Source organism: Coregonus lavaretus (genome assembly GCF_964263955.1).
Source record: "Coregonus lavaretus genome assembly, chromosome: 6".
In the NCBI taxonomy this organism is placed as follows: domain Eukaryota; kingdom Metazoa; phylum Chordata; class Actinopteri; order Salmoniformes; family Salmonidae; genus Coregonus; species Coregonus lavaretus.
Genome location: NC_139993.1, coordinates 35,084,031 through 35,155,901, shown reverse-complemented (window position 1 = coordinate 35,155,901; position 71,871 = coordinate 35,084,031). Strand labels below are relative to the sequence as shown.

At 45.0% G+C, this 71,871-nt stretch overlaps 3 protein-coding genes across 5 annotated transcripts in view; 2 read left to right on the top strand and 1 right to left on the bottom strand.

Annotated features, from left to right (window-relative positions):
• Window positions 1–51,061: 51,061 nt before the first annotated feature.
• LOC311131538 (uncharacterized protein) lies at window positions 51,062–60,499 on the top strand. Of its 3 annotated transcripts, XR_014613431.1 has the most exons (8): window positions 51,062–51,145; window positions 52,221–52,330; window positions 55,340–55,446; window positions 55,534–55,675; window positions 55,824–56,001; window positions 56,148–56,215; window positions 58,719–58,795; window positions 59,913–60,499. XR_014613431.1 is itself a non-coding variant. In XM_084164581.1 (7 exons), exons 2-7 carry the CDS (start codon window positions 52,231–52,233, stop codon window positions 56,658–56,660), a joined length of 609 nt encoding a protein of 202 aa, XP_084020707.1. In that variant the 5' UTR covers window positions 51,062–51,145; window positions 52,221–52,230; the 3' UTR covers window positions 56,661–57,610. The 3 variants fall into 3 exon arrangements, 2 of the variants coding, with proteins under 2 accessions (XP_084020707.1, XP_084020706.1); XM_084164581.1 differs by lacking the exons at window positions 58,719–58,795; window positions 59,913–60,499 and adding an exon at window positions 56,647–57,610; XM_084164580.1 differs by lacking the exons at window positions 58,719–58,795; window positions 59,913–60,499 and having other exon boundaries at window positions 56,148–56,253.
• A 1,621-nt stretch (window positions 60,500–62,120) lies between these two features.
• Window positions 62,121–67,193, top strand: LOC311131343 (cold-inducible RNA-binding protein B-like). Its single transcript, XM_084164284.1, has 7 exons — window positions 62,121–62,201; window positions 63,096–63,210; window positions 63,351–63,457; window positions 63,563–63,713; window positions 64,439–64,529; window positions 64,779–64,813; window positions 66,164–67,193. Exons 2-7 carry the CDS (start codon window positions 63,111–63,113, stop codon window positions 66,181–66,183), a joined length of 504 nt encoding a protein of 167 aa, XP_084020410.1. The 5' UTR covers window positions 62,121–62,201; window positions 63,096–63,110; the 3' UTR covers window positions 66,184–67,193.
• A 3,109-nt stretch (window positions 67,194–70,302) lies between these two features.
• The window catches only part of LOC311130455 (mast cell protease 1A-like), a 2,451-nt gene continuing 882 nt past the window's right edge, over window positions 70,303–71,871 (bottom strand). The window contains exons 3-5 of the mRNA XM_084163181.1: window positions 71,360–71,489; window positions 70,908–71,135; window positions 70,303–70,750 (exon numbers count right to left, since the gene is read on the bottom strand). Coding sequence (XP_084019307.1) covers window positions 70,616–70,750; window positions 70,908–71,135; window positions 71,360–71,489 — 493 coding nt within the window. The 3' untranslated portion in view covers window positions 70,303–70,615. The remainder of the gene's footprint in view (window positions 70,751–70,907; window positions 71,136–71,359; window positions 71,490–71,871) is intronic.

The window sequence follows — 71,871 nt, the reverse complement described above, 5'->3', positions numbered from 1 at the left end:
TTCCCTGTACTAACACACTGGAACCACAACATGTATTATCGGACAAGGGCAACACATCAGATAGTATGAACGACTGCGCCGCACCAGTATCTCTAAGTATTCTAACCGGACGCTGAGACGCTTCGTCATCTGATATGGAAACAAACCCCTAAAAAATGAATGATTCATAACTGCGATCTGGGACTTTCAAACCACATTTACTATGAGGCATCTGTTTTGATTCCGGCCTTACAACCATACGAATCAGCCCAACACTTGTTGGCGGCCTGGCGTGCAGAGGCATCCCCTGTTTGCGTTTTAGCAGGAAGCAATCATTCACCATATGTCCCACCTTATGACAATAGAAACAGTGACGCACATCTTTTGGGCGTGTTGGATGTGCTGCTGGTCGACTAGGGCTAAGAGTTAGCAACTCCGCGGCCCTGCTCTCCGTACGAGCCGTAAACACGCTCTTGTGCGTCAACACAAACTCGTCTGCCAATACAGACGCTTCCGACAGTGAGGATACTTTCTGTTCGTTTAGGTAAACTACAATGCGTTCGGGTAAGCAATCTTTAAACTCTTCTAACAAGATTAACTCCCGGAGAGAGTTAAAATCAGTTACCTTACTAGCAGGGTGCCATTTGTCAAACAGATTTCCCTTGTCTCTAGCAAACTCCACATAAGTCTGAGTAGAATACTTTTTATGAGACCTAAATCTCTGTCGATATGCCTCAGGAACAAGCTCATAGGCACGAAGAACAATAGCTTTGACCACGTCATAATTCAAGCTGTCTTCAAGAGGTAGCGCTGACAGAACCTCTTGGGCTTTACCTGTTAATTTACACTGAAGTAATAGGCACCATACCTCTTCGGGCCATTTCAATGCTACCGCTATACGTTCAAAAACACTAAAATAGGAGTCAACCTCTGACTCCCTAAACACAGGTACTAAGGTGATCTGTCTACTAATATCAAAAGTAGCAGACGACACAGCTTGTGAGGACGGCTCACTAGCAGGCATAGCATGAGCAGAGACTAACCTTGCTGTCTCTGCCTCCAGTTCCATCTTACGCATCTCCAGTTCTTGATCAAGTCTACGAGTCTCTAGTTCTTGATCAAGTGTACGCGTCTCCAGTTCCATTTTACACGTCACCTGTTCTGCCTCTAGCTTTCTGTCAGTATGGTACCGATGTGGATGTGATGAGGAGTCAGGCGCAGGACACAGAGGTTTAGTCCAACAAACTTTACTATTAGTAAAGTGTACAATAATCCATACACGACCTCGAAAATACAGAGGCGAGAAACAGTACGCAACATGCGTAAAACAAATACCATAAAGAGCGCAAAACACGCAGCTCAAAAGACACGCGGACAACAACACACAATATAACTAACACAAAACAGGGAACTTATAGGACACGTAGTTAGGACACAAACAGACACAGGTGTACCAGACAGACCAAAGCAATCAACACACGAAACATACAACGGTGGCAGCTAGTATTCCGGGGACGGCGAACGCCGAAGCCTGCCCGAACCAGGAGGAGGAGCAGCCTCGGCCGAAACCGTGACAGTACCCCCCCCCTGACGCGCGGCTCCAGCCGTGCGCCGACCCCGGTCTCGGGGACGGCCAGGAGGACGCAGACCCGGGCGCGTGGGATGCCCACGGTGGAACTCTGTCAGGAGGGATGGGTCGAGGATGTCCCTCCTAGGCACCCAGCACCGTTCCTCCGGACCGTACCCCTCCCACTCCACGAGATACTGGAGACCACTCCTCCGGCGCCTCGAGTCCAATATAGTCCGGACCCTGTACGCCGGTGCCCCCTCGATGTCCAAAGGGGGTGGAGGGGTCTCTCCTATCTCCTCCTCTTGGAGTGGACCAGCTACCACCGGCCTGAGAAGAGACACATGGAACGAGGGGTTAATATTTTTGTACTCAATAGGCAGTTGTAATCTGTAACACACCTCGTTCAATCTTCTCAGGACTTTGAAGGGCCCCACAAACCGCCGACCCAGCTTCCGGCAGGGCAGGCGGAGGGGCAGGTTTCGAGTCGAGGGCCAGACTCGATCTCCCGGTGCGTACACCGGCCCCTCACTGCGGTGGCGATTGGCGCTCGCCTTCTGTTGACGGATGGCACGCTGCAGATGGACATGGGCAGCGTCCCACGTCTCTTCCGAGCGCCGAATCCACTCGTCCACCGCAGGGGCCTCGGTCTGGCTCTCGTGCCACGGTGCCAGGACCGGCTGATACCCTAAAATACACTGGAAAGGTGTTAATCCGGTGGAGGAGTGGCGGAGAGAGTTCTGGGCCATCTCTGCCCAGGGGATATACCTCGACCACTCCTCCGGCCGGTCCCGGCAATAGGACCTCAAAAACCTACCCACATCCTGGTTCACACGTTCAACCTGCCCATTGCTCTCTGGGTGGTACCCCGAGGTAAGGCTAACCGAGACCCCCAGGCGTTCCATGAAAGCCCCCCAGACTCTGGAGGTGAACTGGGGACCTCGGTCGGACACAATATCCTCGGGGACCCCATAGTGCCGAGTAAAGAGGGCCTCGTGGGTAAAGAGGGCCTCGGCGGTCTGTAGGGCAGTAGGGAGACCCGGCAGTGGGAGGAGACGACAGGCCTTAGAAAACCGATCCACAACGACCAAAATGGTGGTATTACCCTGGGAAGGGGGTAGATCGGTCACAAAATCTACCGAGAGGTGGGACCATGGTCGTTGTGGAACGGGCAGAGGATGTAACTTACCCCTGGGCAAATGTCTAGGTGCCTTACACTGGGCACACACCGAGCAGGAGGAGACATAAACCCTCACATCCCTGGCTAACGTTGGCCACCAGTATTTCACGCTAAGGCAGTGCACCGTCCGACCAATACCAGGATGCCCAGAGGAGGGTGATGTATGAGCCCAAGAAATAAGCCGATCACGAACCTCGAGCGGAACGTACGTCTGCCCCACAGGACACTCGGGGGGAGTAGGGTCGGTACGCAGCGCCCGCTCGATTTCCGCATCGACCTCCCATACTACCGGAGCCACCAGACAAGACTCCGGCAGTATGGAAGTAGGCTCAATGGACCTCTCCTCCGTGTCATACTGCCGGGACAGTGCGTCTGCCTTACCGTTCTGGGACCCAGGGATGTATGTGATCTTAAAAACAAACCGGGTCAGGAACATGTTCCACCTAGCCTGACGAGGGTTCAATCTCCTAGCTGCCCGGATGTACTCCAGGTTACGGTGATCAGTCAGAATGAGAAAAGGGTGTTGAGCCCCCTCAAGCCAATGCCTCCACACCTTTAGGGCCTGGACTACAGCTAACAGCTCCCTGTCCCCAACGTCATAATTGCGCTCCGCCGAGCTGAGCTTCTTGGAGTAGAACGCACAGGGGCGGAGCTTAGGTGGCGTGCCGGACCGTTGTGACAGGACTGCCCCAATACCGGTCTCGGACGCGTCCACCTCTACTTGGAAAGGCAAAGAGGGATCCGGATGCGCCAGCACCGGGGCCGAGGCGAACAGGTTCTTCAGCTTGACAAATGCCCTGTCCGCCTCAGCTGACCACTGCAAGCGCACCGGACCCCCCTTTAGCAGGGACGTAATGGGAGCTGCAACCTGTCCAAAGCCCCGGATAAACCTCCGGTAGTAATTAGCAAAACCCAAGAACCGCTGCACCTCTTTTACGGTGGTTGGAGTTTGCCAATTACGCACAGCCGATACCCGATCTACCTCTATCTCCACGCCAGACGCGGACAACCGATAACCCAAAAAAGAGACGGACTCCTGGAAGAACAGGCATTTCTCTGCCTTGACATACAAGTCATGCTCCAACAGTCGTCTCAATACTCGGCGCACCTGGGCTACATGCTCGGCTCGTGTAGAAGAATACACTAGAATGTCGTCAATGTACACCACTACACCCTGCCCATGCATGTCCCGGAAAATCTCATCAACAAAGGATTGGAAGACTGAAGGAGCATTCATTAACCCGTACGGCATGACGAGATACTCGTAATGACCCGAGGTGGTGCTAAATGCTGTTTTCCATTCATCCCCCTCCCTAATGCGCACCAAATTGTACGCGCTCCTGAGATCCAACTTTGTGAAGAACCGCGCTCCGCGTAATGACTCCGTCATCGTCGCAATCAGTGGAAGTGGGTAACTGTATTTTACTGTGATCTGATTGAGACTACGGTAATCAATCCACGGGCGCAATCCCCCGTCCTTCTTCTTCACAAAGAAGAAACTCGAGGAGACCGGAGAAGTAGAGGGCCGTATGTATCCCTGTGCCAAGGACTCGGCTATGTAAGTCTCCATAGCCGCAGTTTCCTCTTGAGACAGGGGATACACATGACTCCTGGGAAAAGCTGCTCCGGTCTGGAGATTTATCGCACAGTCCCCCTGTCTATGAGGAGGTAGCCGTGCTGCCCTCGATTTGCTAAACGCTAGTGCTAAATCCTCATACTCGGGGGGAATGCGCAGTGCGGGCACTTGGTTCGGACTCTCTACCGAGGTCGCCCCTATGGAAACACCTAGACATCTCCCTACACACTGGGCAGACCACTCCATAAGAGCCCTCTGTTGCCACGCTATGGTAGGATCGTGGGTGCTTAACCAGGGAAGCCCCAACACCACTGGGTACGCAGGAGAGTCAATCAGATAGAACTGAATGATTTCCTCATGACCCCCCTGCGTAGTCATCGTCAGCGGTGCTGTGACATCCCTGATCAGACCCGACCCCAACGGCCGGCTGTCTAATGCATGGACAGGGAATGGAACTTCTACCGGCCAAAGGGGAATTCCTAACCTAGCACAAAATGCCCGATCAATAAAGTTCCCAGCTGCGCCTGAATATACTAGCGCCTTATGCTGGGAATGAGGTGCCACCTGTGGAAAACGCACAGGAATACTCATGTGACCAACAGAGAGCTCTGGGTAAGTGGGGCGCCTACTCACCTGAAATGACTCCCCAGTGCGTGACCTGTTGTCCCCTCTCTCAGAAGACCCTCCCCAGCACCTGGCCGCGGTGTGTCCTCCACGGCCACAGTTGGTGCAGGGGGTGGCCCTCCTCGGGTTCTCCCTCCTCCTCTCTCTAGCGCCAGCACCCCCGAGCTCCATAGGAATTGGCTCGGAGGTGCTGGAGGATGGAATGGACGACCCCCACTCGGGACGTCCGCGGGTGGCCAGCAGGGTGTCAAGCCGGATGGAGATGTCCACCAGCTGGTCGAAGCATAGGTTGGTGTCCCTGCAGGCCAGCTCCCGACGAACGTCCTCTCGCAGGCTACACCGGTACTGGTCGATGAGGGCCCTCTCATTCCATCCCGCATCCGCAGCTAACGTCCGGAACTCCAGTGCGAACTCCTGTGCGCTCCTCTTCTCCTGTCGGAGGTAGAACAGACGCTCCCCCGCCGCCTTCCCTTCAGGTGGGTGATCGAAGACTGCCCGGAAGCGGCGGGAGAACTCAGCGTAGGTGATGGTAGCTGCGTCTATTCTCCTCCATTCGGCGTTGGCCCATTCCAACGCCTTACCGGATAGACAGGAGATGAGGGCAGAGACGCTCTCGTATCCCGAGGGCGCTGGGTGTATAGTAGCCAGGTATAGTTCTATCTGCAGGAGGAACCCCTGACACCCGGCTGCAGAACCGTCATATGCCCTCGGGAGCGAGAGCCGAATACCACTGGGTTCCGGCGCTGAGAGAGGAGGATTGACCGGTGGCGATGGGATGGTGTATGTGGACGTGGGCACCTCTCCACTAGCCAACCGGTGCAGAGTGTTGGACACCTCGCCTAGAACGGCCTCCAGTTGCCGGATCATGGAGTCCTGCTGACTGAGCCGTTCTTCTAGTGACCAGGCTGTCGTCGCTGATCCTGCTGACTCCAATAATACCTCTAACACCACTTTCCTAACTTCCGCTTTCACTAAAACCCTCGGTATGGGTATAGAAAAGTGGTCAGCCAAAGCCTGTAGATCCACTCTACGACAATTATCAAAATCCTTATCCAAAAAGGCATCCAAATCAAAAGTAGCCATCTTAAGCTAGCAACACGAGCCGACGAATACTGAACACGAAACCAGCTAGTCACAGCTGCCAAGCTCAACACTGAACCAGACACTAAACCAATTTGCATGAGTGGCATGGGTATCAGTGAGATATTCCAGACGAGCCCCCACGTTATGTTACGAACCCCGTTGCTTTAAAAGTCTAGGGTGGATGGAAAAGAGACCTGTAACATAACTCATGCGAATTAGAATATTGACAAGGAACCGTGAGAACAAAATACACCAACAACCATATGCTACCGTCAAACACAAATTGTTTATTATAAACACATGGTAAACGGTTTGGGGAAAAAGAGCATACAAAAATACAGTGGGTGGTCCGCTCAAATCAAATCAAATTGTATTTGTCAAATACACGTGTTTAGCAGATGTTATAGCGGGTGTAGCTCAGGTCTAACTAGTGTGTTTAGACAAGGTTTTCCTACGGGGAGTGTATGCCCAAGGGCGACTTGCTAAATCCCCCTTTTCCCAGGCACAAACAAACAACATAGGTACAATATGGACTAAACAACAAACGAGTGAGTACACAAAAACAAGATACCACAGTATACATACTCACAAAGAAAAAAGAGTCTTGGTCAGAAAACACAACTGACTGGCTTTTTAAAACCAGGGGATGTGATATGGTAATGAAAAACCGGAAACAGGTGGTGCAATACGGAGGAGTGTCCACTGATTGGTCCACCTCAGCAATCAGCAGACGAACGGATGTCGGACAGGTGGGACACACCAACGACCACCAATCAGGAAAACAAGGGGACACCTGTGATTAGGGCAGAAGGAGAGGAAAAACAAATACATATACAGGATACCTGTATCCGTAACACCCATTATGCACAACCAGAATGACACAGACACATGGAACACAGACATAACCCAGGAACCATACATTGAATTAAATAAACAGAACTTCTACCTCATGAGTCTTGTGAACGTTCATGTAAACATTGCGCCCACTCAGAGGGTAAGAAATGGCAACTGAAAATGTATCGTATCAAACATGAAACAGAAAAGTGTTGCAATAAATGGTACAGCGATGTAATGATTAAACGCTAACAATTATTGTAGGATTAGATGGACTATAGATTTATCACATATGCATTTAAACGTGTGAAAGCAACAGCAAAGATTTCAACAAGAGAACAAAGCGCTCTCCACTGGCGGGACTTTGGAGAGCCCAAGTGGAGAGATGTGCCTACAGTGCATCTTCGCCACAGTAATAATTAATTTTAGCAACGAATTCCAAATCAAAGCTTCACAAATAAATCATCAATTTCCAGCTATTATCTCCATACCAAAAGACCAGTATGCTAGTAATTGTTTGATACCCCATTGCTGGTGAGCTTGCAAAGTAAACAGTTAATATTCTTGATCACCCACATTTCTTTGGAGCTGCGTACTTATGACAATACTCTCTCCCTACAATTTGCCGTTTGCTGGTCCAATCAGAGGGCCGAGTGTGCATGTCACTAGCCAATCTGTTGCACGTTTTTTTTTAAAGGGTGATGCTGCGGCTACTGTCTGGCTGTGTGGAGAGTAATCCACATAGACTCTGTGCCACAAAATGATTGACAAAACATTACAAAAAACCTGGCCAGATTATTTCAAGTCATCAGACTCAAGTCAAAGTCGAGTCTCAAGTCATCAAATTTGTGACTCGAGTCAGATTTCGGCTAAAGCGGATTTGATTGAATTAAGTATTTTTTTTAAACCTCCCACTTTGGGCTGGATGTGTCAATGTGTAGTTCAAACATGCATCATCTATGAGCATAATTACTGTCTTATCCCAATAAGCCACGAAATCCATAGTTTGAAGGCGACTGTTTTTCTGGAAGCTGTGCTGCGCCATTTTCCCTACATTTTCCCCCACATGAGCCAGCCCCCTAGCAATTCGAGTTCAACCAATGAGCTTCAGCCCCTCACCATATGAGTGACAGCTAGCAAGAGGCACATCATGCACACACAGCAGTGCGAGAGAGAGAGAGCAATGACGTGGTGCACATATCTGCACATATGTGACGGAGTACGTAATTTTCCGGGACCACTTCAGGCTCGTGAGCGCTACTTTCAGAACTACTGGATAAAAAGTTAACAAAAGTACCAGATAATCTCTTTAAGACGTCTCTAGATAATTTATAATTTATTGTTGTTTTCATGTTTTATTAGAAATTAATACTTATCACTCACTATAGAACTCTCATGCATATCCATAGCACAAATTGTACTGCACAACAAATCAAAGTAATCAAGATTTATTAACCAAAATAACTATTTAAGATGCAACAAAATAACTTTTGGTAAAGGCGGTATATACTGTAGCTCCAAACAACGCCTATCTTCAAGTCTTTACAGACAGATAGTCATCTCTTGTTGGGGATCTCAGATCTCCTCAGCCTATCCATGTATAGAGGTCAGCACTCAGATAAGTCCAGTCTACTCTGCAGCATGTGAGGTTGGCGTCCCTGATCAATAAAACAAAACAAAACACTAGCCATTTATCTATAATTTATTTGGGGGATATAGTTGAAGTAACACTTCAATGTATTCTCTATTTAATAAAACGGCACAGAAAATACCAGAATTGCAGTCACCTGTTAACAAAAGTACTCTACTTTATGTCTCAAGTGTTAACAAAGGTACTCTACTTTATGTCTCAAGATGCCTTGAGACATCTTAAGATGTAGGTAGTGATGGCTGAGCTATCATCGAGGTTGAGACATTTGACATGATTCCCTTCCCCATGCAAGCTTCAGCCTCACCACCTACAGAGGGGTCAGGAGAGAAAGATTCAGGAGAGGGGCGAATCTCAGTGGGTTGTTGTCAGTTGTCCTCCACAGTAATTGACGGATGGGAGTTTAAACAGATCCTAAAAGACCATGTGGGCATCTAAGCTCATAAATGGTTTCAGAACTCTTAAACTCTTGGTTATGAGTATTTTTGTGATGTGAGGCTGTGACGTGAGTTGGAGATGTGGGACAGGGAGATCTGTGGGAGGGGGGCTGCTGCCTTTGGTTCTAGTTCACTTCTTTAAAGAGAAGAGAGGCTCTATTCAATCTGCATCGCAGAAGTTCAGCTTTACAGCGTAATTGAAATTTAAAGGCAATGTTCCCGTTTTTAGCGGAGACTGCATTCACGGTAAACACTGCACATGTCGGCTTAATCTGAAATGACCTTTACATTTCTATTGCAAAATCTGAATAGAGCCCTTCATGTAGAATTACTTGATGTTGTTGGGAGAGAGAGAAAGCATTAGTGACAGATGAAGGCTGTCGGTCTTATTTGGTGATACACAGGTCTCCAGATGGAGATAACAGTCAACATGGACTTCCTGTGATTGTGGAGGAGGGAAAGCCTAGTGCTGCGTGAGCATCTGGCACCGGGATATGAGTGTGAGATGTTTGTGTGTGTGTGTGTGTGTGTGTGTGTGCGTGCGTGTGTGTGTGCGTGCGTGTGCATGTGCGTGCTCTTGCGCGTGTGTGTGCGTGTGTGTCACGGATTCTGCCGAGGCTGCTCCTCCTCCTTGCTCGGGCAGGCTTCGGCGTTCGTCGTCCCCGGAGTACTAGCTGCCACCGCTGGATGTTCTCGATAGTTGTTTGGTCTGGTCTTGTGTGTGCACCTGTTTCGTATTGAGTATTGATTATGTCACCTATACGTTTCCCTTTTGGTTTGTTTGCAGCTGTGTGTAATTGTCCGCCTGTCCGATTGGTGTCTCGTTAGATGTTTAGTGTTTTACGCGTGTGTGCGTAATCGTTCGCCTCCTTTGTTTAGAGGCCTGTTGTTTTGACTTTGTGCATTCTAAGTAAAGTCATTTTGGACTTAGCCTCCTTGTCCTGCGCTTGACTCCACCACTGCATCCACATCAGTTTACGTGACAGAATTACACACCTTATATGAAGTCAGCAGGAGCAGCGGCGGCGCCCGAGTCGCTGGAGGATCGGGTCAGCTGCCAGGACGCCAGGATCCAGCAACTCGGGTCCGCCATGCAAGAGGTGATGAACACCCTGCGCCGATGGGAGAGAGGAGGCGTGCCCACACCTCCTCCTACCTTACCACCACCATCGGCCAGTCCTCCCATACCAGCACCGGAGTCCAGTTTCGCCCTGGATTTCCGGACTCTTGCGGCGGATGCGGGGTGGAATGAGAGGGCCCTCATCGACCACTATCGGTGTAGCCTGCGTGAGGATGTTCGTCGAGAGCTGGCCTGCAGGGACACCAATCTATCCTTCAACCAGTTGGTGGACATGTCCATCCGTCTAGATACCCTACTGGCCACCCGCAGACGTCCCGAGTTGGGGCCGTCCATTCCATCCTCCAGCACCTCCGAGCCGATCCCTATGGAGCTCGGGGGTGCTGGCGCTAGAGAGAGAAGGAGAGAGAGCCCGAGGGAGGCCGTCCCCTGCACCAACTGTGGTCGTAGAGGACACACTGCGGCTAGGTGCTGGGGAGGGTCTCCAGGGAGTCGGGGCAACAGGTCACGCACTGGGGAGTCATTCCAGGTGAGTAGGCGCCCCACTTACCCAGAGCTCTCTGTTGTTCACTTATGTATACCTGTAATATTTCCCCAGGTTGCATCTCATTCCCAGCATAAGGCGCTAGTCGATTCAGGCGCAGCTGGGAATTTTATTGATCTGAAATTTTGTGTTAAGTTAGGGATTCCCCTCCTGCCCGTTGATGCTCCTTTCCCTGTCCATGCCCTAGATAGTCGTCCGTTGGGATCTGTGTTGATTAGAGAGGTCACAGCACCACTAAAGATGAATACGCAGGGGGGTCATGAGGAGATCATTCAGTTATATCTGATCGACTCTCCTGCGTATCCCGTGGTGCTGGGGCTTCCTTGGTTAATCGCCCATGATCCCACCATTTCGTGGCATCAGAGGGCTCTCAAGGCGTGGTCTGCCCAGTGTGTTGGGCGATGTCTAGGTGTTTCCGTAGGGGCGACCACAGTGGAGAGTCCGAACCAAGTGCCCGCAATGCACATTCCCCCTGAGTATGAGGATTTGGCACTCGTGTTCAGCAAGACTAGGGCGACGCGGTTGCCACCTCATAGACAGGGAGATTGTGCGATAGACCTCCAGACAGGGGCAGCACTCCCGCGGAGCCATGTGTATCCTCTGTCTCAAGAGGAGACGGCGGCTATGGAGACATACATAGCAGAGTCCCTGAGACAAGGATACATACGGACCTCCACTTCCCCTGCGTCCTCGAGTTTCTTTTTTGTGAAGAAGAAAGATGGAGGGTTGCGCCCGTGTATTGATTACCGTAGTCTCAATCAGATCACTGTTAAATACAGTTATCCTCTTCCTCTGATTGCGAGTATGACTGAATCATTACACGGAGCGCGTTTCTTCACAAAACTGGATCTCAGGAGCGCCTACAACTTGGTGCGCATTAGGGAGGGAGATGAATGGAAGACAGCATTTAGTACCACCTCGGGTCATTATGAGTATCTCGTCATGCCATACGGGTTAATGAATGCTCCTTCGGTCTTCCAATCCTTTGGTGACGAGATCTTCCGGGACATGCATGGGCAGGGTGTAGTAGTGTACATTGACGACATCCTAGTGTACTCTGCTACACGGGCCGAGCATGTAGCACTGGTGCGCCGAGTGTTGGGTAGGCTGTTGGAGCATGACTTGTATGTCAAGGCAGAGAAATGTCTGTTTTTCCAGGAGTCCATCTCCTTCTTGGGTCATCGGTTGTCCGCGTCAGGGGTGAAGATGGAGGTTGACCGTGTGTCAGCCGTGCGTAATTGGCAAACCCCAACCACTGTTAAAGAGGTGCAGCAGTTTTTGGGTTTTGCCAATTACTACCGGAGGTTTATCCGGGGTTTTGGACAGGTGGCAGCTCCCATTACTTCCCTGCTGAAGGGGGGCCCGGTGCGTTTGCAGTGGTCGGCTGAAGCGGACAGGGCGTTTGGTAAACTGAAGGACCTGTTCACTTCGGCTCCGGTGCTGGCACACCCGGACCCCGCTTTACCGTTCCAGGTAGAGGTGGACGCGTCAGAGGCCGGTATTGGGGCAGTGCTGTCGCAACGGTCAGGCACGCCACCTAAACTCCGCCCCTGTGCTTTCTATTCTAAGAAGCTCAGCCCGGCGGAGCGAAATTATGACGTAGGGGACAGGGAGCTGTTAGCCGTAGTTCAAGCCCTAAAGGTGTGGAGGCATTGGCTTGAGGGGGCTCAACACCCTTTTCTCATTCTGACCACCGTAACCTGGAGTACATCCGGGCAGCTAGGAGATTGAACCCTTGTCAGGCTAGGTGGAACATGTTTCTGACCGGGTTCGTGTTTAAGATAACGTACATCCCAGGGTCCCAGAACGGTAAGGCAGACGCCCTGTCCCGGCGGTATGACACAGAGGAGAGGTCCATTGAGCCCACTCCCATACTGCCAGAGTCTTGTCTGGTGGCACCGGTGGTGTGGGAGGTCGATACGGAAATTGAGCGGGCGTTACGTACCGACCCTACTCCCCCAGAGTGTCCAGTGGGTCGGACGTACGTGCCGCTCGAAGGTCCGTGATCGTCTCATTTATTGGGCTCATACGTCACCCTCCTCTGTACATCCAGGTATTGGCCGGACAGTGCACTGCCTTAGCGCTAAGTACTGGTGGCCAACTTTAGCTAAGGATGTGAGGGTTTATGTCTCCTCCTGCTCGGTGTGCGCTCAGTGTAAGGCGCCTAGACACCTGCCCAGGGGGAAGTTACAACCCCTGCCCGTTCCACAACGGCCGTGGTCTCACCTCTCAGTGGACTTTGTCACGGACCTTCCCCCCTCTCAGGGGAATACCACTATTCTGGTCGTTGTGGATCGGTTCTCTAAGGCCTGTCGTCTCATCCCAATGCCGGGCCTCCCTACTGCCCTACAGACCGCTGAGGCTTTGTTTACCCACGTCTTCCGGCACTACGGGGTGCCCGAGGATATAGTGTCTGATCGGGGTCCCCAGTTCACCTCTAGAGTCTGGAGAGCGTTCATGGAACGCTTGGGGGTCTCAGTGAGCCTTACCTCGGGTTACCACCCAGAGAGTAATGGGCAGGTGGAAAGAGTGAACCAGGATGTGGGTAGGTTTCTGAGATCCTATTGCCAGGGCCGGCAGGAGGAGTGGTCGGGGTATATCCCCTGGGCAGAGATGGCCCAGAACTCGCTTCGTCACTCCTCTACTAACCTAACCCCTTTCCAGTGTGTGTTGGGGTATCAGCCGGTTCTGGCACCATGGCATCAGAGCCAGATCGAGGCTCCTGCGGTGGATGAGTGGTTTCGGCGCTCTGAGGAGACGTGGAACGCTGCACACGTCCATCTGCAGCTGGCCATCCGTAGACAGAAGGCGAGCGCCGATCTCCACCGCAGTGAGGGTCCGGTGTACGCACCTGGAGATCGAGTCTGGCTCTCGACTCGAAACCTGCCCCTTCGCCTGCCCTGCCGGAAGCTAGGTCGGCGGTTTGTGGGGCCATTTAAAGTCCTGAGGAGATTGAACGAGGTTTGTTACAAGTTACAACTGCCTATTGATTACCACATTAACCCCTCGTTCCATGTGTCTCTTCTCAGGCCGGTGGTAGCTGGTCCACTCCAGGACAGTGAGATAAGAGAGACTCCTCCGCCCCCACTGGACATCGAGGGGGCTCCGGCGTACTCAGTCCGGTCCATCGTGGATTCGAGACGTCGGATGGGGGGTCTACAATATCTCGTGGAGTGGGAGGGGTACGGCCCGGAGGAACGGTGCTGGGTGCCTAGGAGGGACATTCTAGATCCATCCCTCCTGACTGAGTTCCACCGTAGTCATCCCACGCGCCCTGCTCCGCGTCCTCCTGGTCGTCCCTGAGGCCGGGGTCAGCGCACGGCTGGAGCCGCGCGTCAAGGGGGGAGTACTGTCACGGATTCTGCCGAGGCTGCTCCTCCTCCTTGCTCGGGCTGGCTTCGGCGTTCGTCGTCCCCGGAGTACTAGCTGCCACTGCTGGATGTTCTCGATAGTTGTTTGGTCTGGTCTTGTGTGTGCACCTGTTTCGTATTGAGTATTGATTATGTCACCTATAAGTTTCCCTTTTGGTTTGTTTGCAGTTGTGTGTAATTGTCCGCCTCCTTTGTTTAGAGGCCTGTTGTTTTGACTTTGTGCATTCTAAGTAAAGTTATTTTGGACTTAGCCTCCTTGTCCTGCGCTTGACTCCACCACTGCATCCACATCAGTTTACGTGACAGTGTGTGTGTGTGTGCGTTTGAAAGATGGGGAGACTATGCACATCTGAGATGGGCACTGTGTCATACAGACATATCCAGGGTAGAATAAATCATTAATGTTTTTTCACAAAAATAAATTAGTCGGTTGAAGTAACCCAAGGCAAGGTAATACAAGGTTAATAATGTGCTGTTATTTCCCACTGGCAGAAGTAAACAATCTCCTCTGTTTATTTGCCTTTTTCTCCCACGAGATGAGAGAAGAAGCAGGACAGAGGCGGGCAGGGAGAGAACGAGAGAGAGAGGGAGGGATGGAGGGAGGGAGGGAGAGAACGAGGGAGGGAGGGAGGGAGACGGAGAGGGAGGGAGGGAGGGAGGGAGGGAGAGAGATGGAGGGAGGGAGGGATGGAGGGAGGGAGGGAGGGAGGGAGGGAGGGAGGGAGGGAGAACGTTTGGGGGGAGATGGAGCAAAAGAGAGACAGGGTGAGAAAAAGCAGAAAGATGATAAATGGATGATGTTCCAATCCCGCTCTGCCTCCCACCTGCCCATCCTGCTGGGCCCTTGGTCCAAACGTTGCTGCTGGGAAAGAAACCGGTCGACCCACGTCTTTCCTTTCTCTCCATCGGTCCGCTTCTTCCCCCGCCCGCTCTCTCTCTTTCTCTTTTTCCCTCCCACACCTTTGCCCATTGTGTAGGTCAGGAGTCACCACTGGCTCTCCCCCCCCCCCCCCCCTCTTCCTCCTCACTTTCATTCATCCATCACTTCCTACTGACAGCAGCTGTCGGCCCACTCTCCTATCAGTTCTCCATTTCTCACGGAAGACAACATGAACTTCATTGAATTCCATGTACTATATTTTGTCTTTTATGGAGGGGGACTAGCTTGCACAGTCAGTATCTGTCTCTCTGTGACCATGTCATACCAGGCAGGGTACGTGTGTGTGAATGGTGAGACCCCTGGCCATTATTCACAGTGAGGGTTCTTCATTAGGCAGGCTGTGTGTGGTTCATTGTTAATTACACAAGGCAGCTGTAGGGACAGAGGAACCTTCTGATAGAGCACAGGCCTTTTATCAGCCCCCCTGGACCAGAGAGGAGAGGTGTGGAAGGACTGAGCCAGTGTTTTACATCTCAGAGGCTTGTAGAGCACAATAGTGTGTCCAACCTACAGTTTCTATCATTAAAGTGTTCCATTCTGAAGGCTCGGAGACCCAGTATCACTTTTGAACTTTGAAAAGTTTGGCATCCACACGTTTTAACTGTCAGATGAGAATTATCCTCAGAAACAACTGTGTAGTAATGGACCAAAAGGCCAATGCCTTGAGGCTATGTCCTCTTCCATGTCTCTGTGGACCTGCACTGTTTCTCACCTCCCCTCTCACTCTCTGTCTCTCTCTGACACTCTGGCAAAACAGGATGTTCCCCAGTGATGGGATGGGGGAACAAGTTACAGCATGTAGAGATAACAGTGTCTGACAATGAGAACACACACAGACATCCAGGCAGACAGAGATAGGGAAGTTAATTCAAAAAAGTGTCAATCTTTACCGAGAGGCCCTCCCCCACAGTGACATTCATGCCCTCGGAAGCACAGTGATGACCCTCCTGACTGCCACGTCCTGTCCAACCACCTGCTCAGGTAGACAGTCAATGCCCTTCTTCCTGAAGCGCCGCTCCTCAGAACCATGTTTACCTTCCGATGAAACCTGTTATGCATATGGAGGCCTAATGGGGGCTTTTCTTCCAGGTGAAAAAAAAGAACAACGAAAAGAAAGATCTTCAGGTTTATTACACAGGCATATTGTACTATACCTCTGTACCTTTGGTCGTTGAATATTGAGAGAGAACAGGGGATGAGAGAAAATGGTGGGAGGCAACGAAAGACACTGCAGAGTGAAAAGAGAGAAATAAATAGGAGAGAGAAGGAAAGAGCTAAAAAGAGCAGGCAGGCCTGTTATTCGTACGCACAGTGAGGACCCACCACGGGGACTGGCTAACTAGGTCATTCAGGACCTTTGGGTGTCTTTGAATGCGCTGCACTTTTTTAAAGAGTGGAGGGTGACATCTCCCTAAGCAGAATAGAGAGTTGTGATCCAACTTGTCCAGCCTAATTTCCAACTGGGGAATGCCTATTATAGTCTAACAGCCACCCAGATCATTTTTTAGCATTTCCCCTGATAAACACTTATTTTATGCTTCTGCCTCGGGTCTCTTCTGCGCTGTCAGTGCATCACTAGAATGAGGCCAACATCAATCTATTGATTTCTTTACAAGATACACACACATAGGAATGATCGCAGAGCAGAGCGCTCTTAAAATATGGCCTCATTTAGGTGAGAAAACCAACCATCTTTCTCTCCGTAGGGGCTCTCTCGCCATTTGGCCTGACAGTATAAAATATTCTTAACATGCTAATGAGGAGAAATGGTTGCGGTATCCCCACAATCCCAGCCATTGGGGCAGCAGGTAGCTTGACCGGTATGCGCGATGGGCCAGTAACCGCAAGGTTGCTGGATTGAATCCCAGAGCTGACAAGGTAAAGATCTGTCGTTCTGCCCCTGAGCAAGGCAGTTAACCCACTGTTCCCCGGGTGCCGATGACGTGGATGTCGGTTAAGGCAGTCCCCCACACCTCTCTGATTCAGAGGGGTTGGGTTAAATGTGGAAGACACATTTCAGTTGAATGCATACAGTTGTACAACTGACTAGGTATTTCCCTTTCTATGGAATAACATGATCACTTATTTCCTCCTCGTATCATGCAGCACACACCTGTCTAATCAGATGTCATCTGTAGATTTTCCTTTAAGGCTCCATACTTCCCCTGTGAAATAATTGGAGAAATGATAGGATCGGTATGGGTTTTTCATACTGATGGAGTACAAATGATCTGAGAGAGCGAGAGAGAGAGGGAGAAGTTGGGCCTTTGTCTAATTAAAAGCGTGTGAGATGTAGCAGGCCTGCTGTGTGATGACGGGCTGCCTATTGGGGATGGATGGAGGAAAACTACACTGTCAGAGGGGCGAGAGATTAGAACAGATGAGTAAAAGATGGAGATGATGGAGAGGAGGTGGTTTGAGGGAAGAAAGAGAAAAACTGAAATGAGAAGGTGAGAAAGAGGGAGAAGGGACAGGATGTCTCTTTGTGTGTGTGTACATGTGAATGTATGACTTGTAAACTGGTATCAGTGTGTGCACATCTGCTGTGCTTTGGCTTGTTGTGTCAGACAGAAGTGCTGTGAGTTCTTGGCTCAGTAGCCTGTAATCAAAACGCACACCCAAAACCCACACAGTGCAGTGAAGCCGCCCATGTGAAGCCCGCACACCCAAACCCCCCCCCCCCACACACACACACACACATACAGTGGGCAGTATTTAGTCAGCCACCAATTGTGCAAGTTCTCCCACTTAAAAAGATGAGAGAGGCCTGTAATTTTCATCACAGGTACACGTCAACTATGACAGACAAGATGAGAAAAAAAATCCAGAAAATCACATTGTAGGATTTTTTATGAATTTATTTGCAAATTATGGTGGAAAATAAGTATTTGGTCAATAACAAAAGTTTCTCAATACTTTGTCATATACCCTTTGTTGGCAATGACACAGGTCAAACGTTTTCTGTAAGTCTTCACAAGGTTTTCACACACTGTTGCTGGTATTTTGGCCCATTCCTCCATGCAGATCTCCTCTAGAGCAGTGATGTTTTGGGGCTGTCGCTGGGCAACACGGACTTTCAACTCCCTCCAAAGATTTTCTATGGGGTTGAGATCTGGAGACTGGCTAGGCCACTCCAGGACCTTGAAATGCTTCTTACGAAGCCACTCCTTCGTTGCCCGGGCGGTGTGTTTGGGATCATTGTCATGCTGAAAGACCCAGCCACGTTTCATCTTCAATGCCCTTGCTGATGGAAGGAGGTTTTCACTCAAAATCTCACGATACATGGCCCCATTCATTCTTTCCTTTACACGGATCAGTCGTCCTGGTCCCTTTGCAGAAAAACAGCCCCAAAGCATGATGTTTCCACCCCCATGCTTCATAGTGGGTATGGTGTTCTTTGGATGCAACTCAGCATTCTTTGTCCTCCAAACACGACGAGTTGAGTTTTTACCAAAAAGTTATATTTTGGTTTCATCTGACCATATGACATTCTCCCAATCCTCTTCTGGATCATCCAAATGCACTCTAGCAAACTTCAGACGGGCCTGGACATGTACTGGCTTAAGCAGGGGGGCACTGCAGGATTTGAGTCCCTGGCGGCGTAGTGTGTTACTGATGGTAGGCTTTGTTACTTTGGTCCCAGCTCTCTGCAGGTCATTCACTAGGTCCCCCCGTGTGGTTCTGGGATTTTTACTCACCGTTCTTGTGATCATTTTGACTCCACGGGGTGAGATCTTGCGTGGAGCCCCAGATCGAGGGAGATTATCAGTGGTCTTGTATGTCTTCCATTTCCTAATAATTGCTCCCACAGTTGATTTCTTCAAACCAAGCTGCTTACCTATTGCAGATTCAGTCTTCCCAGCCTGGTGCAGGTCTACAATTTTGTTTCTGGTGTCCTTTGACAGCTCTTTGGTCTTGGCCATAGTGGAGTTTGGAGTGTGACTGTTTGAGGTTGTGGACAGGTGTCTTTTATACTGATAACAAGTTCAAACAGGTGCCATTAATACAGGTAACGAGTGGAGGACAGAGGAGCCTCTTAAAGAAGAAGTTACAGGTCTGTGAGAGCCAGAAATCTTGCTTGTTTGTAGGTGACCAAATACTTATTTTCCACCATAATTTGCAAATAAATTCATTAAAAATCCTACAATGTGATTTTCTGGAGAAAAAAATTCTCAATTTGTCTGTCATAGTTGACGTGTACCTATGATGAAAATTACAGGCCTCTCTCATCTTTTTAAGTGGGAGAACTTGCACAATTGGTGGCTGACTAAATACTTTTTTTCCCCACTGTACAAACACACATTGACTCACACCCACACACACTGAATGCACATCCGGTCCCACAGGCAGGGTGCTAAGACCGACCACAGGCATAAACTCTCTCACGCACACACACAAACACACACACACACCTATAAGTATGTACCTGCAGCTTGCACAGCACTTCCTCTGCACCCTTTACACATTCCAGCAACCCACACATTACAGTATTTGTTTTGTTCTCCTTTCCTCTCCTTGTGAATCCATTCCTTTTCCCCATAATGAGGCAAACAACAGCAGTCCGATTCATCCTAACCCATGCTGTTATATCCTTGTCCAGGAGTTTTTCCTGGTCATGCGGTGGGGAAACCTCTTACCCCATTACCACCTCCCCACTACTCACATGTATGGCCTCACATGTATGGCCCACACCAGTACATATGGTTGGTCAAGGCAAGGCCATGGAGTGGCTCCAAACTGTTAACTCTATGACTCACAAAAGAGGACCCTGAGCGTGACTCATACTCTCTCTTACACCCTCCCCTGCCTTCACACACACAACTATCCCCAAACCATGTATAAAACAACATAACCACATACATTCACTCTCTACACCCACCCGGTCCACACATACTATTGTCCCTGTTTCATGTGATATGCTTTCTAAATGTACAGTTTGTGTTATTCACCCACTCCTCCTGATATTGGTTCTGTCATCCACGTTCACTCCCTTCAGTCCCTTTCATTAAAAAGCACACAGATGTCACAATAGTGTTTTATTTCACGAGGGTCGCTCACATTTGACAGTTTTCTGAGACATTCACTAGGAAGGTTGGGGTGGGTTGGATTCCATATGCATCAGCTGGGAAACTATCATATGAAGCATGGATGAGTGAGATTGTAAAACATGATTGTATCCTGGTTGAACCTCATGTTTTTCTAAATATGGTTATCTCCCTGCCTTGGCCAGTATGCTAAATGACTAAAATGTAAAATGTAATGATGACGGGTTGTAACAAAATGTTCTCCACCGTCACAGTACAATGTGCTCACATGTACCATGCAAGATATCTGAATGGCTCCAATGGGGTCCTTTTAAACCATTCTGCACCATCTCAGACATGTGCTTGTAAACACACTTCATACCACAGATATGAGGAGTGTTCGATTTTACTCAGACATGTTTATGATGATAGATCACTCCTAATAACTTCATCACTCTATCTGAAAAGACTCATTGCTGATTGAGAATAGAACCATAAAAGGCACTGTATCTTAGAAGCAGCACGTGTGTTTTTTGAGCTGCTGTGTGTGTAGTGCAGTCCGGGTTAGTCACTGTGGGGTTGTTCTCTTTCTTTCTGTGTTGTGTTCCCAGGCTCTGTGGACCTGCTCCCTGCCTAGCCCAGTGCTCTTTGTCACTCACAGCTCCTCCGGTTACGACCCTGCCTCTCCAGAGGCCTCCGAGGTCTCGCCTAAATTGGTTTCAGCAGCTCTGCGGACAGCACCAGGAACCTGTGTTAGGACGTTAGCAGGCTAACCACTATGAACCTCCTGACTCAAGAACTCTCAAAGCCTCCCTGCCTTTGAAGCCTTATGACTTTCCTTCCTTGCCCCCAAACCACTTCAACCCTGTCACCCCCATCCTCACCACAACCTCCTCCTCACACGCCAAGGTTTCTCCACTCCTCCCTTTCTATCCCTCCCTCCATCTCTCTGCCCTCGGGCCTTGTACTCCACCCTCCAATTTCCCCCATGACTTCCTCCCACTCCCATTCCTCTTTCCATTCCTCCTTTTCTCCCCCTCTTTACCCCTCTCCCCCTCTCCACCGCTCCCCTGGCCCTGTCTCCAGGGCGCTGCGTGCCTCACACATTCCTCAGCGCTGACTGGCTGTGTTTACATACACCCCCTCTTTCTCTTCAGTGTGGACCCGGTCTGCAGTACCACAAGGGCGGCAGGCTGCAGCAGGGCTGCCACTCCACCAGAACACTGAGACCCGTTCATTAACCCCCCTCTCTTTGTTCTACACCACTGGCCCTTATGACTTCTTCTCACACACACGTCGCTTGCTGTTACAGCACCGCTGTGTAAAAAGTGTAAAAATGCCAAAAGTCTTGATTTTAATTGTATTGGAGAGGACATTGTAATGGAGAGTTAAACGTAGAGTTCAAATTGAAGTTGTTATAGGATAGCATGGTGCCTGCAGTGGTTGAACTAATGTCGAGAGCAGCTTTCTCTGACAGAGCCCATACTCATTTGTCATTTGATACGGTAAAAGTGTAAGTGGGCCAATGGCGTATGCCAGATTCATTGATAAATAGCGCTCGTTGGTGGACAATACAGCAGCCACCTGACTTCGGTTTATTTAATTAAGGAAGCAGAAAGAGAGGGGGTGTGGGAAAGATGGGAGTCACAAAGAGCTTGAAAAACAAGACTGAGTGCATTAGCAGTTCCTCTATCATTAAGGTAATCTTTTTCCACTGGCTACGCGTCTCCTGCACTGCGTTACCTATGACAAGACAGTCAGCACATTCAAATATCATTGTCTGCTGCTGTTGCATAATTCTATCTTTGGAAAACAGTGGTGCAGGTTTCGGATTTCAATGTTCTTATTCCCCCTAGTTCCCAGACCATTCCTCGTCTTGTGAACTACATTCCAACCCCCCACCCTGCATCCTCTCCCCTTACCCTTCCATATTAGGGTATTATTAGGGTGACACTTGTATGACCATTTCCTGGTTGCACTATTGTTTATTGTGCCTGTACTTGCTTGGCAATTTGTCATCTTAATATGTCTCCATATTTAGTATAATAGCCCATTGTGAGCTGTTTGGAATAATAGAGGCGGTAACAATGGCAATCTTATCCTTTAATCTTCTGCTGCAGGTGAGGCTTGGGTAATGTGTTTGTTGGCACCTTCCATGTTTCATCTCAATTCCAGTAAACCCAGTAACAATTAGGAAAACAGAGGAGTGACCTACTCATGCCCTACCCTCTCTTGTCTGTTTGTCTTTCTGTCTACCCACATTGACACACATCCAGTGTTTGGCCAGGACATATCCTTCAGGTCAGGTCACATGTAGGCAAATTCCTGGGTAAGTGATCCTTTGATGGGAAGAACCATTTGCAGTGTATTCATCTTCTACTTTCATATTGTGTTTGTTTCCTAGAAAACTTGCCCAACTCCCAAACTTTGCCTGCCTCTCTGGGTCTCCTGCCTGCCACCAGTGGGACAGTTGACAGTACAGTAATACTGGAGCGGTCCCTGTTGGAAAGGAAGGCTCTAGCAAGGAGTTAACAACGCCTGAGACGGAGAGCAGGAGAGGGGGAGGAAAGGGAGGAGAGGGAGGGAGCGGCTGGCTCAAAGGTGATGAGCTCAGGGCCATGGAATCAGAAGTGCAGAAACGTTGCTCTTTGCTCTGCTACGCCCCTGCACCACCACTCCACCCACACCTCGCGCCCTCTGCTCTGCCTGGAATGCCGGCTCTCGCCCCTCTCCACTCTCCCCCTCCTCTCCCTGGCTCCCTCGCCCCTCTTGCACCCCCTCTGGTCCCAAAAAGGAACTGCTGTCGCCTGCTCAAAGATCAGGCTCAGATGGCTGCAGCATAACAGAACCACTCTCACTTTGAGGCCGCAAAATCTTGAACCACAGGACAAATAGAGCAACCCAGATTTGTGCCTGTGCTCCTCAAATATGCCGCAGCATAAAGAGCCATGGACTAAAAATATCCCCGAAAGCAGCTGGAGGAGGAAAAGCCTGATCCATTGGAAGTTTCAGTTCATAATAAACCCACAGACTCAGCAAACTCTAATGCTAATACTAAGCTAGTGGTATGCTGGTAGAACCACAGACACAGTGTCTGTCTATTAGCATGTCTCTATGAGTCAGAATGGAAACTCTCTTGTCTGTGATTCAGGATGGAATAAGACTGTTAGACTGTTGTATCCTCAGCACAAGGTGCCCATCAGCAGCCCATGCTCTTGAATGAGCTGGGTCAAGATAACCTTTTGAAGGCATGAGACAGACGGAGACACATCAGGTACTTTATTCATCACTGTCTGTCTGGTGCTGGCTCAGAGCTGGACAGTACAGACTGTCTACTGATGTTGTCTATGAATTATCTATGACTATGAATAAAACCCTGATGATTATTGCTAGTCAGTGTCATTTTTAATTCATACACTTTGGTACAATGTGCAATTTCCTACTACTGCATGTTCAAACTTAACAGAAGTGATGCTTTTCCATGTGTTTTCAAATGAGTTCAAGGCTATTTGCAGTAATAGGTCAGCACCAGAGACACAGCTTACATCTGTCATCCAGTTGGGTGTAAAGGATGTTGTTTTTCTTACCTGTGCATCAACACAGCAGGGAAGGAGGGAAGGAGGGTGGAAAAGTTCGGCAGAGTCTCTCCCCTCCTCAAGAAACCAACACTCGACCCCTCTGACTTAAAAAACTACAGATCAACATCCCCTTCTTTATTTTTTTTGCACAACACTTGAGCGTGCTGTCTATGACCAACTCCCTCGTTATCTCTCTCAGAAAGATCTTCACTAGCCGGCCACCGCCCGGTACTCTGCCTGGCACCTTAGACACTGACGCTAGCCGGCTACCGCCCGGTACTCTGCCCCTTAGAGACTGTTGCCCCATGTACATAGAGACATCAAACACTGATCACTTTCAAAATGTTTACATACTGTTTTACCCACTTTATATGACGTCAGGAAGTATTCACACCCCTTTATTTTTTCCAAATGTTGTTGTGTTATAGCCTGAATTTAAAATATTTTTTGTCGCTGGCCTACACACAATACTCCATAATGTCAAAGTGGAATTATGTTTTTAGAGTTTTTTTAACAAATTAATTAAAATTGAAAGCTGTAGGTATTCAACCCCTTTCTTATGGCAAGCCTAAATAAGTTCAAATTGAGCTCAACAAGTCATATAATAAGCTGCATGGACTCCCTCTGTGCGCAATAATAATGTTTAACATGATTTTTGAATGACTACCTCATCTCTGTACCCCACACATACAATTATCTATAAGGTCCCTCAGTCGAGTCAACAACATTGTAGTTACTCCACAATACTAACCTAATTGACAGAGTGAAAAGAAGGAAGCCTGTACAGATTCAAAATATTCCAAAACATGCATCCTGTTTGCAACAAGGCACTAAAGTAATACTGCAAAACATTTGGCAAAGCAATTAACTTTTTGTCCTGAATACAAATTGGTATGTTTGTGGCAAATCCAATACAATATATCACTAGCATCACTCTCTATATTTTCAAGCATAGTGGTGCCTGCATCATGTTACTGCTCTGTTGGAGCAAGAAACATAAGCATTTCGCTGTACCTATGATAACAGCTGCAAATCTGTGTACACTACCAATGCACTTTGTTTTGATCTGATTTTACCCTAACAGTCAGTCTTTAAGACAGCTCACTCAAAAGACACCGCTCTCCTCTGTGTCACGGAGGCTCTCCGCTCTGCCAAAGCTGACTCTCTCTCCTCTGTTCTCCTCCTCCTAGATCTATCCACTGCCTTCGACACCGTGAACCATCAGATCCCCCTCTCCACCCTCTCAGTGCTGGGCGTCTCAGGCTCTACTCACTCCTGGATTGCATTCTACCTGGCAGGTCACTCCTACCAGGTGCCGTGGAGAGGATCTTTGTCTGCACCACGTGCTCTCACTACAGTTGTCCTCCAGGGCTTGGTCCTAAGCCCTCTCCTCTTTTCTGTATACACCAAGTCGCTCTGCTCCATCATATCCTCACATGTTCTCTCCTATCATTGCTATGCGGATGACAACTCAACTACTTTTCTCCTTCCCCCTTCTGACACCCAGGTGGCTCTTCATCTCTTCGTGCCTGGCAGACATCTCAGCTTAGATGTCGGCCCACCACCTCAACCTCGACAAGCCGGAGCTGCTCTTCCTCCTGGGGAAGGCCTGCCAGCTCCAAGACCTCTCCATCACAGTTGACAATTCTACAGTGTCCCCCTCCCAGAGTGACAATAACCTTGGCGTGACCCTAGATAATACCCTGTCATTCTCTGCAAACATCAACAGCAGTGACTCGCTCTTGCAGGTTCATGCTCTTCAACATCCGTAGAGTCTGACCTTTCCTTACCAAGGAAGTGCCACAGGTCCTAATCCAGGCACTTCTCCCGTCTGGACTACTGCAAATCTCTGTTGGCTGGGCTCCCCGCTTGTGCCATCAAACCCCTGCAATTTATCCAGAACGCTGCAGCCTGCCTGGTGTTCAAGCTTCCCAAGTTCTCCCATGTCACCCCGCTCATCCACACACTCCACTGGCTTCCAGTCAAAGCTACAAGACCATGATGCGTACCTACGGAGCAGCAAGGGGAACTGCCCCTCCCTACATTCAGGCTATGCTCAAACGCAACACCCTAATCCAAGCACTCCTTCTTGCCACCTCTGGTCTCATGGCCATCCTACCCCTATGGGGGTCAGCTCCCGCTCAACCCAGTCAAAGCTTCTCTCTTTCCAGGCACAACAGTGGTGGAACAAGCTTCCCCCTTACGCTAGGACAGCAGAGTCCCTCCCCATCTTCTGAAAACATCTGAAACCCTGTCTCTTCAAGAGTATCTTAAATAAGACATCTCAGTCTTATTCCCTAAAAAGTTTTTTTAGTATTTATTTTTGTTGAATTTTTATGGAAAACTATTACAGTAACGTACTTAATTGTTACTCAGCAATGATTTGAAATTGATATAAAAATGACTGCATTTGGCCTTTAAAGACGTCCTCCAGTGATTTTTGAACTTCCTGTTGAAAGCGATATCCCAAGTTAAAATACAGCAAAGTACACACATTAAAGGGTAACAAATATATACGTTTTGAGCAAAATAGTGTTTTTTAGACACAACTGCTAACTTCAAGGTGTAGGGCATTCAGGGAGTTGGTCTGATGGTGACTTTGGGTTGTCATCGGCCTCCCCCTTACTTGTGCCATGTCATGAGGATACCTGGACCACATATTGAGATGTTCCTTTTGTCAAGTAAATCAGGTGTTAAATGAGGTGAAAATAAAATTGGGGTAGGACTTTAAGCTAGACAGGCTACTCCCAGTCAGTCTCAGTCAGAGAAGTGTTGGTTGAAAGATGAGTTCATATTGAAAGCCTTGGGTCTTTAGTGAGTCACTGCGACTAAAGGCGTCTGCATACTAGGTTTGGTTTGCTCCTAGCAGAACTCGGCTAGGAGAAGTGAACGTCTGTGCCTCTCATACTCCCTTAAAAGACCTTCGCTTGAAAAACGAGAACAAAATGGCGATAGTAGTTTGACAATTTTGAGACGCCTTAGCCACTTCCTCAAAATAGTCGTAATTAATCTAAGACAATTTAAGAAATCTGTCATAATTTTGACGTTTTTGCAGAGGAGATCTTAGTCGCGAAATTTCACATCTAACTAAGATGTTTGGTGCAGTAATTCTCAAGTGAAAAAACTTGCATGAAAATGAGTCGTCTCTTGTCGAATGACAACACTTCAATGAACTTCGGCTTGCCTCAAGACCAAAACGAACAAAATGTCACAATATATACACGAACTGTTCCAAAAGTGTTTCACATGGGAAGCATGTGGACGCCTTTAGGCATAGAGGAGTCACGCAGGTTCTAAGTGCAGACTGCCTGTTCCTCCTCACAATGAAAAATAAGAGGTGACATTCACAGGCCTGACCTGCATGGATGGCTGGGATAATGGAAGAGTCATATTCTCATGTCCTGCCATTTAACAGCACCTTTGAAATTGTGGCATTTTCCTTCATTTCTTTCCAGGGGGCATCTCTCAAAGGGGAGATCCTCTGGCAGTGGCCATCTGCACTGGGTCGTGAGGCTCAGAGGTGTGTGTACGTGTGTACGTGTGTGCGTGTGCGTGTGAATGTGTGCGCGTGGCTTTAAAGTTCTGTGTTACCACCATCTGACACCACTTGTGAAATCTCTTCATGTTCCACCCACTGAGTTTCCACTCCTCCAATATGTCCTTGAAGACCTCCACAATCAGAGATACATCCTAAAAGTGAATACATGTGATAGATTCATTTTTGTTATGTTATTGTTTATCATTCATGCTGATTATTCATGGATTTATTATTTTGGGGCTTTTTGATTGAAGTTTGATTGTAAATAAAAAAGCGAGCATAGCAGGTCATTGTGTGTATTCTGTAGATTTGGCTTTGATCATTTTGCTCTTTTCATTTTTGGAATTCGGACCAGCTCTAACCTTTTATCAACAATGCCACACTTTACGCCGTGACGGCAGTGGAATTCCACATTCAATGAGCGCCGTTCTACCAATATCCAGCCCTTTTTTCAGCAATCCCAATGTGCTTTGAAGAACTGTTGCCCACTTGGCAAAGAGAGAGCGGATATTAGCACCTTGTTGACAAGAAAGAGGTGAGAAAAACAATGTTAATCAAACCCTTCAGGGTGTGTATGATGTCATGAGTCATAAACAGGTTTGTATTGATGCTAGTCACAACACAGTGAGGCCATTCAGATTAGGCTGTCCTGTGATATGTAAGGATAGTTCATCTCACAACCCACCACCTCTGTGTTTCTCCACTATCCTCATTCCCAAAGCTTTGTAACCGCATCACAGGTGTCACCTCCCACTGGGTACAAACTAGTTAAATCAACCTAGTTTCAACGTAATTTTTCAACGTTTTGTGACATGGAATCTACGTGGAAAATTTGGAAAAAAAGTCATAAAAAACTGTTGTTTTGAGGGTAAAAGTTTAACCACAGGATTATGTCATCATGGTAACCAATTTTCAACATAGACAAACTTTTAATAAAATATATTGAATTTCTACCACTGAAACAATGTCAGATCTTTAACGTAATATCCACTATAAGAAAAAAACAATAGGCTTGGCAACACCTCCTTGAGAGTTGGACTAGCTACAGCTATCCCTTCGGTCTCCCATCCAGGGTTTTATTAACCAAGCCTAGCCCTGCTTAGCTTCAATATTTGTCACTGACTATTATCAATGTGCTATCGTAAGAATGATTGTTGAGAAATCTCCACTTAACAGATTCACTGTTGTTATAGAATTCATTCCAAAAGGTAGTTTAAACAGAGCAAATGAAATGTAACCATACTTAATCAATCAAATATCATCATTGACACTATATAGGCCTATATAGTATTTGGGAAGTCATCAACAGCTGTTGTTTAAATTCAGCCCAGGATTCAACAAAAAATAGACAATACATATAGGTTTCATGCTCTGGTTGATTTCAAAGGGAATCTACAAGTTAATAATAGATATGTTGGATTCACGTCTCCATCTCAACCAAAAACAAAAGTTAAAGAAAATGATTAAATCAAATCAAACTGTATTTAAAGTGCATTTAAAGTTTGATTTGATTTAGTCCTATTCTTTAACTTATATATTTGGTTGAAATGGAGATGTGAATCCAACATATCAATCATTCATTTGTAGACAAACTGAAGTTCAAGCCAGACTCAGTGGCACAGATGAAGCTATCCAAGTAGAATATACATCTCCTTCAAAAGTTTATATTTGGTTGGGTTGACAACCAAACACAATTCAGTATCACTTCTGCAATATGGTAAATAGCCTATTAACTTGTCGACAAGTTAACAAATGATACGTTGGATTCACGTCTCCATCTCAACTAAAAATAAAAGTCAAAGAATACGATTAAGTTAGTGGCTCAGATGGAACTATCCAAGCAGCAGATGCAGCTGCTTTAAATGTTGATATTTGTTTGCGTTGTCAACCAAACACAATTCAATATTACTTTTGTAAGACAGTAAATAGCCAAAAGTTAAGGCTATCTTACAGACTAATGTAACAGTATTTATCCAACCTTAAAATGAGTAACACATTCATGGCCACATTTTGAGGTTACTATAACGATAAAGGACTTCTTACGTAATCATAGAAATTGCGCATATTCAGAGTCGCAGGTCAATTGCTATAATAATCTGCAAAAAATCTTAAACGGCATTGCTGACTTGGACCATGTACTTTTCATGTAATCTCAACTGCAATCCAGGTAATTTGTGTGTGCTATTAGATGAAGCACAGTGATAACACATTAAGTTGTTGTATAACTAAACAAAATATCTGACATTGTATTCCCGTTTTATCTTTGGTGTGCTTTTAAATGTTTGAAAGTGCAGTGCTAACATTTAGATGACAACTAAACCAAAAATCTGTCATTGATTTTCCATTTGAATTTGGTTGTGCTTTTAGATGGTTGAAAGCATAGTGAAATTCAACAAACTTTTGGCTGTCTTTTTGAGTAGGTGAAAATAGGTTAGAATCTCATCAACGTATCCATCAAATATAACCCAGTTCTCTACGTTGAAATGACGTGGTGTGCCTAGTGGGCTATCCATCGCTGTATTCCAGGTAAGAATCATTCCACACAGACAGTGACACACCGTACCAGCCTTTGATTCACAACAGGGTGTTTGTCAGTGTGGGTGTTTGACATCCTGGTCTACCATGTTCTTCTGTGATGTCCACCTGTTCAGTAAACACCAGGGGAAGCTCTCAACCCAAATATGGCCATATAGGCCTATAGAAATCTCTTGTTGGGGGGACACACAGTAAAACATACAGGCCCTGGGCTCACATCACATGACCCAGCAAGCAGATACCATGAGATGAGATGGCTCAGGCATCAGAGCTTGGCATAACATGAGTATATTCATAACTCACCTCCCTTTCTTTCTTCCCTCCCTCTAGCTCTCTCCCCACTCTCTTTCCCATCTCTATTCCTCTCCTCCCATTTTCTGTATCCCTTCTCACTTTCTACCCCGCCGTCTCATTGTATCCCCCTCCCTGCTCTCTCCACATTCCTCAGTGAGTGGGCGGAAGGTTCAATGGGGATGTGGGAGCCCGAAAGGGCAAGGATTCGCTATTCGCTAGACTCTGCCAGAGAGACACGTTTTATCAGCCATTCCCATCTCTCTCCTCCCTGCAAGGCTACTCCGCTCCAGTGAGTGTAAGTGGGCCACTGGACTGTATGGTTGTCCGGAGCCTTGAAGGGGGCAGAGGGTTTGAAATGTGCCCCAGACAGCTGCTCCATACTGGGGTCACTGGACAGAGAAGTACTGCAGTTCAGTCACAGTGAACAGATCAGCCTCTCTCTCTCTCTCTCTCTCTCTCTCTCTCTCTCTCTCTCTCTCTCTCTCTCTCGCTCCTCCCAGTCATCAGCTAATGAGTGGAGGACCCCTGCTGGACACTAAGCACTACTGCAGCTACGCTATAAAATAGATCTTTGCTTTTTCCTTGAAAGTCCAGATTGTTTTATTGAGATGTCCTTTGAGACAAGCGTGAGACAAGTGACAGATAAAAACCATTCATGTTATATGACTTTAATCTATCTGTAATGTTGCTCATAACAGTTTACTGTATTTATGATTCATATGTGACTCATCTGTGTGTGCATGTTCAGAAAGCTGTTGTCAGTCAGCCTACAGTCTCATTGCATCTCTCATGTCATGGTCACCTTATTGCAACAATCAAGCCAAGCCATCTGAGCAATGCAGACATAATCAATCTTAACAATGAAACAGGCAATGCTATATTAATTGGGCTATCTGTTTGCCGATGCACCCGCCTCAGCCTACAGATCTAGCCAGAGATACAGATTCATCTGATCTGGAATGGATCATTTGTTCTTGCATAAGCTTGCTGCATTGGAATGATAGCCAGAGCCATTGTTTGCTCAGAAGGAGCATTCCAAAGCCTTCTCTCACTATGTTTGTCTTAGAGTCTCCATCTTATCTCTATCTCAGTGCCTCCAAACAAACTGGTTTTAGATGCAGTGCTGGTCCGTGGGCTGAATGAGTAGGAGACAGAGACACAGGAAGTGGTGGGCGGCCAGTGAACTGTATTTCCTCTTCCTGTCTCCTCACTCCTCACTCCCTGTCCCGGGTTATTACTGCAACTCTCAGCTACCCACCATACACCCACATGTGCTATTGGGAGCGAACAAACAGGTGCATAAACACATGTACACACGCACAGGTGTATAAACACACACAAACACACACTTACTGATGCCAAATGATGTCCACGTATAATTATAGCTTAATAAGCATCCAGCACATTAGCTGTTCAGAGGCATGTATTTCTGTCCTCTAGGAGATGCATCATGTTTATCCTCCTCTTCAGCCATTATCCTCCCCACCCACCTAGCTGGCTCATAGGCCAGAGACAGCAGGTGGCAATTAAGTGGGTGTCCATCACTCAATCACTCTGTCTATCACCATTAACGAGGGAGGGAATGCAAGGCAGGAAAATACCAAACACAGTGATAATGTGGCCTGTCACACCTCCACTGCCTGCACCTGAACCACAAATATACGCACATGCATGTACACACATGCACGTGCGCACACACACACACACCACACACACCACACACACACAGTGCATTCAGAAAGTATTCATACTCCTTTACTTCCGCATTTGTTGTGTTACAGACTGAATTCAAAATGGATTTTAAAAAAATAAAAAATCTCACCCATCTACACACAATACCCATAATGACAAAGTGAAATGCTAGCAAATTTATTGAAAATTAAATACAGAAATAGCAAATAAGTACATAAGTATTCACACCCCTGAGTCAATACTTTGTAGAAGCACCTTTGGCAGTGATTACAGCTGTGAGTCTTTCTGGGCAAGTTTCTAAGAGGTTTCCACACCTGGATTGTGCAACGTCTTCCCATTTTTCTTTTCAAAACTATTCAAGCTCTGTTAAATTGGTTGTTGATCATTGCTAGACAACCATTTTAAGGTCTTGGCATTGATTTTCAAAGTTCAGGAACATTCAGTGTCTTCTTGGTAAGCAACTCCAGATTTGGCCTTGTGTTTAAGGTTATTGTCCTGCTGAAAGGTGAATTCATCTCCCAGTGTCTCGTGGAAAGTAGACTGAACAAGGTTTTCCACTAGGATTTTGCCTCCATTCTGTTTCTTTTTAATCCTGAAAAACTCCCCAGTCCTTAACGATTACAAGCATACCCATAACTGAGTTAGGAAGGATGCCTGTATCTTTGTAGTGACTGGGTGTATTGATACACCATCCAAAGTGTAATTAATAACTTCCCCATGCTCAAAGGGATATTCAATGTCAGACCTTTTCATTTTTACCCATCTACCAATAGGTGCCCTGGTCTTTGTGGTTGAATCTGTGCTAAAAATTAATTGCTCGACCGAGGGACCTTGCAGATAATTATATGTGTGGGGTACAGAGATGAGGTAGTCATTCCAAAATCATGTTAAAAACTATTATTGCAAACGGAGTGAGTCCATGCAATTTATGTGACTTGTTAAGCACATTTTTACTCCTGAACTCATTTAGGCTTGCCATAACAAAGGAGTTTAATACTTATTGACTCAAGACATTTCAGCTTTACATTTTCTATTCATTCGTAAACATTTCTAAAAACATAATTCCACTTGGACATTATGGGGTATTGTTTGTAGGCCAGTGACAAAAAAAATCTAAATGTAATCCATTTTAGATTCAGGCTGTAACACAACTAAATGTGGAAAAAGTCAAGGGGTGTGAATACTTTCTGAAGTCATAGTCACATAAACATATCCTCCCCTCACACACACGACACATGTTCCAGTACATTGTACAGTCTTCCTCCCCCTGGTCCAGCTCAGAGAACAGAACACGTACTGGCATGATTTATCACGGTGAATCATGCAGGCCAATTATACAGCACGCAGAGAGAGGTTTTGCTTTTAACCAGGACACTGGCTATTTATAATGGCCTGGGCACACACTCATTATAGGGTACAGAAGATGCTCACAATGGAAGGGTGGATGAGGGGTAGTGACTGCTTTTGAATGTCACAGGGAAAGTACCCTCTCATCTAAAGGGCTGCGGTGGGTCTATTGAAAACACCATTAGAGGACCATTTTAGAAGGAGCGAGAGAGGACCGGGACCACCCATACATAAAATGTATGCACACATGATTGTAAGTCGCTTTGGATAAAAGCGTCTGCTAAAGGCACATATTATTATATATTAGAAGGAAGGAATAGAAAGGGGTGTTGAAAATCATTGGTGTTGTTATGTATTAATGGAGCACTGGTTGGTACACTGGGACATATGAGAGCAGTAGAGGGAGTAGGGGCTCAACTTGCACTGAAGAGACTTGTTTCTGTTTCATCTTGTTTCAACAGGCCAAAAAAGTCATGTTGAATACTGAAAATGCAACCGTCACCTACATGAAGTCAATGCTCTATTATGTATACCACCAACAGTCATACATCTGACATCAACCATGACAATCTCAGGATAGCCTATCAATTAATATCATATAAGGCTGTGGTGGGTGGCATCAAATAAATATGAATATAATAACCAACCTCCCAACCATGAAAGGCAAGTGCTTCTCTTTACCTTCACAAACTTCTGCTTAATTGGTTTTTTAAACTCTAATTAGTCTAACAAGTTGCAGGAAAACAAATAAACACAAACATAATTATCATATCAAATACATTAGCTGTTGAGGATGATAGACTCATTTGACAAACACTTTGTTCTTCTGGTTTTCTTTTAAGCTTTTTTTTCCCCCACGTGCCAATCATGCTGCTCCATTCATCAGAGGGATGTGTGGAGAATTGCTGCCTCATCTACCCCAGCTAAATTCAGCATTGAAATATGTCTGTTGTTTGTGGCAATGATTCTGTATTTATGTGTAGCAGCCTCATTTTGAATAAACTGTGCTGAATAAAGCAGCATTCTCAAACCATCATCACAAATGCCATTGATTTTTGCATTGACCAGCATTGACCAGCATTGAACTGCATATAGCATTGACCAGCATTGAACTGCATATAGCATTGACCAGCATTGAACTGCATATAGCATTGACCAGCATTGAACTGCATATAGGACTGATCAGCATTGAACCACATCCCTCACAACACAACTCCTACAAAATAACAAACATGGAATTGTTGAATCTGGTAGAACAAAACGGTGAAAAAATACAACAACAGGAACAAGACCCAGAGAGATACATAGATAGACAGTCAGCTAATCCAAGCAGGAGGCTGGTAAGAGGTAAAAAGCCTAAGGGGGATGAGCTGAGTGACTTCATTATCCGACATGTAAGAGCACGCCGCGCTGCTGTACCCACAACGGTTGCCATGGCAGCCCTCTTGTCATGTCAGCTGTGTCTCACCTTGAATTAATGGAGATCTGAGTGATATGTGAGGAGCATGGGGCAGAGTGGAAGTGCGTCAGCCCACCAGGGAGCAGGACACACCCACGGCAACCAGGGCTGTTTGTTTGTATCCCTCGTGCCAGGATATGGCGACGTTGACGCTGGCTGGCTGCCTACAAGACTCTTATGTTCTCACCAGAGGGACACCATAACAACAACAACAACATAGCAACTCCTCCCTGTGCTGTGTAGACAGACACCTCTGGAGCTGGCCTCTTGCCAGGATTGTATTTCCTGTAACCTCTATCAAGGAATCTTTGTCTCTGTGCAAAGCCTTGTTTGGAGAAGTAGGTATTGAAATGCAGTTATCCGGATCCATGCTGCTTTTGTGACACCTCGAAAGGGGCATGAACAAAGGCAGGTAGAAACCAAGCATATCAGAATGGATCAGACATAAGTAGGTCACCTGAATGCATGTGCTTGTACTTGAGGAGTTCACTGCCTGTGAGCAGCACACTCTCCTATATCTGCAGACCTTTTTGCTTCCACTGTTTTTCCTCTTGATGTCCTCCATCCTCTTGAGTGCAGATAGGAGGGATGAGGGGATGAGGAGGAGGGAAGGGCAGGTTTCCATGACAACAGCTTTTTATTTGCACTTCCTCTATGGCGTTGGTGGAGAGGAAAGGGTCTGGCAGAGATATTAGGCAGAGAGACAGGCTGGTGGGCCAGGGTGGGCAGGCGGGGGTGGAAGCTAGCTCGCTGGAAGCTGGCTTTGTCTAGAACAGAATGTCCTCTTTGTATACACCCCTCCCTGTCAGCCAACTTACCGACTGGCTGCTTGTTTTCCAGCACAAATACCCCAGCAAACCCCATTGGGCCTGTTTGGCCCACACCAGCCCAACACGGGCTAACCCAACACGGGCTAACCCAGCACGGGCACGCCCACACAAACCCCAACACTGGCTAGCCCACACCAAGCCTAGCCCAGACCAGCCCAAAATGGGGTAGCCCAGCACAGGCTAGATAACACCAAGCCCAGCTAGTCAGCTACTTCATAATGTAGAAGCGGGGACTCATTAGAATATTTGGGCCTGGGTTTCACACAGTTCTTTTTGTGCAAACGTTACTGAGAGTGTTGTTCCAGTTTAAAGGGAAATTTCACCTTAGCTCTGCCAGTGTATATAATCATTACTACAGTATATTAACAACATTATGTTTTGTCATAAACATAAAAAATCACATCACCACAAGCTAGAACAAGTTAATGTTCATTTCACCAGTGGAATCAGGAAGTTTCAACTTGACACACACATCCTCACTCAAATGGGCACAAGGACACACATACACAGCGGCATGCACAGATTTCACACACTGCACGCACACAAACACTGATAGTCTGTCTGAGATGGGCATGACTCACCTCCTCTTCACCTGGAGTACTGCCAACCCTCTCCAGCCTCCACCCCCTTCATTTGTGTGAGCCCTTCAATTCACTCCAGCTCCACTGTAGAGTATTTCAATAATTACTATTAGCTTTAATCACTAGTCTTACACTTAGGGGTAGGGACCGCAGCATGTCGCTTAACATACTTTAACACACTTAATACATTGATTTATTGCATTGAGCCTGCTGTGAATGGGCTTTCTAAGGTGAGTGGGGAAAAAATGCTAAGTCTTTTCCAGGATATGCCTATATCTCAAAAACAATGGTTGAGGTTAGCTTTATAATGACAAGGGCAAATTCTCTGTGCCGTGCTGAAATCTGAGAAGTGTACCATCCAAGGCATCAGCTGTGGTCTCCACTTAATGACAGAATTAGCGGTTCACTAATAGCTTTCACTAGTCACGGCACAACACCACTTGAGAGAATCTTTGGGGAAATTATCCAATTTCCATCATAGAAGAGCTGTAAAGCAGAGAGGACACTGAAAGGACTATCCTCTTTTTCTCTGTCCCCCCCCCCCCCCCCCCCCCAATCCCTATTTCCCCCCGGAGACACATGTTTCGAAGCCTCCTACACATCGCCCCACCACCATCACCAACACTATCCGTCCGCCTCCACAAGCAGCATGTGGATAAACCCAGAATAACAATGTGATCTTATTTTACCTCTTAAACACACAGGGCCATGGTTTGCATCAGGAGCTGCTATTTCAGCTGTATCTCTGAATGTTTTCAACATAGGTAGATGTATTATTCTCTTCTGGGAGGGGTGGTCAGTGTTATACAGCTTAAAGGGGAAGCCAAAGTGAAAGGCATGCTATTTATGTGATTGGGGCTTCTGATTGTACAACATATCGAAGAAATCTTTGAAATTTTATATGGGTCGTTCTTGAATTGCAGTGGCATTTGTGTCCCTTTGCAACCATGAAAAACACTTTTAAATGCTAAAAACACTGAAGTGTTGGTCCCATGTTTCATGAGCTGAAATAAAAGATTCCAGAAATGTTCCATACGCACAAAAAAAATATTTTACATTTCTCCATTGCCAAGATAATCCATCCACCTGACAGGTGTGGCATAGCAAGAAGCTGATTAAACAGAATGATCATTACACAGGTGCACCTTGTGCTGGGGACAATAAAAGGCCACAGATGCCTCAAGTTTTGAGGGAGTGTGCAATTAGCAAGCTGACTGCAGGAATGTCCACCAGAGCTGTTGCCAGATAATTGAATGTTAATTTCTCTACCATAAGCCGACCTCCAATGTTGTTTTAGAGGATATGGCAGTACCTCCAACCTGCCTCACAACCGCAGGCCACGTGTAACCACGCCAGCCCAGAACCTCCTATCTAAACCTACATATACACCACTTACCTTTGATGGCCACTGGCACGCTTGCAAAGTGTGCTCCTCACGGACAAATCCGGTTACAACTGTACTGGGCAGATGGCAGACCTGTCATTGTGTGGGTGAGCGGTTTGCTGATGTCAACGTTGTGAACAGAGTGCCCCATGGTGGAGGTGGGGTTATGGTATTGGCAGGCATAAGCTATGGACAACAACGCAATCGCATTGTATCGATGGCAATTTAAATGCACAGAGATACCGTGACGAGATCCTGAGGCCCATTGTTGTGCCATTCATTCTCCGCCAACAGCCTGATCAACTCTATGCGAAGGAGCTGTGTCGCGCTGCATGAGGCAAATGGTGGTCACACCAGATACTGACTGGTTTTCTGATCCATGCCCCGAACTTTTTTTTAAGGTATCTGTGACAAACAGATGCATATCTGTATTCCCAGTCATGTGAAATCCATAGATTAGGACCTAATGAATGTATTTCAATTGACTGATTTCCATATATGAACTGTAACTCAGTAAAACCTTTGAAATTGTTGCATGTTGCGTTTATATTTGTATTCAGTGTAGATACACATCATACATGTTTTTGTTTATTGAACTGTTTATCAATGATAAAACATAATGCAAGTCCTTTATACTGCAACACGTTATGTTTATTCATTGTTTAAAGTGCTGGGTGTAAGCAAATTGGCTTGTCCTAGTAGTGATGTGTAGAGTTCCTTCCGGTGGCAAACTGTTATTGGCTAATCACACCCTTTTAGTATGTCATAAATTTGAGGATTCCATTGATAATTGGTGTGTCTAAATCAAAGTGTCACTTGGTGTTAGTCAATTTTAATGAACGTTAATTACATTGTGAGCAAAATGATTAATCATATCACTTCAGTAAATTATTTTTAAAGGGTTTAAAGACCCTAGATTTGAGAATATGTGGCCTCCATTTAAGAAAATCCTCAATAACCTAAACATTTTAATTGGTATTATCATTACTCCTACTGGTGGCACAGTGGTATCATAATGGTAAAAATGATTCAAAGTCATTCAACTACCATATTAGTTGATGTAGAAATTATGTTCATTTTTTCCAAAATGCCATGACCAAATGCCACCACAATTCAAGAATGACCATTGCTATCCTATTTTAGCAGAGGTCTTGTTTTTCTCTGCTTGTCCGTTTTGGCTTGGTAGTGGTGCACAGAACCAGAGCAGACAGTTCTGTTTTGTGGGATAATCAGTATGAGTTAAGCAACACGTCATGGCAGCCAAGCCTGAACACATCCAGGTTCACACTGCCTCTGCAATGCTGCATCCACAGAATAGCAATCAACATCTGACAGAGAACCCACTGCCAGGACACAGCAGCACTTTCTGCTGCAGTCAATAAACCTCTGGAAGCACTGGTCCAGGCAGCCAGCATTATGAGAAGGCAGGTGCCATCCGGCCATCAAAACGTGCACTTACAGCGCCCCCCTTTGTCTGACTGTATGTCAGTGCAGCAATACTAGAATTAAACATTCTGTTAATCTCATCTGCATTCCATAGGCTACCATTAATTGAGTTTGCACAGACACACATACTAATAGACAAGTTTAAATGTGCACATTTTGTGGCATTCATCACTCTTCTCTCACATTATTTGAATTATTACTAATGTTTTGGGGTCCTGAGTGAATAATGGGACATGACATTGTGAACCAGCCTATAGCTGAGAGAGAGAGAGAGAGAGAGAGAGAGAGAGAGAGAGAGAGAGAGAGAGAGAGAGAGAGAGAGAGAGAGAGAGAGAGAGAGAGAGAGAGAGAGAGAGAGAGAGAGAGAGAGAGAGAGAATGAGGAGGCGGTGAGGCAGTCAGCATTGGATGGAAAACCGTGGTAACGAACAGGAAGCTGCAGAGCGTGTAGGAGGTAAGGCAGAGGATAGCAGTACTCACGTTGGCCCGGCAGCTCTGGTATTTATAGCCTGGCTGTGGTCGGCACAATATGCTCCTCTGTCTTGTGTAGTGCAAGAACAGCAACATCGGAGGGGCTGCAAATCTGTCAATCTGATCAGACAGGTCTGGTGAATAGGAGTTTTGAATGGCATGTTTATCTCTGGCGTGTTTTATTCTGTTTGGGCCCTTGCCTTTAGTTTGTAGACTTAATGTAGTCTACATAGCGTAGCTTTGGCTTAAATCAGAGAACAAGTGAAAACGTAAAATCCCTATATTCAGGAAACGTGCCCCCCACATATACCTCAATTTTCTCATGTCCAGGTGCACCTCATGGTGCCATCCCAGACCCCAATGCAGCGAATTGAGGAGTAGCGCCCGACTCGAATCACAAATTAAAACACATCCTCACTGGCTTGGGTGAGGGAAACTGGCTTGTTCTGCCCACTGTGCATCATTTCTCTCATTTGAAACAAAGCAGATGTCCTTTCTTGGGTTATTTTAATATTTTCTCAAACTCAGGTTCCTGCAACTGTCAGCCTAACTCGTACACCAAGTGTAGTCAAAATAACATGACAACAATACCACACGTCTTAAGAGAATGATTGAAAAGACAGTAGACCTAGCCTACCCACAGAGATTTGATTTTATTTGGCCTACCTGTCCACTGCATGGTAGTTATGATGTGAACTATACTGTTGCTTTACCGCCACCAGCTGGACTGCAGAGAAACTACGCGAGGCATGCGCACACTCCTTTTGTTATTTATTCCTGACTCGCACAGATACTCATAAACAGGGAGGGGAAGGGAGGATGACGCAATGCAGAAAGAATGGCGCCAAGCACAAACCTTCATCTCCCGAATACAAGCCTACTAATCTCACGTATAATCAACTATGGGAGTGATGTTTACATGGTCCTCTCCTAAAAACCTCAAGATGCAATTGGTTAGTGAAAGCTCAATATCGAACCTGACGAAAGTGAGGATGAAGTACCCGTGTCGACAGCTGTGGTGAAGACTTCCAATCCGCACCCCAATGATCAGGATAAGTAAGCTTCTTGGAGAAAGTGGGACCTATGTCTTTGGTTGACCCATATGTGGTATCAGGCTGGGTTGAGAAAGGGAAAGGGGATACCTAGTCAGTTGCACAACTGAATGCATTCAACAGAAATGTTTCTTCCACATTTAACCCAACCCCTCTGAATCAGAAAGGTGCAGGGGGCTGCCTTAATCAACGTCCATGTCATCCGCGACAAGAAGCTGGGTACTTTAACTCAGTCAAAGAAACCAAAAGTGGACTTGTGTTGATTTTCTGTGTCCTCCGCCCAGAAAGAGCGGGCGCTTCGCGTCTTGCTTTGCTCTCCGGAGCAGAGCGCCACTGAAAGGAGTGATAACTGGGGTGATATTGAGTATTGAGGTGGAACAACTGAAAATGAGGATCCCCAGTGTCTGTGATGCCCGCCGTTTGGTGTGACGCAGACCCAGTGGTGAGCACGAGACTTAGGAGACCATGTCTGTCCTTTTGAATTTTGATGCAGAGTTTTTGCCTGATAAAGTCATGCTAGGATATGTTATTCAGTGAGAGCTTTTGTTCCTAACCCACTACAGAGTTTTAGGTGTCAAACTTATGGTCATGTTGCAGAAGTGTGTAGGAGGGAGATTCCGAGATTTGAGAAGTGTGCAGGAGGGCACAGAAAAAACTGTGTGTCAATTGTGGGGGTGCCCATGTTGCTGGGGATCAGAAATGTCTGGTGCAAGAGAGACAGTTTGAGGTTGCCAGGGTTCGAGCAGTGCAGAAAGTGTCATGCTGAGGCAATGAGGAAAGTAGAGGATGATGGGCAAAGTGTGAGGGAGCCTGAGAGGATCCCTGTGAGTAGTAGTAGGCCAGTACAGAGTGACCCGAACAGTTTGTGCTTTAGTAAGGTTGGCTTCTTGGCATTTATTTCCATGGTCATTAATTGTACCTCACAGATGGAAGAGAAATCCCAGAAGATTGATTTGGAAGTAGCAGCTGTAGAGAAGTTTTTGGGTGTCTGAGATTTTAGTGCAGAAGAACTACAGGGAGTTTTGAGAGAAGGGATTCCATCCTCCCAGAGCGACAGCCTGGTGTAGGATCTGTTAGGGCCAAAGCAGTGGGAAGGGGTAGTGGGTTTGTTGGGGATAGTGGTGTATATGTAGGTTTAGATAGTGGTCCAATTATTTTTTTATTACTTTTCCCTTTTTTGCAATGTCTATCTGCAGACTGCAGTAAGGGACTGATCAACATTTACTGGGGGGGGGGGGGGGGGGGGGGCTGGTCCAATTCAAGGTGTCATAAAAAAATGCACCCCCATTCCCCAACATTAAACATATTTTGACATGGCCCTCCCCTTGTACTGTAAAATAAATTGAACCCCCTCTACCCTCTTAGAATGAACTCAAAATAATGTTTACGACCAAAAATAACAATAACTGTAACTGTAGTTTATCAATGTGGATATCGACTTCAGCATGCTTTTATGGCACAGTCGATGCCATACAGGGCTACGAGCCAGAAGGTTGAGGGTTTGCCGACCACCACAGACAAGCTCACTCTCCCTGCCTGTTCATTACTTCAATACCAGAGCCTACTGCAGACAATGATCAGCTAGGGGAATCAGATTTTCTACATTTTGATGCCATATTTATAATTATATAAAATATATGCAACGAATTTTCCACCAACAGGTTTCTGTGCCAATGCACCACACAACCACTAAACAAAGCATACCGACTTCGGTCACTTCAATATCACGGTTTGCGTTTGCAACACCACAATAAAGAGACTATGTCAATATCGACAAACAGAAAATACCTCCCTCCCTACCTTGTAGGCTTACCCAATATCGAAGGCTTGGATTGACAATCTCCAAATGTCATTAAACTTTTTGGTGTTTTGTAACGGATGTCTCTTTCAATTCATCAGTTGGCCGCTGCACAGTTTGGATTGATTTATTGATTGATTTTATTTGTCAGTTTAAAAAATACATATATATATACACAAAGATTTTTCAAAGTGACCGGGATTGCACAATAAAGTCGGGGACTTATTTCCATTGTGGTCCCTATTTTTTATATAAATACATATACAATTACATAAAAACATATACAATTACATAAATACATATACAATTACATAAAAACATATACAATTACATAAATACATATACAATTACATAAATACATATACAATTACATAAATACAGACACATTACAGAGATATAGACAAAAAGATGCTCAACCTCCAGATAAGTATGAGGTTCTTACAAGCTTGTTTGGCTGGTAGCTTATTCTTTAGATGTTTGGGGCTGCTGGTGATCCATGATGTGCAGGCATAATCACAGTGACACTGGACTAGCACACTTGCCAGAGTCTTAAGGGTGTCTATAGCTAGGTTTCCATCCAATTGGCGACAGGGTTTCATGCGAATATTCTAAAATCTTCATAAAAACATTTCAGAGTTTCCTTTAGGAATATTTGGCGCCGGACAACATGACAGGGAAGATTTTAATTTACCGGTATTTGAGAAATTTACCGGACATCCATATGCATTCAGATCTGACCTGGCCATCGACCTGCCATCAATAAACGAAGGATGTTGGCCAAATGAGCCACATTTACTTGTCCTTAAAAACAGCTATGAGAAATTACAAAAACACTGTTCCTTGTGTTTCGATGTGTAGCATATGCAAAACTTTATAGACAATGTTTTGTTGGTTTTTAAGCTACTTTCTTAAAATAATAATTGTCCACCTCACGGTTCAGCTGTCAGAGATTTTTGTACTAAATGTATCAGGGCATTGTATGCATAGGCCTATAGGCTTAGGTGTCCACTGTATATATATACAGTGGGGAGAACAAGTATTTGATACACTGCCGATTTTGCAGGTTTTCCTACTTACAAAGCATATAGAGGTCTGTAATTTTTATCATAGGTACACTTCAACTGTGAGAGACGGAATCTAAAACAACAATCCAGAAAATCACATTGTATGATTTTTAAGTAATTAATTAGCATTTTTTTGCATGACATAAGTATTTGATACATCAGAAAAGCAGAACTTAATATTTGGTACAGAAACCTTTGTTTGCAATTACAGAGATCATATGTTTCCTGTAGGTCTTGACCAGGTTTGCACACACTGCAGCAGGGATTTTGGCCCACTCCTCCATGCAGACCTTCTCCAGATCCTTCAGGTTTCGGGGTTGTCGCTGGTTCAGGTCTGGAGACTGGCTAGGCCACTCCAGGACCTTGAGATGCTTCTTACGGAGCCACTCCTTAGTTGCCCTGGCTGTGTGTTTCGGGTCGTTGTCATGCTGAAAGACCCAGCCACGACCCATCTTCAATGGTCTTACTGAGGGAAGGAGGTTGTTGGCCAAGATCTCGCGATACATGGCCCCATCCATCCTCCCCTCAATACGGTGCAGTCGTCCTGTCCCCTTTGCAAAAAAGCATCCCCAAAGAATGATGTTTCCACCTCCATGCTTCACGGTTGGGATGGTCTTCTTGGGGTTGTACTCATCCTTCTTCTTCCTCCAAACACGGCGAGTGGAGTTTAGACCAAAAAAGCTATATTTTTGTCTCATCAGACCACATGAACTTCTCCCATTCCTCCTCTGGATCATCCAGATGGTCATTGGCAAACTTCAGACGGGCCTGGACATGCGCTGGCTTGAGCAGGGGGACCTTGCGTGCGCTGCAGGATTTTAATCCATGACGGTGTAGTGTGTTACTAATGGTTTTCTTTGAGACTGTGGTCCCAGCTCTCTTCAGGTCATTGACCAGGTCCTGCCGTGTAGTTCTGGGCTGATCCCTCACCTTCCTCATGATCATTGATGCCCCACGAGGTGAGATCTTGCATGGAGCCCCAGACCGAGGGTGATTGACCGTCATCTTGAACTTCTTCCATTTTCTAATAATTGCGCCAACAGTTGTTGCCTTCTCACCAAGCTGCTTGCCTATTGTCCTGCAGCCCATCCCAGCCTTGTGCAGGTCTACAATTTTATCCCTGATGTCCTTACACAGCTCTCTGGTCTTGGACATTGTGGAGAGGTTGGAGTCTGTTTGATTGAGTGTGTGGACAGGTGTCTTTTATTTACATTTACGTCATTTAGCAGATGCTCTTATCCAGAGCGACTTACAAATAGGTGCATTCACCCTATAGCCAGTGGGATAACCACTTTACAATATCTTTTTTTTTTTTTTTAGGGGGGGGGGGGGGGGGGGGGGGGGGGTAGAAGGATTACTTTATCCTATCCCAGGTATTCCTTAAAGAGGTGGGGTTTCAAATGTCTCCGGAAGGTGGTGAGTGACTCCGCTGTCCTGGCGTCGTGAGGGAGCTTGTTCCACCATTGGGGTGCCAGAGCAGCGAACAGTTTTGACTGGGCTGAGCGGGAACTATGCTTCCGCAGAGGAAGGGGAGCCAGCAGGCCAGAGGTGGATGAACGCAATGCCCTCGTTTGGATGTAGGGACTGATCAGAGCCTGAAGGTACAGAGGTGCCAATCCCCTCACAGCTCCATAGGCAAGCACCATGGTCTTGTAACAGATGCGAGCTTCAACTGGAAGCCAGTGGAGTGTGCGGAGGAGCGGGGTGACGTGAGAGAACTTGGGAAGGTTGAACACCAGACGGGCTGCTGCATTCTGGATGAGTTGTAGGGGTTTAATGGCACAGGCAGGGAGCCCAGCCAACAGCGAGTTGCAGTAATCCAGACGGGAGATGACAAGTGCCTGGATTAGGACCTGTGCCGCTTCCTGTGTAAGGCAGGGTCATACTCTCCGAATGTTGTAGAGCATGAACCTGCAGGATCGGGTCACCGCCTTGATGTTAGCGGAGAACGACAGGGTGTTGTCCAGGGTCACGCCAAGGCTCTTCGCACTCTGGGAGGAGGACACAATGGAGTTGTCAACCGTGATGGCGAGATCATGGAACGGGCAGTCCTTCCCCGGGAGGAAGAGCAACTCCGTCTTGCCAAGGTTCAGCTTGAGGTGGTGATCCGTCATCCATACTGATATGTCTGCCAGACATGCAGAGATGCGATTCGCCACCTGGTATACAGGTAACGAGTTCAAACAGGTGCAGTTAATACAGGTAATGAGTGGAGAACAGGAGGGCTTCTTAAAGAAAAACTAACAGGTCTGTGAGAGCCGGAATTCTTACTGGTTGGTAGGTGATCAAATACTTATGTCATGCAATAAAATGCAAATTAATTACTTAAAAATCATACAATGTGATTTTCTGGATTTTTGTTTTAGATTCCGTCTCTCACAGTTGAAGTGTTATTTACAGACCTCTACATGCTTTGTAAGTAGGAAACACTGCTGATTTTGCAGGTTATCAAATACTTGTTCTCCCCACTGTATATTAATAAATATATATATACAGTGCATTTGGAAAGTATTCAGACCCCTTGACTTTTTCCACATTTTGTTACGTTACAGCCTTATTCTAAAATAACATTTAAAAAAATCATAAGTCTACACACAATACCCCATAATGGCAAAGCGAAAACAGGTTTTTAGACATTTTTGCAAATATATAAAAAAATTAAAACAGAAATACCTTATTTACATAAGTATTCAGACGCTTTGCTATGAGACTCGAAATTGAGCTCAGGTGCATCCTGTTTCCATTGATCATCCTTGAGATGTTTCTACAACTTGATTGGAGTCCACCTGTGGTAAATTCAGTTGATTTGACATGATTTGGAAAGGCACACACCTGTTTATATAAGCAAAAACCAAGCCATGAGGTCAAAGGAATTGTCAGTAGCGCTCTGAGACAGGATTGTGTCGAGGCACAGATCTGGGGAAGGGTATCAAAAAATGTCTGCAGCATTAAAGGTCCCCAAGAATACAGTGGCCTCCATCATTCTTATATGGAAGAAATGTTGAACCACCAAGACTCTTCCTAGAGCTGGCCGCCCGGCCAAACTGAGCAATCAGGGGAGAAGGGCCTTGGTCAAGGAGGTGACCAAGAACCTAACAGAGCTCCAGAGTTTCTCTGTGGAGATGGGAGAACCTTCCAGAAGGACAACCATCTGTCGTGACGTGACTTTCATTATTGTGATGACTATTATTTATCGAATAATTACCTACTATCTTTAATTGTTACTAGATTAAATTAATCATGTAACAATTAACTCATTTGGAATTTGGGGCACCACGGGATAAGTTGTTTAATGAGTTACCGTTTCCTGAATTAACTCTAAAGATATCTAGATATCTCTTATCGTTTAACAGTCATTTATTTAACATTTACCTCATATCAGTCTCATTCTGAAAGTCGTAGACTCTTTAAGTCTGCACAAACCCGGGTCTTACTGATAATTCCGTAACACACAAATTTATGTAATTATTTATTTACTAACTAATTAAAAATGATAACACAAGATACAAACGCGTACACAGTGTAGGTAGGGATTATAAACTTAATACAATGAAAACGGGTCCCTAACGGACTAACACAATATGACACTTGTTACAAAAGATGGCGAGTTAAAGAGAGAGAGAAAACACTTGGATACACATGGACCTACGCTTACAGTAATCCTAATACTTTGCCCCGAACTGCCGCCCGTTTGGCAAGAAAAGCAATGCATGTATTTAAGTGTTGGAGGTCTTCGATGTGTATCTCTGTTGGACCCAGGCCTTTGTGGGAAGGGGTCGATTGGGCCTTCTCTTTCGGATGGCCTTTTAGATGTAAGGCACAGATTGTCCACATGAGGTCACAATGTCCTTCTTCTTAGTTGTCTGTTTACTTTCACTCGTTCTGGAAGTGGTCTTCTGTCGATGATCCCCTGTGGGGTGATGAGAGCAGTGTAGTAGAAGATGGCTTGAAGTAGTAACAGGATGGCCCCACTTAAATTCACCTTAGATACAGTACTCAGAGCAGCTACTCAGCCCTAACATTGATTGTAAGTGGAGGCAACTTTGTCGGCTTCACCTCGTGTTGATTTTCAGGGTCGGGACCAATACGGACAAAAGCTGCAGCTTGAGGTCCGTCTAGTCTGATCTGATCATTCTTATATCAATATTTTATGCACTCTGGTAAAGAGGGGCATTTCCGTCATACTGACACACTCTCTGAGCTCCCTAGGTCGTGGCTAGTTACGAGGCAAAAATATTATCATCACTATGATTTTGTTAGAAAGCTAAAATCACATTCTTATCTTCACGAAAACATTGTCTTCCTCCTTGATATTTTCTACACAATGTAAAGGATGTAACCCTGATATCCACAGTGTAAAAGCTCTTCAAGTCACAATGTTTTCGTTATAACGCCTTTATACCATTTTTTATGACATCACAAAATATACATTAATTTTCCACATCCCATTTCTCATCATTCCCAACGTTTGGATGTTGAAATATATTGTCCCAATGTTCATTGTTGGATGTTGAAGTTTTTGGCCGGCAAAAAGTATCTGAAACAAAGGCATTCCTTTCACCATACTAGAATGCCAGAGATAGATTCTCCTCCTCTTACCAGGGTAAGAGGGTCTGGTTGTTGTCGGCCATTTGCCAAGCTGATGTAAGGCCTTTGATCCTCACCCAGGGAGAGTCATGACACATCTCTGCAGCACTCCACCAATCAGGCTTTCATGGTAGAGTGGCCAGATGGAATCCACTCCTCAGTAAAAGGCACATGACAGCCCGCTTGGAGTTTGCCAAAAGGCACCTAAAGGACTCCCAGACCATGAGAAACAAGATTCTCTGGTCTGATGAAACCAAGATTGAATTATTTGGCCTGAATGCAAAGTGTCACGTCTGGAGGAAACCTGTCGCCATCCCTACGGTGAAGCATTGTGGTGGCAGCATCATGCTGTGGGGATGTTTTTCAGTGGCAGGGACTGGGAGACTAGTCAGGATCGAGGGAAAGATGAATGGAGCAAAGTAGAGAGAGATCCTTGATGAAAACCTGCTCCAGAGCGCTCAGGACCTCATACTCTGCTATGAAGTGGCGCCGGAGAAGATGGCTGCCATTTTACAGCCCTCTAACCAATTGTACTATTATGTGTGTTTTTTCACGTTATTTGTCATTTATTCTGTACATAATTTTTCTGCCACCGTCTCTTATGACCAAAAATAGCTTCTGGATATCAGGACAGCGATTACTCACCTTGTATTGGAGAAAAACATTTTCTTCAACAAGCCGGACGCAAAGGATATCCTACAGACACCCGACATGGCCCAAATCCCCGTCATTCGCATGAGAAAGAGACAGAGATATCGTGGACGTAGGTCGGGGAGCCTTGTAAGGATCTGACTTCAAGCGAGTAAACTGCCTCTTCCATCAATCCTATTAACCAGTGTTCAATCATTTGAGAACAAATTGGACGACCTAAGATTACGGTTATCCTTCCAACGGGACATTAAAAACTGTAATATCTTATGTTTCACCGAGTCGTGGCTGAACGACGACATGGACAACATACAGCTGACAGGATATAGGCTACATTGGCAGGATAGAACGGCTGACTCCGGTAAGACAAGGGGTGGCGGTGTATATTTGTAAACAACAGCTTGTGCACAAAATCTAATACTAAGGAAGTCTCGAGGTTTTGCTCGCCTGAGGTAGAGTATCTCATGATAAGCTGTAGACCACACTATTTACCAAGAGACTTTTCATCTATATTTTTCGTAGTTGTCTATCTACCTCCACAAACCGATGCTGGCATTAAGATTGCACTCAATGAGCTGTATAAGGCCATAAGTAAACAGGAAAACGCTCATCATTTACATTTACATTTTAGTCATTTAGCAGACGCTCTTATCCAGAGCGACTTACAGTTAGTGAATACATATATATATTTTGCATGAATCGCAGAAAGTATATCGCATTTTGGCCCATTCCTCCTGACAGAGCTGGTGTAACGGAGTCAGGTTTGTAGGCCTGCTTGCTCGCACACGCTTTTTCAGTTCTGCCCACAAATGTTCTATAGGATTGAGGTCAGGGCTTTGTGATGGCCACTCCAATACCTTGACTTTGTTGTCCACTCCAAACCAGGCGTTTGGAAATTGCTCCCAAGGATGAATCAGACTTGTGGAGGTCTACAATTTTTTTCTTTTGATTTTCCCATGATGTCAAGCAAAGAGGCACTGAGTTTGAAGGTAGGCCTTGAAATACATCCACAGGTACACCTCCAATTGACTCAAATGATGTCAATCCGCCTATCAGAAGCTTCTAAAGCCATGACATCATTTTCTGGAATTTTCCAAGCTGTTTAAAGGCACAGTCAACTTAGTGTATGTAAACTTCTGACCCACTGGAATTGTGATACAGTGAATTATAAGTGAAATTATCTGTTTGTAAACAATTATTGGAAAATGACTTGTGTCATGCACAAAGTAGATGTCCTAACCGACTTGCCAAAACTATAGTTTGTTAACAAGAAATTTTTGGAGTGGTTGAAAAACGAGTTTTAATGACTCCAAATCAAATCAAATCAAATGTTATTGGCCACATGCGCCGAATACAACAGGTGCAGACATTACAGTGAAATGCTTACTTACAGCCCTTAACCAACAGTGCATTTATTTTTCATAAAAAAGTAAAATAAAACAACAACAAAAAAGTGTTGAGAAAAAAAGAGCAGAAGTAAAATAAAATAACAGTAGGGAGGCTATATATACAGGGGGGTACCGGTGCAGAGTCAATGTGCGGGGGCACCGGCTAGTTGAAGTAATATGTACATATGGGTAGAGTTAAACCTAAGTGTATGTAATAATATTATGCCATTTAGCAGACGCTTTTATCCAAAGCGACTTACAGTCATGCGTGCATACATTTTTGTGTATGGGTGGTCCCGGGGATCGAACCCACTACCTTGGCGTTACAAGCGCCGTGCTCTACCAGCTGAGCTACAGAGGACCACGTAAACTTCCGACTTCAACTGTAAAATATTACCTCAATTACCTCGACTAACTGGTACCCCCGCACATTGACTCGGTACCAGTACCCCCTGTATATAGCCTCGCTATTGTTATTTTACTGCTGCTCTTTAATTATTTGTTACTTTTGGCCATTTACACAGATGGTTCAAAAGATCAAAGGACAGGAGGTACTGGGTCAGCATTTGTAGTGCAGGAATGTAGGGTGGAAGTCAGGAAACGTATTACAGATCATCTGGCTGTATATATGGTGAAGCTGATGGCCATACTGTTGGCCTTGCAGTGGGTGGAGGAAGTTAAGACAGACAGAGTAGTTATTTGCTCTGATTCATGTGCAGTGTTAATGAGTCTCCATTCCTTTAGCTTACGTAGCAGGCAAGACCTGCTTTATGAGGTGCTACAAACCCATGGCAGGATTAGACAGATGGGTATACAGATAAGATTTACTTGGGTCCCTGCCCATGTGGGGGTGGAGGGGAATTAGGCAGTTGATGTACTGGCTAAACAAGCCCTTAGTGGTGGGGATATTGATGTTGTAGTTTCACTGAGCAAGGCAGAGGGAAAAGCCTGATATGGACAGTGATGGTGCAGAGATGGCAGGAGCATTGGAATAGAGATACTAAGGGCAGGCATTTATTTCAAGTACAGAGGAAAATCGGGGAGGGGAGGACGGCAGGAAGGGACAGAAGAGAGGAGGCTATTTTTACAAGATTAAGGGTGGGACACAGCCAGTTGAATAAGATCTTAAATGTGATAAGAAAGCATCCAACAGGAAAGTGTGATTATTGCCAGGAAACAGAGACTGTGGAGCATGTATTGCTACAGTGTGGGCAGTATCAGAGGGAAAGAGAGAGGATGAGATCTAGTATGAGGGAGAAGGGGATACAGGAAATTAGTTTAAAGAGTATATTGAGTAGAACTTCATTAGATATAGTCTCAAATATGTTGTTATCTTTTTTAAGAGCAACGGGGCTGGCAGGTAGGATTTAGTTTCTCCCTGTCGCTGGTACACACTCCAGTACAGTAGATGGCGGTAATACACCATAACGTTGGATGCCAACTGCCGATTAACCCCACTGAAGAAGAAGAAAGCGTCTAGTGTGCCGGCAAACCACACGAAGAAGAAGAAGAGCTCATAAACAGGAGCCATTTTGCCATCTTTCTCAGACGTCGCCGAACCACACAGAGGTAACTAGAGATGTACTGCATTCTAATAATTAGCGGGGGACATGTAGGCCTACTAAAATCGAATTGTTCATTTCGACCTTGCCGTTTGCGTTCCTATGGGAAATTGACTGACAAATTACTTGCTAGCCAACGTTAGCTCTGCAATTTAGGCAAGCTAACGTTTGCTAGTCATTGAAGGAAGTAACGTTAGCCCTTGATTACTCGACGCCAGTTGTCATGTCTAACGTTAACTTAACTTGGCCTTAAATTTTAATCTATTTTGGGTGCCTATTTTTTGCTCATATTTTCACTTTCTGTAACGTTACAGCTGGATGGTATTTCAAAGTCAAATTCGGTCTAAAAGCAACGTTACGTTAACTAGTAACTACCTACAAAATGGCCGTTTGCTACGGGAACGCGTTAATGCACTCTTTGCTAGCTAGCAAACCGTCACCTACGTTAGCTGGCTACGCTTTTTGCACTGCGTGGCAACAAATGTTACTTACTGCCGCTGTTTGGTTAACTTTAGCTACCCTTTAATAAACTAGTGTACATTGCAGGATGGGCAATATCTGTGCCAGGCCATGTGTAATGAGTGGCTTGAAATTGCTAATTTGACTAGTATAGCCTGCTAACGTTGGCTAGCTAACTGGTCTGGCTTTGTTTGTTTGGGGGCTGTGGGTGTTTGGCTAGCGTCTATCTAGCTAACGTTGGTCGCCATGTTTGAGATTTTCCCAAGTAACTAGCTAGTTAAGTTGGCCAGCTAGATGATACATCATGCATAGCTAGGTAACGTTAGTTAACTTTACTGCACGGGTTAAAATATGGCTTACTCCACGCATTTGAAAACTACCATAAGGGTGGAAGAAAATGTCGTTTTTATCGGTTAAACTTCATGGCTTCCTAGCGCATCTCATGGTGCCGCCCGCATGTGAAAGCCAGTTCGTGGTGTTTTTCTAAAATGTTCTACAGGACTTGGCCAGTGAAATATACAGGTGTCTTTGGCACATTCTTCAAACAGCGAGCATGTGTTATGCTCACAGCCTTATAAACAATGTTTGCAGGCCATACTCTTATATTTCTGTTTTTTCTCTAGATAATCCAAGATGTCTGACGAAGGGAAGCTTTTTGTTGGAGGATTGTGTTTTGACACAGATGAAACATCACTGGAAGAGGCGTTTTCAAAATATGGAAACATTGCTAAAGGTATGTTGCCTCCAGATCAGGGATATTTCTGCCATTGAAATCCTTGGGTGGGCCGGATATAAAATTAATACAATCGGGATGGAAATACACTTTACATGTGAAATTAAACGACTCTGCTAAATGGCTTATTATTATTAAAGCATAGTATTCAGAAAATATATTTGACCTATATATTTAAATCTGCGAACAATCACCAAGACACTAGATAGTCAGGGGATATTTTACTAAATGTCACAGTATTGGTTTTATATTTGAGCAAAATGCATATAATTTCAGGAAACTGCGTTTAAATAGGTTCTAGTTTTATACTACGTATTCTGTGTTATAGATCATCTTCTTAGGAACACAGAACATTTTATTTAATTAGAATGACAGATTTACCATTGCTGCGATCTTATTTTCAAGTGATGGTAAAGGTCGTGGACAGGTTAATGATGATCCCCATAATACATGACAGTAACTTAAGCTCAATTTGCAGGTAGGGCGATAATATTAATACATCTTAATGCTTTATGCAAAATGATTTGTAACAATTTGTGAAAATATAACTTTTTATACTAACATAACAAAAAATTCCAGTCAAACCATGTCTGTTCAATTACAAAAAATAATGTGTTAAATGCATGTAAAAACAAATGTTTCCCGATCTTATCTCTGATATAGGAGAGACACCCCATAAAAAAATTCCTGTAGCAATCTGTTATTCAATGTCTTTATTTGGGCTAATAACAGTAAGGTCAATTTCCCTCTGTGAAAAGCGGAGACTCTCACAAACACGGTGGTGTTCTCCATTTTGCTATAGGATGCCCACAACTTTTATAGGGAGATAGTTTAGTGCCTACAATAAGGGGATAAATGTATAACAATTATAATACATTAATAAAAACAAACAAAAACATTGTAAAGTGGTTATCCCACTGGCTATAAGGTGAATGCACCTATTTGTAAGTCGCTCTGGATAAGAGCGTCTGCTAAATGACGTAAATGTAATTGCTGATCTTTCTTATAGCAGACAGTTTAACAAACTTCCGTAAGATTTTTTTGGGACCATCTGTACCATGTAGTGAATTATATTTTTTGGGGTACCTTAATTGGTCTTAAAATTCAAATCATATCAAGGATTATTTAGCAATCTGAAAAAAATTCTGTTGGCATATGCCTAACCTATACCTGAGTTGGGTTACATTGTAATGTTATTTTTGGTGTTGAGGTAATCTAGTGATGAGAGGATAAAGTTTTTTAATTTAAATAATTAGAATAGCTCAGCTTCCTACTAGCCAGCTGCAAAGCAAGATGGGACACCTCACACATTTGCTGCTTGCACAATGCCGTCAAGCGCTCACACAGCTAGCACTTATCATGGGGATGGCGGTTTTTACAGACCAAATTTACGTGAAATTAAAGTAAAAATAACTACTTAAAGAGCAGCAGCTAAATAACAGTGAGGCTATTTACAGGGGGCACAGGTTAGTTGAGGTAATATGTAGTTAGAGGCAACGTGACTATGCATAGATAATAAACAGTAGAAAGCAAATAGTACAGTTAGCTATTTGATTAGCTGTTCAGGAGTCTTATGGCTTGGGGGTAGAAGCTGTTAAGAAGCCTTTTGGACCTAGACTTGGCGCTCCGGTACTGCTTGCCTTGTGGAAGCAGAGAACAGTTTGACTAGGGTGGCTGGAGTCTTTGGCAATTTTTTGGGCTTTCTTCTGACACCGCCTGGAATAGAGGTCCTGGATGGCAGGAAGCTTTACCCCAGTGATGTACTGGGCTGTACACACTACCCTCTGTAGTGCCTTGTGGTCGGAGGCCGAGCAGGTGGTGACTCAACCAGTCAGGATGCTCAATGGTGCAGCTCTATATATTTTTTTGACTATCTGAGGACCCATGCCAAATCTTTTCAGTCGGTGTCATCGTTGTTGGGGGTGATCAGTCCTACCACTGGTGTCGTCAGGAAACTTAATGATGGTGTTGGAGTCGTGCCTAGCCATGCAGTCATTGGTGAACAGGGAGTAGAGGGGACTGAGCACGCACCCCTGGGGGCGGGCCCTGGTTGAGGATCAGCGTGGCAGATGTGTTACCTGGCCTTACCACCTGGGGGATGGCCCGTCAGGTAGTCCATGATCCAGTTGCAGAGGGAGGTGTTTATTCCAAGGGTCCTTAGTGATGAGCTTTGAGGGCACTATGGTGTTCAACGCTGCACTGTAGTCAATGAATAGCGTTCTTACGTAGGTTATCCTTTTGTCCAGGTGGGAAAGGGCAGTGTGGAGTGCAATAGATTGCATGATCTTTTGGGGTGGTATGCAAATTGGAGTGGGTCTAGGGTTTCTGGGATAATGGTGTTGATGTGAGCCATGACCATCCTTTCAAGCTTTACTTTGTAACCTGCTGTGTTTTTTTCGTGTTGCTGATTTAATTTAATGACTGAACTGAAATAAACAGACTGTGAAACGCCCTGAGGACTGCCCAATACTACTTAGCAATATGTCACATCAAGCTTAGCCTGGTAGGTTGAGGAATCCCTTCTGCCAAGAGCAAATAAAAGCATTGATTTTGCGGGTTTCACAGAAAGCGCTGTCCCACAGAGTTGAACCTTAGCACGGCTCATATCACATACATTTCATAAAGTATAGTATTTGTTTTTAGACATGGGTAACTACTGCATTCATGTGTTCAAATTATTTATGTATTTTCATGCCCACATTGACATCTAGTGAAAATGGATTTGTGTACTGCTGTTTGTAGAATTCTCGCATAACGTCAGTTTGTCTCATCACTTTACTTTAAAACTGCAAAATTCTCTGTGCCATAGCAGAATCTATAGAATCGCAAGAAATAAGCTTCAAAACATGCTTAAATGCAAAAACTCTAATTCTCATGAAATTCAACTGTCGCCGACCACGTTCACGGCCACCACTTAAGCCCCATTTGATCCAGAAAAAAACCATCAGTTTCTACTTGGGTCATATTGTGTCAATATTTGGAGTGGGTGGTTGACGTTTTGTCTTTCAGTCGACGTTGTCAGAGACCGAGAGACGCGGAGATCCAGGGGTTTCGGATTTGTGACTTTTGAAAACCCAGAAGATGCCAAAGACGCAATGGCTGCAATGAATGGCAAGGTGAGGGGATGGTTTCCCAGACATGCCTATCTTTGACAGATTTTTAAATAACTGGTATTACAATATTTTTTTTCTTCTCCTGTTTAGTCGGTCGATGGCAGGATGATCCGTGTGGATGAAGCTGGCAAGTCTGGAGGAAGATCTGACCGTGGTGGCGGTGGTGGCTTCAGGGGCGGTTCTGGCGGCTTCAGGGGTAGTTCTGGTGGTTTCAGAGGCGGCAGAGGAAGAGGTGGGCATGGTTATTCAGGAGGTGGTAATGGCTGGCATTGCAAAGTGGTTAGTGTCCATTTGCACCTAGTCATGCCCCATTTTTTTTTTTTTGTGTGTTGCTCCAAAGTGAAGGCCCTTTGACTGAAATCCTCTTAATTTTGTCCTAGGCGGTGGAAGCTATGGCGGCGGCGAAAGAAGCTATGGCGGCGGAGAAAGAAGCTATGGCGGGGGTGACCGAAGCTATGGTGGCGGCGGAGACAGAAGTTATGGAGGTGGCTACAGGAGTGGTGGTGGTGGTGGGGGATACTCCTCTGGGGGTGGCAGCGGAGGTTACAGAGAGGCCAGGTAAGAATGTTGAATGGTTTAGTTCTCTAAGTACTGATTTAAGTCATCAGTCTCCTAGTCTTAATAACATAGGATTTGAGGTACCTGAGCTGACATGTATTTGCCTTGGTTTCTGTTAACCAGCTTTCATTTGTCCCCCTTTTTAGGAGTGGAGGGGAAGGTGGTTATGGTGGCCGCTCTGGGGGATCCTACAGAGACAGCTATGACAGCTATGGTAAGTATAATGATGTAGCCTAGTTGTTGCCATGATCTCATTGTTAGTACGGACTAGAAATGTTTAGTAGAAACTGGACCTGATTGCATAGACTGCCAGAATGACCCCATTAAGACTTTGTTGCTCAGAAACCGAAAGCCTGTGCCCTCTTGGATTAGTATGTTAAAATACTCACGTCTGCTCAAAAATTTCTTTGAAACGATGGATATCCAGCCCTCTACCACCCTACCCAAAAACAGACATTCCTAGATTTTTTTCACTTAGTCAGTTTCCTTTTGAAGAGGAATACGTTCACTTCCAATGCCCCTTGCCCTGATGCTTTCCTGTTGCAATGATGACTGTGGCACAAAATATAAATAGGCTCTAGTCTACTGTGAGAAATGTCCGAATGCTGCAGTGCCTTTACACTTGTGCCTACTTCTTGTCCTCAGCTACACACGAGTAAAAACAAAAACAAACTTCCTGATTGCAAGATCGTCCCATCGCTGGCTGTTTTTTTAAAGATGCGCTCTTCGAAGACATTTTTTTTTCTGTTTGTGGTATCTGGTTCTAGTGTTTTCTTTAACAAAGCAGTATCTTTAGTCCTTTTTTATCGTGTTGAAAGTATTCTTCAGGATCTCTGTCCTCATGGCAGTAACTGAAATCCTGTAGCATTTAATTACTGTAAGCCTTGATGCTCAGTAAGGGTCTGAGTACCTTAAGCTCAATATGCCCTCCTGTTGCAGGGAGAATGCACTGGGAGAATCAAATTTGATAATTTTATAAAAATGCCTTTATTTGCAATTAAACATGTTTCTACTGTTGAATCGTAACCTGTTCAACACAGCCTGATAGCTTCTAAGACAAATTCAATCTTGACGATGTTCCTGCTCAATCGAAAGACTCAAATATCAGTAGCGACATGTTTCCATTTAATCTTATTTTTAACTGTAGTTGTAGCGAATTCTGGTCTTTTAAAAAATGAAATCTATGAAATTTACACTAGAAGCTAGACAAGCTGTGATGTGCTCTAAAGACATTTTGCTCCTTCAGTTCTATAATGCGTTCTTTAGTGTAGCAAGGTAGGAATGCTAAGTGGGAGCACTGGTTTCCAGCAGACCACCTTGATATTGCTAAAGATTTGTCAATACTAGGTATCCAAAGAGTGAATTACTTTGACTGGTGAACCAACTTCAGCTCATTGAGCTGTATACTAGGTGTTATTTGCAGCCTTCTGCAGTTGGCCTAAGGTACTTTGCTCTTTGCGAACATGTGCATAATATGCTGATGGACTGAACGTTCACTCTCAATGTTACTTCAAGGATATGTGCTCTCTGTTCTGTTAACCAACACCTAAGATTTTTTTTTTGTATATCCTGGCTTCATGAAGCCTATTAAACAACCCCGTTGAAAATGCTCTGATTTCTTGTGCCTTCAAAGAACTATAGCCTGTTCACTAAGCCAGCTGAATGTTATGCAATGTGAGTTGTAGCGAGGGATTTAATAAGTGGGTTGAACAAAATGATGGCATAGTCTGCTGGAAAGGATATTCTGCAAAGTGGGATCTCATTTTGGGAGGGTGGCCGGGTGTAAGTCTCATTCAGGAATATTGAGAGGTCCTCTGAATTAATACTCAGAACATGCTAAAGGGTCTACCCTGATGCTGAAGCTAGTCAATGTGCAGGGGGCTGGGGATGTTGAAAGTAGAATAGAAATGTAATGTCATCCTGGTGCTGGCAGTGGTTATTTTATAACGCTTCATTGCGCCCAAGAGCTCTACTATCGTTTTGGAAATCAACAAAGTCCTTGGAGAATGAAGTGTTGTGCCTACCGACATGTGAATCCTCTCTGGCGAATGCTGCTCTTGGCTAGTTCATAAGTGGATATAGGCCAGTAATGTGAGGTAACGACTTTTGCTCTCCTGTTCGCATCCCTCAAACAGTTCTCATTTTGATGTCCATCTTATCTACCTTCAACTTTGCCCAAGCACCGCTGTCACCTCCTCAGGCCCTAGCCGTTACTGTTCAAAACCCAGAGTTGCATGAGAACGTCCAGTAAAGTATCCAGTTTGTGGAGAAACGTTTCACCCTGTCCCCATAGACCGAGGGGACTTCTAGAGCCTCTGAAAATGAATGTAGAGCTTTTGCAAAATCCATGAGCAGTCATTGCTCAAGTAACCCTAGTGTAAAACACGATATCCTCTTAAGTTTGGTCCATCTGTGAAACCACAGTGTTTTGTACTGTTCTCTTAGTGATTGCAAAGTTGTCTTCATCTTAAATTCTAGACTATCACCTTTTTGCTTGTCAAGTGTATCACTATGTACAGTTTAATTTGCTTTAGTATAAATGTCTAGCATTCAACTTGTTAGGATAACATTGTCTAATGCTAAAAGTTAATGCTGTTCAGCACATCTGATGTAGTTCTTTGCTAAGTTGATGTTGATAAGCAAATGCATGCCATATGTCATTGTTGCTCTCAAAAGCTGTACTCGAAAATAATGACCCTTTCTCGTTACTCGATCAGGTTAAGTGTTTGGATGTGAGCAACTAACTCGAGGCCTGCAGACTGACGGCGACTGGTTCCTGCCGGAGCGTTCCTAGGTGGGTGTCCTCTGGCATGTGTGGTGGGTGTCCTCTGGCATGTGTACGAATGCCTTGACGCTGAAGTAATGGGCCCTGTTTTGCGTTCCCCCTTCCATTATGGAATCACTGATCTGACATGAATGGATTGGTGAAAGCAGTGTTGTGGAACCCTTTCACCTGTCCTGTGAGATCACTTATCACTGCAAGAAAGGGTTTTTGACTGTATTCAATGGGTGCATGTTTAATCCTTAAATCTATTGAACCTGTGCGTCAATCTAGGTAACATCAAAATCTGTCAGTTTGAGCTAGAGATCAGGATTTTGCATGTGCTGCGTCTCAATCTGCTTATGTCTGCATTCCGCATCTGGAAGGCATGTTTTCTCACATGTCTGAATGATTTGGCCTACAAACTATAAAGAACACTGGACGGGTGACTCAAACACTTCCGTTTTGCTCTATGGCCCCCACAATTGTCTAAAGGTAACCGGTACAAATGGAAGTATGGAGGGTGTGGTCCTCTGCCCAGGTGTGGCTGATGCCGGTCAGATCTTGAGCCTTGATAGGTATTTCGCGTTTCAGCTAACCACGTTCTATCAATCGTCAGTCGACCGCATGGCAAGCAACCATTGGTGCATGCATAGTCTGAGCAGGGGAACACTGCCATAGGCTACAGCCACTTGGATGCATGAACACTGACTCAATCGTATACAACCTACATTGTCTGTCAAAAGTACAACTCAAGTCAACTTTTCGGACAGTTGCGTCTGTCAAAAGATGGACTGTTTTTAAGGGGCTTTAAGTCAGACCACCGTCTCTTGTCATTCATCCGGCAATGGATGACTCCCATTGGAGAGAAACGTTGGGCTTGTTCAACATTGCAGCAGGCTAGTCAAGACTGGCTGATTTACAAATCACCTTGCGTAATAGATAATTACTTGTTATTTGTAGGTCAGTCAGTTGCTATTGGTGAGCGTTCAGATGCACACCGACTTGCCATTTTGTGGACCTGCCTCAACTATTAGCAGTAGCATATGGCTTTAACTGACTTGGTTTACAAATCTAGCAGTGCAGAATGTAGTACAATAATCCTGTCATTTTACTGTAGTGCTCGTACTAATTGTGACTTCTATTCCAGATTCAGCACAGGATGGCTTGCCCTGAAAGGGCAAACTGCTCCTTTGGAGGTTGCTACCAGGAGATAAATCTTGAAGGCTGAACTAGATGTGCTGCTGAACCGGACCTGGGGCACGTTCAGCAGGATGCAGGGTTTTTGAATGTTGAGATGGAAATATGCCATGTTGAACAAACATTATTCTCTGACAAGTATAGTAAGGAATCCTGTCTGCTTTATTCATAGAACTTCTATCTGCATTGATTTACATTTGGCAACTGAACGTGGCCTTGGCTCTGTCAAGACCAGCCTTAGAATGCGATTGGATATCAAATCTGGTACTAAAATATAATAATAATATGCCATTTAGCAGACGCTTTTATCCAAAGCGACTTAGTCATGCGTGCATACATTTTTGTGTATGGGTGGTCCCGGGGATCGAACCCACTACCTTGGCGTTACAAGCGCCGTGCTCTACCAGCTGAGCTACAGAGGACCACAATATGCGCTATACTGTCATTTTTGCATGCTAATGAAATGCTGTATGCGGTGGCGTGTATTCATGGATGCCAAGGGAAGCCAGACTTACAAAAATAAATAAAATAAAAACATTTATTTTGTCTGTTTCTTAAATTCGCAAGAGCTTGAATGTATTTTACAGGAGAAAGCATCTGCACGAGCTAAACACTGCCCCGCTCTCTGTGTATGCCATCTATCTGAAGCTGTCTGGTCCAAACAATTATGATATTTACATTTTAGTAATTTAGCAGACGCTCTTATCCAGAGCGACTTACGGTTAGTGCGTGCATACATTTTTTTCATACTGGCCCCCCGTGGGAATCGAACCAAGCGCCATGCTCTACCAACTGAGCTACAAGGAGGCCTACATTGTTGCTGCCCATCGCGTTGAAGGGAAGCTAGCGAGCATTTGGCCTCCCTTGATAAAAAAAAATAAAATAAGTATACGAAGTTTACCTGTCAGTGTTGCGCTAAACTGAGCGAGCTCTACTGTGAATGGTCCTGGCTCACCCCAAAAAAAAAAAGTAAAGGGAAGCCAGCTTGGATTTTGGCATCATTCCTATCAAATCCCATTGAGCGCCAACGTCATTGACGAATTTGGAATTGTTGCATCTCGTTGTGTTGTCCTCCGGTGACTAGCTAGCTAAAATTGGCCCTTTGCTAAATTAGCCTTGGATTTGGGTTTTTTATTTAATTCTCTGTACTGGCCAATGATTATAACTGCGATTCTGATCCAATCGTTAATTCATACATTAACTAGCTAACGTTGCCCATGAATGGAAGTTAGGCAGGCGAGCAAGCATTTAAACCAGGTAGCCTAGAACAACAGCGTGTACTGTATGACCGGGTGTATGTTTCGTTAACATGAGAGGACGGCATTGGCGTTTCTCTACAAGTAGAGTGAGTCGACATGTTTCTCTACTTGCACGAACGCACACAGATCAGAACCATGGACAGTCACTTTTAGCCTAAACAGAGGCGATATGGTGGCAGCTCCTGTTTCTTTGAGATTTGTGTTAACACTGGTTCTAAATCTGTAGTGGTCTGAAATTAAGTTGCTTGACCAAGCTGTAGGTCATGTTACTGTACATGCAATATGCTCTGTGGACGTAACTGGACAGCGGTTTTGTGATAAAATAAAGTTTATTCTGCTGCTATCTTGTCTCCTTTAGGCCTATATATCATGGTGGCAAGGCATATATAAATTAACAGGTTATAGAGCAAACACAATTATCACAACCGGTTGTAATATGGCTTCCCCTGTGATTTTTACCCACACACCTCTACTGGCTGTATGTAACAAGATACAAGTCATCGAATGAACTGTTGGGTGGTCAATGAATACAATTCCAAATTTTTGCAAAAATTTTTTTTTTGCTTCTCCGGTACGTTTGTTATAGGACATTCCTTTCTAAGATGCGCACTTTTTTGTTTGTTTTAGATTGCCTGCTGTTGGGAACAGCTAATTGAATGATTTGACCTTGATATTGACCCAAAGAAAGGCATCGACTTAAATGAGCACACGGCACTGGCAGTTATACTTTTGAGTTTACGTATCAGTCTGTAGTTGATTCGCCAACTTAATATGCATGATTTACCGACCATTGACTTATTAAAAGCAAATCGAGTTAAACTGATATGGCTGGGTCAGATGGCGTGTATTATCTACTTAATATTCATAAGATGGGCGTAACTGCAAGGGACTCATCGATACATAAACCAGGAGGCCCCGCATCTCATTCGTTCCCATCTGCTGCAGGTCGGTCGCAATAGTCTCAAGGTGTTTTGTCGGAGGTAAGATCTTGCAAAATACTTTTGTTTGTGAACTTTTTAATTCGGGACAGTACCAAGATGGTGTGGCTGTAAATTTGTGGCTGACATCACCCGAGGAGTCTGAACGTGGTTATATATGTAACTAGCAGCTAGCCTAACATAACATTCTCGTGATAGTAAATTGAATTCAAAGTCCGGATTTATGGACAATTATATTGTGGTGGTATGCGAAAGTCCCCCTTTCTTGCGTTCGTCGTTAAAGCAAGGCAATGCCCACATTTCACTCTGAGCGCGCTCACTAGTCGATACAATGACGCAGTGATAGCTGGCTAGCCAGGGGCTTCCATTACGTTAACACGATTGTAAATGCCATGGCGCCGTTGTGATTTAGCTGGACAATGTTGAACAAAGGGAGTTGAATCTAGTTAGGCCTAGTACATATGGGGGCGGGGAACAGCATTACACGAGTTGGCTAGCTTACTGATTCAAATAAACAATCGCACCACGGTCATCCGCTTGTCCAGCGAGGCTTGCTTTTTGAGACAGAACGCACATTTCATTGGCTAGGTAGCTCGCTAGCTACCGTAAGCTTGCGCTCTAGCTACGGTATATTGGAAAGGGAGGACAGCAGAATTAGCTAGCTACCGGGGCAGGATGATCTTGGGCCTTTCCGACGTAAACCCCCATACGCATATTTTGGGTACCAATACATGTTTTTGTTTGTTTTTTTATTAAGCGAAATCAACTGTTAACTATAATTTTATTACAGCGTGTATTTGCACCATTGCAAGAACTGAACATGGACAGATGTTTGAATCCAATAATAACCTGCTACTAGCTAACAATCTGAACCATTGCATCAATAATAATAATAATAATAATAATAATAAACATGTTATTTCTTCCCATCTATAGTGGTGAAAAGGAAGGATGTCTGACGAAGGGAAGCTTTTTGTGGGTGGCCTGAGCTTTGACACTAATGAACAGTCATTAGAAGATGTGTTCTCCAAATATGGGCAAATATCTGAAGGTAAGTAACTGTTGGATGATTGGTGCAACAATTTTTTTATTTGGGCATGTGGTCTGCTATTTGGACATGCTTTGAATGATACCCATCTTGCAAAGTTGCCCTTTGTCTATAGTCTTTAACTTTCTTTTTCCTCTGCCTAGTTGTTGTAATTAAAGACAGAGAAACTCAGAGGTCCAGGGGCTTTGGTTTCGTCACCTTTGAGAACCCGGATGAGGCCAAGGATGCTATGCAGGCCATGAACGGCAAGGTGACAAATTAAACCTAAACTCCGCCTTGGAACGCAACTATGTCTTCACCGTGCAATGACCAATATTAATGGTGTATTATCTTCCCCCAACCTTATCTGTGTCAGTCTCTTGACGGCAGACAGATCCGTGTCGACCAGGCTGGCAAGTCTGGCGGTGGTGGCAGGTCCGGCGGTGGATTCCGAGGGGGCTCGTCGGGCGGCAGAGGAGGTGGAGGAGGATACTTCCGTGGAGGCAGAGGTGGTGGTGGTGGAAGAGGTGGGCGTGGCTTCTCACGAGGCAAGTTTGTTGTTTTCTGTCCTCCAGCATCCTGCACTCGAGTTTCCCTCCCATGTTTGCCTCGGAGTGACTGACTTACACCCCAGTCCCAACCCTACAAAGATGTCCTCAAACCTTCGCTAGCCTTGGATTCTGTGACTTGCAGAACTAACCAGAAGTAGTCAGTGCGTGCACCCCGTGCTCTGACCCTCCCCTCTGGTCCCTCATCCTTAATAACCACTCCTATCCCACTGGGCAAAAACTGGTTGAATTAATGTTTCCACATAAAAATATATAAAATCAGTTTGATATTGAATCAATGTAGAAAACTGATTTAGATTTGAAAAAAGTAATCAACAGGGATTTCGTCATTTTTTTCCATACCCAACTTTTAACCTAAATCCAATGACATGGTCACATTTTTTGTTGATTTGACGTTGAATTCACATTAGTTAACAACTCAACCTTTAAGTCAAAACAAGATGTTGAACTGACGTCTCTGCCCAGTGGGATGTTCTCATGTCTTGTTTTTGTTTTGCAGTGACTGTTGCAGTTGTCTGGTAGCTGTAGAGGTTTGATTGAACCATCTGTTAGGCTACTGATAGCATGTCAAAACTAAACAGTGGTGTCCAATATTCTCTTGTCAACTAACTGACCCATAATATGAATACATGACTGCTTTTAGCCCACCTTGAGGCAGCTGTTGACCACTGGTTCTATTACAGGTGGTGGAGAGCGGGGATATGGCGGTGGACGTTACGACAACAGAAGTGGAGGCTCATACGGATCAGACCGAGGCTACTACAACAAAGACAGGTGAATAATTGATACACCACCTCGGATACATAGAAGTTACATTTGCATATACATAGCTATGTAAGGCAATCGATAGTTTGAAAAGACAAAGGATAGATTCTATAAATGATTCTCAACACATTTCAAAAAGCGATGTGCCCATTTTGACAGTAGGCAAGTACTTTTAGGAATACCGTTTTTCTATTTGATATTACTCAACTGCTCATCCAATTCTTGTTTACTGATGTACATTTCTTCTTCTGTCCACAGAGCGCAAGGTGGAGGATACGGAGATCGTTCTGGAGGTTTGTACAGAGACCGCTACGATAGCTATGGTGAAGCTTCTTATAAGCTTACACAAGTGTAGGGAGTCAGGATAGGCGGCCAATCCGGTGCCTGGACAGCCACATCCCTGCAAGCTGCCATAGATTTGGAATCGGCCAATCGACACCAGACTCAAGGCAGTTCCTTGACCTGTATAGGAGCTGGATGGGCTCCACTCAGACCGGGTTTGCCCCCCTATGGTGTTGGGCCAACCGATGGATGACAATATCAGTTAAATTAATGAAATAAGTCATTTTCTCAATTCATGAAGCTTTCCTTTAGTCGTATAATGGAGAAACGGATTCCCATTCTTGCCTCACTATATTGAGAAATACACCCTCCCAAGTTACACTTTTGGTCTTTCACCTAAAGCGCTACATAATTCATCTTAAAGAATAAAGGAGAGTTGCACATGAACCCTGTGGTGGGTTCACTGGGCATTTCCTGCAAACAAATGCCCTACCAGGTTAGTATTGTAAAATGGGAGTCATTGGCGCTCGTTAAAGGTATGCAGTATATGAAAGACCCAAGATACCACTTCAGCTCAGCATCCATTCCTTTAGGGAGCAGCAGTGGAAGAGAGGGTCTGCAGATGGGCCTTAGTGTACTCGTGTTTCCCTCCTTGTTGGAGAGCCTGGGACCTCATCATTAACCACTTGGCTTTCTCTTCTCTGAACAGGCGGTGCTGTTCTCAGTGGTGCACAGTGAGGCCGCCTCCTGTAGTTGAAATATGTTGAACTGAAGAAACAGTATGTTGAAGGCCCAGTTTAGCACAGCAAAAAGCCAAGGTAGGCTGACCTCAGGCTGCAACTCTCTTGGTGCGAGCTGTCAGGGGTCATAGCATTAGCTCTCTACTTCCTGCTTTTATTGTCATAAGCCTTTTCTCTCTGTCTTGCAGCAGCTTGTTTGTAGAAGTGTATTTTCCTTTGCTTCTTTGCCTTGCAGTTCAAGGATCTGCACACACACACAGTGGAGCCAGTCACTGGTTGACGTAATCAGTTATTTGCAAGAGTAGTAACATAATTATCCTGTCTGTTCTTGTTTAGTTTGTTCTTCAAATGTTTTCTATCCATGGAAAAGACTGACGTAATATTGCTTTTGTGGAGTTAGATTGAGCTTGCTGAATGAAAACAATGAGGTTCTACTCTGATGGCTTGCCTTCAGATAACGTTTTTGTCACAGTGTCATTCACACCAGCATAAATTGCTATCAAATCTTAAGTATCTTCAAAAGGGATTAGCTTTCAGTAGCAGCAGGGCCATTTCGAAAGACGAGCCTCATACCTTCCACAGAATCACGATAACCTGTGTGTTTTCCAACTTCCTCTGCAGGTGATGAGGGTGGCTGGTAGGACGGAGGCGTCCGGATGTCTCGTCTGGGCACGGCCCCTGGTATGGCCTGGTCCCAGCCCAGGGCCTGCTGCGCCGCAACACTTTAAATCTTCTGAAACTGACCATGTAGATAAGAGCAGTCCTGGATAAGTGCGGGGAGGGCTGGCTCGCACTCCGAGCCACCCACCACCGGTCTGTTCCAAGTTTAATTTTTTTTTAAACTTTCTGATCCTCATTTGTTATTGAAAACCGCAGAGAATGACTTTTTCATTTACAGTTTTTGTGGGGAGCTCGAAAGAGCAAGGCTCATGTGCTGTAGGCCGTTGCCTCACTTTGGGCAGTGCACGCAAGAGGCACGACCTAAAAGACAGGGAATATATCTTGGATAGATCATGGTAACGCTTTTGTAGTTTTTAAAGCTCTGCTTTGTAACAAAGTACAAAAACGCTTGCACTTATTTTGTTTGATTGTGACTGCTTTGCCAACTGATAATGGTGATGAGTCTGAATGAGGTACATGCACACAAAGGTCTGAACCTATCACCACCATTATGTCTGCACTGTTCTGCCTGACCGAGAGAGTAGAGTAGGAGTAGAGATGTTCTCTAATCCACTGGGCTTGTTAGGATCGCTGTGCGTTCCGGTAAATGAAGAGAACCTGCTCAATTGTTTTCTGGAGCGCTGACCTGTTGCTTGACTGTCCTGTCTATGGCAGGTTCTCGTCTAATTTATTTTGGTGTCTACTGAGAACTGTTATTTTATTAGCTGCACATTTTCAATAAGGAATGTTTTTGTGTGTTTATCTGAGTCACACAACGGTTTCAAGTACACACAGCGCTGAAATAATGTGAAGCGGGACAGTTCTACTACTTATGATCTCGTTTCAACAAACCTACTTTTTATGAGGATACAAATGGAGTGATTTCACAACTGTTCTCGTCATAGCATCAGTGGTTTTGTATTTGTTTTGTTTTTAAGAGTTCTGTATCTTCATGGTTGTATTTTTCCAAAATAAAAAAACATTTACAATTCTCTGTTGCTGGTTTTGACATGGGCAACATTAAATAGGCATATCCATATTCTAGTAATCTGCAAGCATTTAAAATACTTAATAGATATACTCAGTGGCTTGTTTATTAGGTACACCACCCCATTCACGAAATTGGTTCGCTCCTACAGATAGTGAGTCACGTGGCCGTGGCTTACTATATAAAGCAGGCATTCAGTGACTGTTCGATAGAAAGTTAGAATGGTCAAAACGAGTGACCCAAGTGACTGAGTGTGGTATGATCGTCGGTGCACTGGTTCCAGTATCTCAGAAACGTCCGGCCTCCTGGGCTATTCACGCACGACAGTGTCTAGGGTTTACCAAGAATGGTGTGACGAACAAAACATTCAGTCAGCGGCAGTCCTTTGGGTGAAAACAGCTTGTTGATTAGAGGTCAAAGGTGAATGGCCAGAGTTGTGCAAGCTAACAGGAGGGCCACAAACAGGCAAATAATGGCTCAGTACATCAGTGGTGTGCAGAATGACATCTTGGAACACACAACTCGTCGGTCCTTGTCACGGATGGGCTATTGCAGCAGATGACCTCAACGGTACAGGATGGTGTGGGGAATGTTTTCCTGGCACATGTTAGGTCCCTTGATAAAGGGGGGTCTGACCCGGTACTAGACGGGTGTACTTAATAAACTGGCCACTGAGTACATTTGAGATGCTATTGAAAGTAGTACCTGAGTAGATATGAAATTATATTCGCTGTCTGCAGTACACATGAATTCACACATGCTAATGAATATGAGTAAATAGAAGTCATGCTAGCTATTGGAACATCCAGGCAAGAGATTATTTTCTGGAAAGTCACGTGAGAAGTAGCGGTTTATAGGCCATGCTGGGATAAAACAATTCCAGCAGAGGGGGCTGTTGTCTGTTCTGTAATCCATTGCCTGTGCAGCCAAAACTACCCTGAAACTGATCAAACCAATGATTCGCCAGTATAAAATGTAACAAATTCAACAGATCTAGCCTGGTATGCCAGGGCTGATACTGGCTCAATATGATGTAAATTCGGTTGGGATGCTATCATACAACATTGATATTTTTTAACTTTTCTTCTGTTGTCTCTTCTGGTTGGCACAGAAGAGACAATTTATGTTGACCTTGGAATACATCCCAGACTGTTTTGAAGGTCCAAGCTGTTTAAAAAAATCGCAATATCAAATCATTTCTGGGTAACAATTAAAGGGATAATCCACCCCCAGAAATACAAATCATGAAACTCCTTTCAATTTGGTGAAAGCCTATGTTCTATCATTGGGTAAAATACACATTTTCCACATGATTTATCTTTTTAAGTGGTCCATCTCGGAAATCAGGAAATCGTAGGAATGCGTCATAGGTAGTACATGGTTCTCCTTGCTGGAAAAAAATCAGCCAATATATGGTATGGGCATATGTGTCTAGAACACATCCATCCATTTATATCATAATGACAAATTATATATTTTACTTAGACGTGCTCAATCTAAACAGTGTACCAAATTATTCAACTCAGTACCATCTCGCAATGTGCCTGTATGTCTGTGGGAAACGTGGGAAATGGCCGTTGTTGCCATAGCAACGTCCTCTGCACTTGCTCTGTGCCATTCTTATTATACTTCGGTGCTCTGAGCAGAGAGAACTGCAAGTTGGAACTCAGATGCTGAAATTGACTGGTGTTATTGTGTGTAGCTACGTTTGCTAGCTAGCTACCTAGCCAGCCCAGAGAGAGCATTGCATTGTGGGTTTTGTAGTCAATTTGAGCTGCAACAGATTTCAACAACGATTTTCACATGTTGATACCAACCTTGTTATAATGAGAAAATGAAACATTTGTTCACCAAAAATATTGTTTTCACATATTAGTGTTATTTAAAGCTGTTAATCGTAGGAATTTGTGGTTTGGGGTGGATACCCTTTAAGTACCTGTTTTCAATAAAAATGGTCAAAAAGGAACACAAATATATTCTTAGCAAAGAACAGTTTCTCAAGCAAGAATTTTGCTAGGACTGTCTGGGAGTCTGAGTGGGGAGGGGAAAACTGAAAACTAGCTGTTATTGGCAGAGAGGTTTGGAACTATTTTTGTTATGGGTCCTCTGTAGCTCAGCTGGTAGAGCACGGCGCTTGTAACGCCAAGGTAGTGGGTTCGATCCCCGGGACCACCCATACACAAAAATGTATGCACGCATGACTGTAAGTCGCTTTGGATAAAAGCGTCTGCTAAATGGCATATTTTTTTTATTTTATTATTTATTATTTATTAACTAACTTTATTTTTTATTTTTATATAATTTAACTAGGCAAGTGAGTTAAGAACAAATTCTTATTTACAATGACGGCCTACACCGGCCAAACCCTGACGACGCTGGGCCAATTGTGCGCTGCCTTATGGGACTCCCAATCACGGCCGGTTGTGATACAGCCTGGAATCAAACCAGGAGGTCTGTAGTGACGCCTCAAGCACTGAGATTTACATTTTACACTTTAGTCATTTAGCAGACGCTCTTATCCAGAGCGATTTACAGTTAGTGAGTGCATACATTTTTCATACTGAGATGCAGTGCCCTAGACTGCTGCGCCTGGCTGAAATTTCAGGCGATCTTTTCAAACAGCTCTCACACTAAAAGGGCATTATCATAATTTTCATTTCACAGTATTATTCCAACCTCATAGTGTGGATATATATATCAGGAAAATCGCGTTTTGGACTGCACTGGGCCTTTAATGTATTTTACATTAACATGCCATTTAGCAGACGCTTTTATCCAAAGCGACTTACAGTCATGAGTGCATACATTTATTTGTGTATGGGTGGTCCCGGGGATCGAACCCACTACCTTGGCGTTACAAGCGCCGTGCTCTACCAGCTGAGCTACAGAGGACTACATGGACTGTATGTTATTCAGATGTGCACAAGGGGGCAGTCTTGTTTTAAGATTGTTGGTGTGCTCAATGTATTTTACTGCTCATATATTATCAACATAGCCTACTGCAAAATGCAGTAAGCATCTGCCAGAAATAATGTGATTGCCTCACTGTTGAAGGGACAACTTGATCAAAGCACCTCTTCTCAGTTTGCTCATATTGATATTCACAAATAAATGTGTTCAATAACATAAACTCTATTTATTTAATCCCATGATTCATAATGTAATATTTAAAACAGCTACAGCACAGAACAGGACTTGAAAGCATTGTTTGACAGATGGAAATTCAGAGGCTTCAACACAGATAGAACAATGAGGTTATAATAACAATCTTTGGCTTACTGCATGTAGGCACACAGACATGAACCAGCACTGGTAAATCAATCAGAAAGCATCATAAACACATTCAGATTCTGCAGTATCATAATCTTGCTTCTAGGGACCTGGGTGGTCAAATGAACAAACTGTAGATGTTTCTGATCAGTGCCTTATGAATTATTCATGGTGTTGTTGATCCAGTCCAGGTAGTCAGGGATGCGCGTGTAGATGTAGAGATTGTCTATAGAGCTGGACACCACCCCATAGGCCACACCGTTACAGACCAATGGACTACCGGAGTCTCCCTGGAAATAACACATGTAGACCACAATATTGAACAAATTAACAGGCACATTTCCCTTGGAATGATTCATGCCATCCACCAAGGTGAAATTATTGTTTTCTTTCTTTCCTCCCATGTTCTTTCCCCTGCAAAATTACATACTTTCAGACGCCACTTACCCGAGCAGGTCCATCTAGTCCTGATGAGCAGACCGCATGGTTGTCAGAGCATACTTGACTCGCAACCAGTGTCACGTTGAGGTCCAGTAGCACAGGGGAGCCTTGGTTTACTCCCCTGATATTGTAGCCCCAGCCTGACACCAGACAGTCCTTGGGTATCTCCTCATCTTCTGTCTGCGGGAGACCAATGGGTCTCACACGGTCGGTGAAATGCACTTTCTCCTCCAGCTGGGAGGCAGAAAGAGCGGGGTTCTCAAATGTTACAATTTACACCCTTGGAGGTTCTATAGCCTACCTGGTGGTTAATAGTGGTAAACGAATAATAATAATTTGTTGTGACATGTTTGATACAAAGCAATTGCATACTTAGACATTGTAGTCACGTCAACGTGCATGCACAATTTCACATAAAAACAATATGCGTAACATTAGGTCCTAGCTAGGGGATTTACCTTGAGTAGCATGATATCATTATCATGTTCTTCATTATCATAATATGGATGTGGAAATGCCTGTTTCACAAACATTTCCTGAGCGCTTTCCTGTTGCACGTTGTGGACTCCCAGTTTGACCTTAATGGATCTGTAACATATACACACAGAGACACAATGCAATAGAATATACTGTAGTCTTACACATATCTGCAGCAGGTAGTAGTGGGTTAATCACAGAGGCTGATTGAAAACATAATGTCAATCTCTATGTAATGTCAACCTACAGTATATCCTTGCCCTCCCCTTTATTCAGCATGTGCCTTGACATTTAAATAGTCTGCAATACATCTTAATGGTGCATGATCCAATTTATTGGTAGGTTTTTCATGCTGCACCTTTTATCTCAGCGTTTGGCTATTGGAGCCCTTAGCTCTGGGCTAAGCTGTGTTTCACATTTAAATCCTCCAAAGGGGACATTAGAAATACATGATGTAAAAATGTGTAAATGCAAAGTTAGGAAGAGCTATGTG

Coding starts and splice junctions, on each gene's coding strand:
- LOC311131343 (XM_084164284.1), top strand. CDS start 63,111: ATGTCTGACGAAGGGAAGCTTTTTGTGGGTGGCCTGAGCTTTGACACT. Junction 63,211..63,350: donor ATATGGGCAAATATCTGAAG/GTAAGTAACTGT, acceptor TCCTCTGCCTAG/TTGTTGTAATTAAAGACAGA. Junction 63,714..64,438: donor AGGTGGTGGTGGTGGAAGAG/GTGGGCGTGGCT, acceptor GTTCTATTACAG/GTGGTGGAGAGCGGGGATAT.
- LOC311131538 (XM_084164580.1), top strand. CDS start 52,231: ATGTCTGACGAAGGGAAGCTTTTTGTTGGAGGATTGTGTTTTGACACA. Junction 52,331..55,339: donor ATATGGAAACATTGCTAAAG/GTATGTTGCCTC, acceptor TTTGTCTTTCAG/TCGACGTTGTCAGAGACCGA. Junction 56,002..56,147: donor GGAGGTTACAGAGAGGCCAG/GTAAGAATGTTG, acceptor CCCCCTTTTTAG/GAGTGGAGGGGAAGGTGGTT.